This window comes from Littorina saxatilis, linkage group LG11 (genome assembly GCF_037325665.1).
Source record: "Littorina saxatilis isolate snail1 linkage group LG11, US_GU_Lsax_2.0, whole genome shotgun sequence".
In the NCBI taxonomy this organism is placed as follows: domain Eukaryota; kingdom Metazoa; phylum Mollusca; class Gastropoda; order Littorinimorpha; family Littorinidae; genus Littorina; species Littorina saxatilis.
This window is the reverse complement of record NC_090255.1, coordinates 26,870,480-26,942,568: the sequence shown is the minus strand read 5'-3', so window position 1 is coordinate 26,942,568 and position 72,089 is coordinate 26,870,480. Positions and strand designations below refer to the sequence as shown.

Here is a 72,089-nt window from a genome sequence, read left to right as displayed (position 1 = left end):
ACATGTCTGTCACCATATTTGAATACATTCAGTTCACTAATTCAGTCAAAATTTCACTGAATGTAAAACGACATATTATTCTAGAAAGATATCAATGCCACTGTCCTACATTATCATAGGAATCATGTGTGTCAAGTTCTATTATTATTTTCCTTTTAAAGTTTTACGTTCTCTGTGCTCTACACACATGCATAATATACATGTTATACATACTCAAAAAAGGAAAATAATAATAGAACTTGACACACAGTTTCATTGAGATAATTATATCCTGACAGTGACAGTGTTTACTGCAATGCATTTTTTTTTAATCAAACATACACACTGAAAGTCATGCGCTTCTAGTATATTAGTAATGGTTCCAATACGGGAGGAAGTGATCACCATACTGGTGAAATAAGGCTAAGCTCTTGCGGTTTGGAGTCTAAGTCAGTAGGTGTTCATTATTTTATTATTATCCCTGAACCTGAATTATAAAAAAAAACACCACTCTCTCACAGTCTTGCTCACAGTCACACCTCCACATGAGTTATTCTGACCAGAACTTGAGAATGAGAGAGAGGGGAAGAAAAAAAACCACTGTATGTCATAACACTGACACTGACAGTTGTACATAATAAAACCTTTTACCTGATTCGTCGCTGGCCATGCAGCAATCGGTTGGCTTTTTCAGCTGAGAGGAGACCTGCAATAAAATAATAGATGAAGTACCAATCATGGGAACATCATTTTCAAAATGGTGAGTACTAGCAGAGCAGTAGAACCATTGATTGCCTTTCAAAGAAACGCACTGTAACCAGCCAGCCTGGGTAAGTCAGCAATTTGATTCTTGAACTAGCCTCCAACCTGCTTGCAATTATATTCCGAGAAGGTTATCTATTTTTAATTCTAGCATTAAAACATTTGACCAGCACTAGCTTTGATTTTTTACAATTAGTCAAGTTATGACTAAATGTTTTAACATCGAGGGGGGAATCGAGACGAGGGTCGTGGTGTATGTGTGTGTGTGTGTGTGTGTGTGTGTGTGTGTGTGTGTGTGTGTGTGTGTGTGTGTGTGTGTGTGTGTGTGTGTGTGTGTGTGTGTGTGTGTGTGTAGAGCGATTCAGACCAAACTACTGGACCGAACTTTATGAAATTTGACATGAGAGTTCCTGGGTATGAAATCCCCGAACTTTTTTTCATTTTTTTGATAAATGTCTTTGATGACGTCATATCCGGCTTTTCGTGAAAGTTGAGGCGGCACTGTCACGCCCTCATTTTTTAACCAAACTGGTTGAAATTTTGGTCAAGTAATGTTCGACGAAGCCCGGACTTCGGTATTGCATTTCAGCGTGGTGGCTTAAAAATTAATTGATGACTTTGGTCATTAAAAATCTGAAAATTGTAAAAAAACAAATGTTTTTATAAAACGATCCAAATTTACGTTCATCTTATTCTCCATTATTTGCTAATTCCAATAACATATACATATGTTATATTTGGATTAATAACAAGCTCTGAAAATTAAATATATAAAAATTATTATCAAAATTAAATTTTCCAAATCAATTTAAAAACACTTTCATCTTATTCCTTGTCGGTTCCTGATTCCAAAACCATATAGATATGATATGTTTGGATTAAAAACCCGCTCAGAAAGTTAAAACGAAGAGAGGTACAGAAAAGCGTGCTATCCTTCCCAGCGCAACTACTACCCCGCTCTTCTTGTCAATTTCACTGCCTATGCCGTCCGCGGATATCATTCCCAGGAACTCTCATGTAAAATTTTATAAAGTTCGGTCCAGTAGTTTGGTCTGAATCGCTCTACACACACACACGCACGCACAGACAGACAGACAGACAGACAGACAGACAGACAGACAGACAGACACACACACACACACACACACACACACACACACACACACACACACACACACACATACATACATACATACACCACGACTCTCGTCTCGATTCCCCGTCTATGTTAAAACATTTAGTCAAAACTTGACTAAATGTAAAAAAAGTCGCGTAAGGCGAAAATACAATATTTAGTCAAGTAGCTGTCGAACTCACAGAATGAAACTGAACGCAATGCCATTTTACTCGTAGCATCGTCAGGCCACCGCTCATGGCAAAGGCAGTGAAATTGACAATTGACACATAATGATCCAGCTGGATCTCCAAACTAACTCCATGACTCTCTGTTACACGACACTTGAGATAGACGAAGTTCTCAAATGTCGTATAGATGTGTTCTTTTATTCTACGTGGCCCGTACTCACAGCAGCAGACAACAACTCGTCAAATTGAGTTCGAGGATTTATTTTGCATTCCATACATACAATGATACATCATAGCAGAACTCAAAGTAGAAGCATTAAACATACAAATCGCGCTGGCCTATATAGCAAATACTCAATCTCGAGAATAGTCCAGACCGAACATGATACAACTAAAATTAGATGAACTGTCCATGGACTAGAATAGTGACATTCTCTGTGACGTACATCAAAAGCGCCGACGCACTTAATCCGAGCGAACGCCACGAAACCACGACTCAAAACAACGTGGTAAACAAATTGTGTTGACAGGACTAGAAAGTTCACCTGCATTCTCGTCCAAACATGAATATTGTGTCTACAAAATATAATATCGGTACTTTCCCGCAAAGTACAAATAAGTCAACTATATGCAACACACAAAACTAAACCAAAGTTCAGCAACGGCAGCGTTTCCTAACACTCTCCTTGGAACCACCACCGGCTCGAGTGCCTCGTTGACCGGGAGTTAGAGCGCGACAACCATCCCTCCCTTGCGATGGCCCTTTTCATTTTTCTTTTTCTTTTTTTCTTTTTTTTCTCTTTTTTTTTCCCCATCTAAAGTCGGGGTCAAACCCGGGAACATGCCCCCAATGGTTTTACCGTGAGGGCGTTAAACATTACTGTTCATGTGCAGTAAAGGATAACTTCCTGGTTTGCCAGACAGGCGGTTCTTAATTCTATATATAAAAGGAGGTACACATTACCTTGACACCGCTTTGCTGAGTTGGTCAATGTAGGATGATCAAGCCAGGTCCCTTGTTATGAACGTGAACACCCGGTGTAACACGAAATTTTTACTCCACGAAAAATTTACTCCGGAGTAAATATTTCGTACGAAATTCTTACTCCGAGTACACTTTTCGTACGAGAAAAGAACTCCCCAAGGCACGAAAAAATTACTCCATCCACGAAATATTTACTCCCCATTTTTTTTACTTCCAGTAAAAATCTCGTACGCAAAAATGAGATGCAGGCGAAGGGATAATGCCAATAAGTGATCTCGCGCACACGAATGTCGCGCTACCCTCCTTCCACCCCTTCCACCACCAAGACTAACAGGGGACAAGGGAGTAAAAATTTCGTACACCTGGCATGGGAAGTTAAATTGCTCGTGTTGGGGTGAAGTAATTTATTCGTTATTTATTCGTCAGGGGAGTAACATTTGTGTACGAAATGTTTACTCGGAACTCACCTGTCTTGGGGAGTAATTTTCTCTTGCAATGGGGGAGTGCTTTTTTCGTAAAGGGAGTAACCTTTTCGTATGAAATGTTTACTCCGGAGTAACAATCTCGTGGGAGTAATTTTCACGTGTTACACCGGTACTGTGACAGACAGGCAGAGAGTGGTGGATTAAGAAAAGCAGCTTTTCTAAAGCTCAAACACGCCCAGATTATCGGAGATGGAAAGATACATTCGGCACAGGAACGTTACTTACGCGTGTTAGGATCTTCCCTTTTGTGTCACATCCATCCCACCTTTCCCTCCCTCATTCCCTCCGCCCTAAATCAATCCATCCTACCTCCATGCCCCATTCTCTTTTTACATTCAGTTAAGTTGTGCGTGTGTGTGTGTGTGTGTGTGTGTGTGTGTGTGTGTGTGTGTGTGTGTGTGTGTGTGTGTGTGTGTTCATCTCAGTCTCTCTCTCTCTCTCTCTCTCTCTCTCTCTCGCTCTCTCTCTCTCTCTCTCTCTAAAGTTCTAAAACTTTGGGGGGGGGGGGACCACTTTCAACGCGTGCCCATTAGGCGGATCTTGTTTCTTTTGCAAGAATATTTCAAACGCTTGTGAGGTTTAAATAACGTAGTTAAAGATGAAAGTTGTTATCAACGTTAAGCTCACAGAAGGTTAAAAGTACGTTTTTCCTTCGCTTCGGGCTTTCTTTTATTTTAGGAAACTTGTTTTTGTTGAATCCTCTCAAGGCGGAGATTGCGCGGAACACATGTGTGGATATTTGTCTTTGAATTTCCTGTGCCTTTTGCATTCGGTCAAGTTTGGATGCTGGAGAAGCAGCACAATCAAGGTTGATCTAAAGAAGATTACTTCGCCAGAGTCTTGCAAGCGAGTTTCTTGGATTTTTTTTAAGATAAGTTCATTATCTGTATCATTAGTGTTTGTCTGTCTGTTTTGCCATAAATCAAACGTTCCAATAACCCACTAGTCTTGTTTTTTGATTCCGACTTTCTGAACGTTAGCAGTCTCTTCTGTAAATGTAGCGTTTTGTTTTGTTAACAATACACGTTCCATTAAACTGCAACTATTGTTTTTTGATTCAGTTGCATCTGTGGTTTTTTTCTTTTCTGTGTAGGGGAAGGGCTCCTAATATGGACCGGCTCCTAATATGGACCACCTCCTGTTCTGACAAACTAACGGCGCTAGAGCGCTCAAAACATATTCGCTGTATTCACCCTCTCTGGTTAACTTGCACATGTCAAAACAGTTGCAGAAACACAAATCTCAAAACCGATTGGCTTTTTCTCTTTTTTTCACTTTTGCCAGCGTTCACTCTAAATTTGCCGCCTAAAACGGATTCGTTTCTGTCCACAGCCAAAGCTTTTATCACACAAAAATTGCTATATGTGACAGCTAACAGGGGCGGATCAGTTCATTTTATTGGGGGGGTTTCCAAAAGTATGTTGTGAAGATATGGGTGTGAAGGCGCGAAGCGCCGAGCCGACGGCGCGAAGCGCCTAGCTTGCTAGGAGGGTCCGGGGGCATGCCCCCCCGGAAATTTGTGAAAAAATGATGCAAAATGGTGCAATCTGGTGCATTCTGAGGATGATCATTACCAGTTTCAGGCAGCAGGACTACCAAACACAAAATGAAATATCTTCGCAAGAAAACAAGCTGGTTATCAGCATGAAACAAAAAGTGGTCCATATTAGGAGCCCTTCCCCTATTCACATCTTGGTTGGACATGTGTTCCTTTCTAAGGACAACGTGCCTAAATAATACCCGTGGCACAATTAAATAAAAAGAAAACACACCAGTAACCAGGTTAGGTACGTTTATATCTATAATCAATATTTCGGCACGTTACTGCCTTCTTTGGGATGGTAAGCTTATGGAAAGAATGGAACGACGGCACGTGACATACAGTGTAATGAATTGTTATGATGATTTATGACGTCATATTGTTTCTCGCGCGTTCTTTCTTTCTCTGGCGTATGTATAGAAAGTTGAAAGTGTAATTTCATCACTTCAATGTCCTCTGACTATTCTACGCTGGGTTACTCAAGTGTCAAGTAGCAGATCCATTTAACAGACGACCTAGCCAAACAATACCTGGAACACGATGTGAAGAAAAAATCGAGAAGCAAGTGATGTACTTTTTATTTGTATGTTTACAGCTGGGTTGCGTATGTGTTGATGACAGTTAATTCCCTCTAATGACGACAGAAAAAAGGCAGCGACAAACAAACAAACAAACAAACAACACAAATATCGTCAACAGTGGAGTGCACTGTCAATTACACTCTCTTTAATTCGCTATTCTCAGGTAGGTTAAACAAGTCTTATGAGTAAATTTACACGTAAACACAGTCACATTTTATCCAGTGCGGGTCCGTTAAGGCTGGAGCACACTTTGGAAAGTACGTTGGAGTAGCCTCCCTTCTACGTTGGAGTAGCCTCCCTTCCCGGATTTAGAACGCGTTTCGTGTCGTAACAGATTATCCACTTACTAGCCATATCCGTATGCAAAATAATGAAATAAACATTAGGAAATGGCAGACGTTTACAAATATCGACATTCTCTATCAGTGCAATAAAAAACAATCGTTAGAACTTGCATTTACGACATGTCGTGCGTGAGAACGTGTCAGTAAACAAGCACTTTTTGCCTTGCTGAAGGAGAACCCCACGAGTCAAGCTAAAACAGACGACAAGTAATGGAAAGCAGTCTGCGGATAAACATAACAAACTACTGATGAAAAAGTGTGTTCATCCCTGCTCTGGATAAAAGACATCGGACTGATGACAACGTGGCAGCGTTCACGCGAAAAGATTTTTTTTCAGATTATCGCTTCTACATTTTATTGCACGTACTTGGGGCAGATCTGAATTTCTGAAAGATGACAAATCGGTCTTGTGAGTTGAGAACCACATGTTCTTTGCCGACAGAAATCACGATGGGACAAGATGTAGATTGTGTTGAAGAGATGTTTGCAGATTATCGCATCTACATTTTATTGCTCAGATCAATGCACGTAGTTGGGGTAGATCTGAATTTCGCAATGGAAGACGACAAATCCGTCTTGTGAGTTAAGAACCACACGTTCTTTGGCGGCAGAAATCACTATGGGACAAGATGAGGATTGTGTTGAGGGGCTAATACTGACTGACTTTAGATGAAGAGTTCCTAGACTGCCTGGTTTTTGTAGAGAGGCATCATGATGATATCCTGGGTTTTTTTTACGTTCTTGGTGACAACGCGCCAGAATCGCACGAAGATCGAACTCTCGAAGAAAACAAGTTTATCGCTGAACATCGGAAATGTGAAATGCTCTTCCTGTCTGACCAGTCTCCCCGTTAAATCCACAGGCTACATTATTTATCAGGTAACTTACCAAACCGGAGTGTGTGTGTGTGTGTGTGTGTGTGTGTGTGTGTGTGTGTGTGTGTACACCGGATTACCACCATCAACGCACCCTTTTGGACTTTTCTACTATGCCTGCTGTGACATTCACGAGGATTAGTGTGATTCTTGGACAATCGTGTGCCTATGCTGGACTTGCAGGAAGACAAACGGTGCCGGAACGGTATACGTGCTGCCAAGTGTGCACGTCCAGAGCGCAGTGTGAACCGAGAGTGAGTGTGTCATTGTGTGGAAGTTTTGCTTGATTGATTTATTCATGATTTAATTTGCTTTTTGGTTCAATAGTAAAATCTGTGTACGTTATACTTTGTATTTTGTGGTGTGATTCGCCCAGTGCGAGACCCCCATCCCCGAACGCCTCTGTGGGTGGAATTGTATATATATACTTGTGTAACGTGAGTGTGTAGATGAGAATGTGAAAGTTGCTTTGGACCCAGATACACACAGCAGACACCAACGCAACAGCTAAGTTTCAGCCTGACAAAGAAATTCGAGTGACACAGCTAATGGCTGTACTTGTTATTTCTCTATTAAAACAAATGTTTCAAGATCTTTAGGCCAAAACAAATAAATTGTCTGTTTCTATTAACATGGCTAAAAAAATAGGGTAGGTAGGTAGGTGTTTTTGTTGTTGTTGTTGCCAGGATAGAATTCTTGAAAATAACTAAATGACACAAAGAGACAAGACTCGCTATAGATAGATTGATGAAAATAAAAAAAAATGTGACAAAGGATATAAAATGATTGTTTTACCTGGTCTGGAATCTTCAGTAGTAATTGCATAAAAAAAAGTCTGATAATTATATCAATTATCATTTTAACTTTTTCTTAAAATGGGTGCGTTAAATCCTAGTCTGTTTGTTTTTAATGGACTAAGCAATCCTTGGACTGACAGAAAAGATGTATTTTAAAAATGTCCAGTTGCTTTTACTTATTTTTCTAATTGGAAGAGAATACAAATTATGCACTCTTTTCTGTTCAAATGGGTAGAGGGCGGGGGTAGTAAAAGGATCACAGTTCAAGATTTTGCGCGACAAGAGGAGTGTTTCTTTTATAAAGAGCAAAAACTCAACTTGGTATCTAACACTATTTCTGAACACTGTAACCACTTTAGCACTTTTTTTTTCTTTTTTTTCTGTCTTCCAAACTTCTAATTCAGCTTCAAAAATGATTAAAAAAAAGGGTTTTTTTCTTCTGAAATCTACAGTTAAATCACTATTTTGGATATTCTATTTTGCTTCCCTATTTATCTTCTTAAGTTTTTGATCATCTGATTACCTTGCTTTTCTATTTTGAAGATAATATGCACTCTTTTCTGAAAAATGGGTAGGGGGTGGGGGTAGTAAAAGCATCACAGTATAAAATGTTGCGCGACAAGAGGTGTGTTTCTTTTAACTTTGATGAAGAGGGATAACTCAACTTGGTATCTAACACTAGTTCTGAACACTGTAACCACTTTAGCACTTTTAATTTATTTGTTCTGTCTTCCAAGCTTTAAATTCAGCTTATAAAATGAGTAAAACAGTGTGTGTTTTCTGAATTCACCAGTTAAATCACTCTGTTGGATGTTGTTTTTTGCTTCCCTCTTTCTGTTCTGAAGTTTTTGATCATCTGACTACCTTGCTTTTCTATTTGGAAGATAATATGCACTCTTTTCTGAAAAATGGGTAGGGGGTGGGGGTAGTAAAAGCATCACAGTTCAAGATTTTGCGCGACAAGAGGTGTGTTTCTTTCAAATGTGATGAAGAGGAATAACTCAACTTGGTATCTAACACTATTTCTGAACACTGTAACTACTGAAGCACTTTTAATTTTTTTTTCTGTCTTCCAAGCTTTAAATTCAGCATATAAAATGACTAAAAAATTGGTTTTTTTCTGAATTCACCAGTTAAATCACTCTGTTGGATGTTATTTTTTGCTTCCCTATTTCTGTTCTGAAGTTTTTGATCATCTGACTACCTTGCTTTTCTATTTGGAAGATAATATGCACTCTTTTCTGAAAAATGGTAAGGGGGTGGGGGTAGTAAAAGCAACACAGTTCAAAATTTTGCGCGTTAAGAGGTGGGTTTTTTTTTAAATTGGTAAAGAGGGATAACTCAACTTGGTATCTAACACTATTTCTGAACACTGTAATCACTTTAACACTTTTAATTTATGTTTGTCTGTGTTCCAAGTTTCAAATTAAGCTTCAAAATGGGTTAAAAAATGTTTTTTTAATAATTCACAAGTTAAATCATTATGTTGGATGTTCTATTTTGCTTCCCTCTTTCTCTTCTTTAAGTTTTTGATCATCTGACTACCCTGCTTTTCTATTTGAAAGATAATATGCACTCTTTTCTGAAAAATGGGTAGGGGGTGGGGGTAGTAAAAGCATCACAGTTCAAGATTTTGCGCGACAAGAGGTGTATTTCTTTTAACTGTGATGAAGAGGGATAACTCAACTTGGTACCAAACACTATTTCTGAACACTGTAACCACTTTAGCACTTTCATTTTTTTTCTCTCTGTCTTCCAAGCTTTAAAATTCAGCTAATAAAATGAGTAAAAAGGTGTTTTTTTTCAGAATTCACCAGTTAAATCACTATGTTGGATGTTCTATTTTGCTTCCCTGTTTCTGTTCTTCAGTTTTTGATCATCTGACTACCCTGCTTTTCTATTTGGTAGATAATATGCACTCTTTTCTGAAAAAATGGGTAGGGGGTGGGGGAAGTAAAAGTATCACAGTTCAAGATTTTGGCCGACAAGAGGTGTATTTCTTTTAACAGTGGTAAGAGGGATAACTCAACTTGGTATCTAACACTATTTCTGAACACTGTAATCACTTTAACACTTTTAATTTATGTTTGTTTGTGTTCCAAGTTTTAAATTAAGCTTCAAAAATGGGTAAAAAAAAAAAGTTTTCTCATAATTCACAAGTTAAATCATTATGTTGGATGTTCTATTTTGCTTCCCTCTTTCTCTTCTTAAGTTTTTGATCATCTGACTACCCTGCTTTTCTTTTTGGAAGATAATATGCACTCTTTTCTGACAAATGGGAAGGGGGTGGGGGTAGTAAAAGCATCACAGTTCAAAATTTTGCGCGTTAAGAGGTGTATTTTTTTTTAAATTGGTAAAGAGGGATAACTCAACTTGGTATCTAACACTATTTCTGAACACTGTAATCACTTTAACACTTTTAATCAATGTTTGTTGGTGTTCCATGCTTCAAATTGAGCTTCAAAATGGATACAAAAGGATTTTTTTCCGAATTCACAAGTAAAATCACTACGTTTAATGTTCTATTTTGCTTCCCTATTTCTCTTCTTCAGTTTGTGATCATCTGATTGTTATTTTGTTTACATTTTCACAATACAATATTGCAACTTATTCAGTAGTGTTTGCGTGAAAAAATCTGATACCTATGCTTAAACTTCAGTCGTTATCTTAAAATTTTGCGCGTTAAGCCCTTTATATTTTGTATTTTCCTGATAAAGCAAACATTGAACTAACAGAAAAAGTAACTTTTAAAACTACCTAATCACTTTGAAATTGGGCCTCCAAAGTGTTCTCCAGCCTTAACAGAGACAAGCTTTGGAAACAATAGATCTTTGTTCTCAAAAGTGTTACGCTCCGGGCTTAATCTATTTGTCTAAACGCATTGTCAGCTTATAAACAAAGTCCTACCTGTGCTATACTGCGTTAAAGAAACGAGTTTTGTTTCCACAGAGAAAAAGTGTTGTCAAGAAGTCGAGTTTGCTTTTACTTATTTGGCGATGTTCCCATCGGTTGATGTAATGCGTTCAGCTTTCTGGCGGCATTCAGCTTTCTGATTCGGCCTCGTTGATCTTGTATAAACTCCACACTTAGTAGCCCACCTCCTTTCCTTAGTGCTGATGATCGAGCTAAGGTACTTTACATTCATGGGGTCAAATTCGTTTTAACCATTTTACTAAGACATTTGCTTCATCCGAAAAGTCCTTCCCTTTTCATACAGGGACGTAACCACTCGGTGCACGTTTTCGTAGAAATCGAAATTTGGGGTGAAATCTATTAAATGTTACCACCAAATTTCTCCAGTTGCACGAAACTGACATGCTTTTCTTCCTTAAATAAATGTAGGTCTACTTCTTTAAGTTTACCAGGAAACAACATTTTAGTCTCGACTCTATATCGAATCAGAAAGCTGAATGCCGTCAGAAAGCTGAACGCATTACACCGATTCTGGTATTTGGTCACAGTCACAAAAGACCTCTCCTCTGTTCGACTAGTCGCTCATATGTGAACGCGAAAGGGTTTATTCTCATAGATTAAGGTTACTAGACACTAGTAGATTTCCGATGGAGTAGATTTGGGTACAAAGGCGCGGATGAAGTTATTTAACGGTGGATGTAGGTTAGAAGACACGATTACATTGTTTTTACCCTGGTACATTCAGGTTAGTAGGCACGAATGCGGTAACCACCTTTTGTCATTGGTAAGAGTGCGTTGCTTAAGTTTTTTTGGTACGCTAAGGTGGGTTTTCGTCAAGAGGAAAGGAAAAGCAAATGGGTTTATTAGCGCATCAGACTCAGACTCACCCAGTTTCCGTGAGGTGAATAATTACGTTGGATCACACAGACGGGTTTTTTCGAAGCCAGACACGCTGTTCTACAAAAAAACAAGTCGCGTAAGGCGAAAATACAACATTTAGTCAAGCTGTCGAACTCACAGAATGAAACTGAACGCACTGCAATTTTTTTTAGCAAGACCGTATACTCGTAGCATCGTCAGTCCACCGCTCGTGGCAAAGGCAGTGAAATTGACAAGAATAGCGGGGAGTAGTTCCGCTGAGAAGGATAGCACGCTTTTCTGTACCTCTCTTCGTTTTAACTTTCTGAGCGTGTTTTTAATCCAAACATATCATATCTATATGTTTTTGGTATCAGGAACCGACAAAGAATAAGATGAAAGTGTTTTTAAATTGATTTCGAAAATTTAATTTTGATCATAATTTTTATATTTTTCATTTTCAGAGCTTGTTTTTAATCCAAATATAACATATTTATATGTTTTTGGAATCAGAAAATGATGAAAAATAAAATGAACGTAAATTTGGATCGTTTTATAAAAAACATATTTTTTTTTCCAATTTTCAGATTTTTAATGACCAAAGAGTCATGAATTAATTTTTAAGCCACCAAGCTGAAATGCAATACCGAAGTCCGGCCTTCGTCGAAGATTGCTTGGCCAAAATTTCAATCAATTTGATTGAAAAATGAGGGTGTGACAGTGCCGCCTCAACTTTTACAAAAAGCCGGATATGACGTCATCAAATGTATTTATCGAAAAAAAGAAGAAAAAAACGTCCGGGGATATCATTCCCAGGAACTCTCATGTAAAATTTCATAAACATCGGTCCAGTAGTTTGGTCTGAATCGCTCTACACACACACACACGCACAGACAGACAGACACACACACACACACACATACACCACGACCCTCGTCTCGATTCCCCCTCTATGTTAAAAAATTTAGTCAAAACTTGACTAAATGTAAAAAGGGTGTTGGGTTTGGGCTACAATTCTAGAGACCTTTTTTGATAAAAGGTCTTTATTTCTGTTTTAATGACATCTCCCTGTCATTGTCTGTCTGTTCTCTTTGTCTCTCTGTCACTCTCTCTCTCTCTGCCTCTGTCTCTGACTTCTAAATACACACACACACATACACACAAACACACACGCACACGCACATCAGCTATTCAACATCTCTCTTTGTCTCCGTCTGTCTGTCAATTTATCTCTGTATGTCTCTTTGAACCTATCTAGATCTATGTCTCTGTGTCTGTCTGTCTCATACTCTGTCTCTGTCTCCCTCTCTGTTTCTGTGTGTGTGAGGGTGTGTGTGTGTGTGCGTGTGTGTGTGTGTGTGTGTGTGTGTGTGTGTGTGTCTCTCTCTCTCGCTCACTCTCTCTCTCTCTCTGTCTCCCTGTCTCTGTCTCTGTCTCTCTCTCACTCTCTATCTCACTCTCTCTCTCTCTCTCTCTCTGTCTGTGTCTGTCTGTCTGTCTGTCTGTATCTCTCTCTCTCTCTCTCTCTCTCTCTCTCTCTCTCTCTCTCTCTCTCTCTCTCTCTCTCTCTCTCTCTCTCCCTGTCATCTAATGCGTCTCTTTTCCTTCCGTCCTGAAAATGAGTTGCTACTGGAGCCCTTAATTAACATTACAGCCTTAAGCAAAAGTTAGTGTTGCAGTACAATTTAACACACGCGTGGAAACGGGGAGAAGGAGGGGGGGGGGGGGGGAGGGGAGGGGGGAGGGGGCGGAGGGAAGTCCCTAAATGGGTATGGGTGGAGAGGAGATGGTTGAATATGTGTTCGCTTTTGGGCACGATAAAAACGCAATTTTAAACAAATAAAACAAGGAAAATAACAATCAAGCAAATAGAAGACGAAGTGAGTAGATAGCTTGTGTGTGTGTGTGTGTGTGTGTGTGTGTGTGTGTGTGTGTGTGTGTGTGTGTGTGTGTGTGTGTGTGTGTGTGCGTGCACATGTGTGTTTGTGTGTATGTGTGTGTGTGTGTGTGTGTGTGTGTGTCTGTCTGTGTGTCTATCCGTCTGTCTGTCTGTCTGTTTGTCTGAATAACTCTGTTTCTGTCGCTGTGTTTGTATCTTTGTGAAGCTGTAGGAAAACATAAGTTAATAGGCAGAAGGAAATGGTTTTCACACACAAAAATGTCAGCAAGGTCTGCATTGCCATTTTTCATCAGGAGCCGCACTTATTAGTGACATCATAGCAGGTGAAGGTTCGCCTTGAGGGAACTGTTGGAGTTCGAAAAGGTCTCATTTTGTTGCACATCTTGAGATTGCTATTGGCTTTTTGTAGCGTAACATGCTTTTGGCCTTTTGCGAAAGGGCACACATTTAATCATACTTGACTTTGCTTCTGCATGTTTTTTGTGTTTTTTTCTGAATTCAAGAGGCATGGACTTCCTTTCGTGCAGCATCACACCGAGTTTAGAGAATATATCTGAAATAATCTTAAAGAATTACAAAAAAATGGGTCATTTATACAAATCCAAATGTTCAGATTCTGCGTCAACAAGATTAAACATTAATTTTGTGTGGTAATTTACTTTTAGACACGGTTTCGCGTGATAAAACTGCACTGATTCTAAATCCCTACTTTTCAGACATCGCTAGGTCACAGAACCAGTTTCTGGACGACTGTGATATAGTGTTCTGACCCCTAAAAAAGTTGAAATTACTTCTGACAACTAATTTATTTTCCAAATGGTATCCTTTTCTTACCAGGGTAGTTCCACGTCAATACACTAACATGCTGAAACTGTGTGTAGTATCTGTTTCCTTAACGCTACAGAAATGGGAGTTGTTTCATTTCCTGTAAGCATGCTTTGCAATTCTTATTTAATGGAGGTGTACTGACTGGAATCTGTAAGAGACAAACAGAGAGGGAACTGCACTGAATTGAACTAAACTGAACTTTATTTAACAATGATACAGATTAAAGGCTAGGCCTGTTCTTACAATCTGTCATTAAAGAGAGAGTGAGAGATAGAGAGAGAGAGAGAGAGAGAGAGAGAGAGAGAGAGAGACAGAGACAGACAGACAGACAGACAGACAGACAGACAGACAGACAGACGTACAGAAAGACGGACAAACAAACAGACAGAAAGACGGACAAACAAACAGACAGAAAGACAGGTACAGAGACAGAAACAGAGGGAGAGAGAGACCATGCGTGAGAGACAAAGAGGGAGGCAGACAGAGAGAGACAGAGACAAAGAGCCAGAGAGGTTCAGAGAGAAATAAATAGAGAAAGAGAGAAGAGAGAGAGAGAGACACAGAGAGACACAGAGAGAGAAGAAAAAGAGAGAGAGAAGAAAAAGAGAGAGAGAGAGAGAGAGAGAGAGAGAGAGAGAGAGAGAGAGAGAGAGAGAGAGAGAGAGAGAGAGAGAGAGGGGTACTTTTGCTCAGTTACTTCCCTCGTTCGTGTACGTGATGCTTGTTACTAGGCGGCCGCGTCATAAAAGGCGGCGCTTCTCACCTACTTTTTGATTCCAAGCCTTGAAGAAGACTTTGGCATGCATACGCGCAAAAAGGAAGCATACGAGGAAAATAAAGAAGTACTTACATCGAAAGTTCTTTGTCTGATATCGATCTCCGTCCTTTCCCCCTCCCACTCATTACGCCAGAAGACGGTTTCTTAAGTAACCAAAGGTAGGACATACTTTTCGTTAGGATGATGGAGAGAAGAATCGCTGATCTCATCAATAGCTCGATCTTTAACAGGTTTTGTATGTGTGAGAGGCAGACCGCCCACCCCCCCCCCCCCCCCCCCCCCTCCTCGCCCCTGTCTCTGTCTGTCTTTCTCCATTTTTTCTCGCACTCTATGTTTCTCTCTCCCTCTCTGTGTCTTTCTCTGTGTCTGTCATTCTGTATGTCTGTCTGTCTGTTTGTCTGTCTGTACGTCTTTCTGTCTGTCTTTTTGTGTCTGTCTGTCTGTCTGTGTGTCTGTGTGTCTGTCTGTATGTCTCTCTCTCTCTCTCTCTCTCTCTCTATCTCTCTCTCTCTTTCTCTAACCCCCCCCTTGCATCTTCCCCTCGCCCCCCCCCCCCCCCCCACCCCTTTCCGGTTGGGAGACAATGATATTGAAGTACCAAGTCTACTGCAGCACACTCCTAATGCTAGAAATCCTCCCCTCGACACCCTCTTCTTTCCTTCACTTACTATTCCTTTTTACGTCTCTGTACAGCTCCTTTGCTAGGCGTTGGCACACGTTACGCGTTCATTCCATTACTGAGCGAGTTTTCGCGAGGAACAGGGTTGAGCTACGGTAGGGTCACTGCGCATGTCTGGTTTTTTTCTTCGCGGAAACGCTGTTGGGTTGTGTCCAGTCGCGTCCCTTGCAACAAGATGGCGACAAGCGCGTTACGGATTTACTGTTGTGGAGAGTTGATGGACGACGATGATGAACAAGCTGTACTGTTTTATTGTTGATGTGAATGTAATGCCAAAACATCGAACTATCGATTCGAACGTCAATGAAGAAGTGAGCGTGAAAATCGAGCGCAAAACAGCCGGGTAAAAGTTCAGGGCGCTAAAGTACATTTGAGCCGAAATCGCACCCAAACTCCTGTTGACCTCATTTCTTCCCAAAATAAACATCACTGCTAAAATAAAATGCATTAAAACCAAGACAGTATCCAACCCAGTATCCTTAATTTTTGAAAGGCTAAGTGATTTACAACAAATGTCTTCTCACAATCCGTAACTTTGTCAAAAAATATTTGCAGAAGTTTCTTACCTCGGCTTGGCAGCCATCTTGGAACTGGAGAGACCCTACGCAGGAAGCAAGGTTGAAAGTTGGTTAACCGGTGACGTCACTCCAGTCGTACCGGACCGAGTTTTTGCGACCTCCGGTTCGACTCGAGTCACCTTAGTTGACGCTAAAACTCGCTCACTGTGACACTTTCAGGAGAAAAGGTCATCGTCTCCTCCTACTTCTCCGCTCCCCCTCACAATAGACGAACTCTGAAAATAACTGTTCTGTTTGCGTATTGAAAGAGTGAATACTCTTGCTTTTAGTGAGGCAAGCTTTCTACACGGGCTCCTTGTTGTTCCTGTTGCACGCGATCTGCTCAATTGTTTTTGTAGTGAATATACTGACTACAGTGGTTTGGGCTAGATCCGCCAAACAGTCTCCGTGAAAATCACATTTTTCATCATTTTGTTTGGATTATACTTCGTATTAACGTTCTCTAGCACAACAATCGATCAGAACTTAATGAAATGCGACACCGATACAGGCACAGCCTGGCGGTGACCTTCATTTTCCTTTGCTAATACGACTAAGTCACCGAAACAAACACCGGCACGGTTGGCCTAGTGGTAAGGCGTCCGCCCCGTGATCGGGAGGTCGTGGGTTCGAACCCCGGCCGGGTCATACCTAAGACTTTAAAATTGGCAATCTAGTGGCTGCTCCGCCTGGCGTCTGGCATTATGGGGTTAGTGCTAGGACTGGTTGGTCCGGTGTCAGAATAATGTGACTGGGTGAGACATGAAGCCTGTGTTGCGACTTCTGTCTTGTGTGTGGCGCACGTTATATGTCAAAGCAGCACCGCCCTGATATGGCCCTTTGTGGTCGGCTGGGCGTTAAGCAAACAAACAAACAAACCGAAACAAACTTTATTCTCGACACTTTTTGCCAATTACTTGGGAGAGTAACATAAGGAATGACAGAAATATTCTCAGATGCCATAGTTTGAATTTATCACGGACGTCTTCTCGAATTCTGCTTCGCTTTTGACGACAATTGCATATTACATTTCAAGTTCAAGAAGAGATGTTTTGTTTCGTTCCATCGGTATCGTATCTAATTAATGGTCTCAGAAACACGTCTCATTGCTATTTTACTCCACATTAAAATATGATTATCTCGTTAGTGTATTTTTCTGTATTCATGACACGAAAAGATAAAATGCATTAGCAGTGACAGGGGAAAAAATATTCTCCAGAAAAAGTACATTTTATAAGAAAGCAGCTACGTCCTTCGTGACTTTTTTTCTTTTTTCTCTTTTCTTCTCCTTGTACATTTCCTTTCTTCCTTTCTTTCTTTTTTTGGTCATACATTTTTTCTTTTTACATTTAGTCAAGTTGTACTTAATGTTTTAAATTAACATAGACGGGGAATCGAGATGAGGGTTGTGGTATGTGTGTGTGTGTGTGTGTGTGTGTGTGTGTGTGTGTGTGTGTGTGTGTGTCAGTGTGTGTGTGTGTGCGTGCGTGCGTGCGTGTGTGTGTGTGTGTGTGTCACTGTGTGTGTGTGTGTGTGTGTGTGTGTGTGTGTGTCACTGTGTGTGTGTGTGTGTGTGTGTGTGTGTGTGTGTGTGTGTGTGTGTGTGTGTGTGTAGAACGATTCCAAGACAACTACTGAACCGATCTTAATAAAACCTCACATGAGAGTTCCTGGGTATGATATCTCCAGGCACATTTTTCCTCTTTCTTTAGAAATATAAATATCATTGATGACGTCATATCCGAGTTTTCGTGAAAGTTGAGGAGGCACTCTCATTTGTCGATAAAATTGATTGAAATTTAATGAGTTCGGTCATTGCAAATCTCAAAATTGTAATTAAAATATATAGTTTAGTATTCGACCCAAAATTGATTTCATTTTATTCTTTATATCTGCTGAATCCAAAAATATGTAGATATGCCATGTTTACTCTGAAAATGTACTTAAAATTAATGAAAACAAGTAAATTAGGCAAAGTTATGATTACAATTACAATTTGAGTAATCGATCCCAAACAAATGTCATCTTACTCTGTATCATACCGCAACACGGTGGTCTAGTGGTAAGGCGTCCGCCCAGTGAGCGGGAGGTCGTGGGTTCGAACCCCGGCCGGGTCATACCTAAGACTTTAAAATTGGCAATCTAGTGGCTGTTCCGCCTGGCGTCTGGCATTATGGGGTTAGTGCTAGGACTGGTTGGTCCGGTGTCTGTCTTGTGTGTGGCGCACGTTAAATGTCAAAGCAGCACCGCCCTCATATCACCCTTCGTGGTGGACTGTGCGTTAAGCAAATAAACAAACAAACAAACAAACTCTGTATCATTTCCTGGATCCAACAATATAATAGGTATGCCATGTTGATTCTAAAAATGTGCTCCCAATAAAGTAAATAGGTACTACGTTGCCATTGCTTCGCGGAGCCAAGCGTAACCCGTCTCGGTCTTCTGCTAGCGACTATTTACTACATATAGTCTCGGTGACGGCATGTTTTTAATGTTGATCTTTTAGTTTCAAACTGACCTATTAACTAAATGTTTTTATATCGCTTCATGCGACTTGTTCTTTCTTTGTCTTCGCGGTCGCTAAGAACATCATCAATTGTGTAGATAGCAAGTTGCGAAATCAAAAGAAAACGCACTTGGCAGATGTTAGATAGAAAGCCCACCAATACATGACCATGGTAATAAAACGCACGTTTTAAAGAAAACAAGTCAAGCTAAACAATATAGGGATTGTAGACCTAGCACGAATTATATCTGTATAATCTGTACAACCAGAGGATTGGTTGTGAATATATGCCTAACTCAAAATGAGAAAAGTTCATGTATATAAGCAGGAATCGTATTGGCTGTATGTGAATTAGATTAAAGTTCGCCAGCACAAACATCTATCGGAACTTAAGAAATACGTCTCTTTGCCATTTTACTTCGCATTATAACATGTTTCGTAAGAGTAAGAGCTATGTCCTTTTTCTCTGTAAACTAAATGGTAAAAGACATCAATAGTGAAAGGATTAGTTTTTCTCTGGGAATGTAGATTTACAATAAATGTCGACATCAATCTCTTTTTCGTTCTTTTTCTTTTCTCTCTTTCTTTCTTTCTTTGCTTCTTTCTGTCATACTCCCTTTTGTCTTCGTTTTTTTCTCTCGTTTAATTTAGGATTTTAAGAACACAATCATTTTTTCGTAAAATAATGACAAAAAAGTTGTTTTACTTCGAGATCCAAGGAAGATGCATCCGGTAGATGTTCACTGTAAAACCCACTCATCAAAGACCAAGGTAATATGAGAAAGAGAAGTCGTGCGAAACAACATTTATTTTGTAATCAGGACAATAATTAAAACTTCATCTCATCTCAAAAGTAGAGCTGATGATGGATTAAAATGTCAGAGCTGGATGTAATTCCCTTGTGCGCACACGTCCATGTGATCTTTGAAATGGATGAAATGTATACATAATTATACCATCAGCTGCAGACCGTCATATATCTCCTTTATACAGCATCAGATGATTTATTAATACTTTGTTTGCAATGTAAATTGTTAGGACATAGAGATGAACTAATGTAGTCAGATATCATGTGTCATAGGTTTCAGCTTGACTTATACGTGATTTATGAGTTGATCACATAAGTTCCCGATAACTCAAAGATTTAGTAGTGACGAATTCATTGTGGAGACGTTTTCTGACGCGTTTGACATTAAGAAATTAAAGGGACATTCGTTGTGCTGTGATCTTGACATACCTGAAATGATCAACCCCAAAACGCTTCGCTACTATGCTAATTACTTAAATCAATGTAAATAGCTGTGCACGCTCTGCTGCGTTTGCGTCCCTATTCTGTTCATCGACGTAATTTTTCAATGCTGGCCTGGCAATCACCCGTACATCAGTCAGGCAGACCAAACCTGTACTAGTTTAGGTTCTCAAAATTGTGCACATGCGTGCAAGGTTCACCGCCCGCAGGGACACAGCAGTAGCTTGATAACGAAAGGAAAGACTGAACATGCAAGAACTACAGTCTGGAAAGATTATCCAAACAGAGCGTATACAATGTGACTAATTGAACGTTTGAATACTGATTTTAAGGTATTGTGGATAGCGGCATTATTTTTTGTTAAACTTAGAACGGTGTAGCTAGCTCATTGGACGATTTGATTTCCCTTTAATTCCTTGTAATTTTTTTTTTTTATAAAGGTAACTGTGAACTTTAAAGTAATATCTGTGCCATACGTGTTACAAAAAGCGCCACATATATATCAACTCTTTGTCTTGTTCTTCTTTGTTCAAATATCTTCTTTTGTTCAATGTTTCCATTGTTGTATCTGTGTCTGTGATCTGGTGATAATGAACGCCAGTTGCACATCTTGCTCGTAAATATAGATTTATTCCCCAGCGTAATCTCACTTGCACATTTCAAAAGTCAAACTTTTTTCGGAGATCGTATACATAAAAAAAAAGTTAAACAATTAGGAGATCCATACTTTTTCCACCGATGAAGGGGGGAAAGGAAAGTGTGCGTCTTTTCATTTCAAATGTCAGATTGACTTTTGTCCGTAAATAACATAAATTTAGCTCGAGTCTCCTGCATAAGAACATTAAGTTCTGAGTGAAGGTGCCTTTTAGTGTTTTTTCTTCTTCTTGGCTTTACACACAAGCTGCCGATTTCTTACGTGATAGAGTCAAGTATTGAATGCTTCTAGTGAATGAATAAAATCGTTGTGTGTGCGTGCGTGCGTTCCGCACATGCTAATCATCAAACATTCGAATCCAAACAAAGCATTTGTTAAACCCAAAACTGTGCCCCATGGGTGCATTCTATGCTGTAGCATTGACGGGTTTTTTTTACGGAGAAATATATGCATGAAAATGATGTCATTGAGGTTCATTAGGAAAGACAAAAATACAAGTTTTAGCGCTGAAAATGTCAGGTTTGCCAACTATACGCATCAAGCAATGACAAACACAACCAATCCAAGTCACAAAGAGATACTTTGCACCATCATATTTTTAGTCATCTCACGGTAGTAGTGCAAACAATGTCAAAGTCAAATTCAAATGTCAAAATATGTTCACTGGGCATTTTCGTAGCGAACAATTTCCAATGTAACATGAAGAATACATTGAAGGGAGTATGTTACGGAGTGTTTTGTTGAGTTGGTCTTTTTTCGACGAATTGGCGAGTAAAGTCATACTGTTAACAAACAAACAAACACAGAATCAAACAAACAGCCATACGCCTTATGTGTTTGACACTTTCACATTATTAAAAAGATGAAAGGTTTAGAATACTAAAATATGATTTCTTCTTTCTGTTGTGTCGTCTGTATTCTTCTATTTCTGATTGTTGTGCCTGATGAAGGCCCCAGTGGTCGAAACGTTGCTTGTATTTGTTCTGTCAATAATGTGACTGGGTGAGACATGAAGCCTGTGCTGCGACTTCTGTCTTGTGTGTGACGCACGTTATATGTCAAAGCAGCACCGCCCTGATATGGCCCTTCGTGGTCGGCTGGGCGTTAAGCAAACAAACAAACAAACAAACAAACAAAACTTGTTCTGTCTTCTTCTATAATTTCTGATTGTTGTGCCTGATGAAGACCCCAGTGGTCGAAACGTTGCTCGTATTTGTTCTGTATTCTACGTTCAAGCGTGAGTACAGTTGGTCTTTTTACATTTAGTCAAGTTTTGACTAAATGTTTTAACATAGACGGGGAGAATCGAGACGAGGTTAGTGGTGTGTGAGTGTGTGTGTGTGTGTGTGTGTGTGTGTGTGTGTGTGTGTGTGTGTGTGTGTGTGTGTGTGTGTGTGTGTGTGTGTGTGTGTGTGTGTGTGTAGAACGATTAAGAGTCAACAACTTGACCGATTTTCATGACATTTCACATGAGAGTTCCTAGCTATGATATCCCCGCACGTTTTTTTTCTTCGTTTTTTCGATAAATGTCTGATGACGTCATATCCGGCTTTTTATGAAAGTTGAGACAGCACTGTCACGCCCTCATTTGTCAATCAAATTGATTGAAAGTTTGGTCAAGCAACCTCCGACGAAGTCCGGACTATGGGATTGCATTTCTGCTCGGCAGCGTAAAAATCAGTTAACTAGTTTGCTCATTAAAGTTGTCATTAAAATCGAATTTTCACTAACAGATTTAAAAATGATTGAATCGTATTCCTCAATTTTCTCATGAATTCAAAAATATATACATCTGTTATGTTTACTCTAAACATGAGTAAATACTGCGTTCGCACGCTACGCGGAGACGAGCGTGACCCGTCTTGGTCTTTGTGTGTGGTTACAGGTTAGTCGAGACTATCTTAATATAGTCTCGGCGATGACTGTTTTGTGGTTGTTAATCTATTAACTTTAATGCCGACAGCTTGACTAAATGTTTTTTTATATGGCTTTACGCGACTTGTTATTTATCGCTTTCATGCGCAGTTGCCATGGTTCTTCTAGATCTGCTAGTATAAACAGTCTAAAATCAAAACATGGTTATTTTTTGGATGGCAACGACTAAAAGGGATACGATTAATTGTGACAGTTTGGGTGAGTTTCTGGCAAATTTGACGAATTTGAAGAATCTGGGGAATCCACTGTACCTTAATCTAGACGCACGCCGTGTGTGTGTAATAAGTTAAATAGGTAAGAGAGAGAGCGAGACAAAACATCGAAGCCAACCGTACGAGAGAGGAGAGAGAGAGAGAGAGAGAGAGAGAGAGAGAGAGAGAGAGAGAGAGAGAGAGAGAGAGAGAGAGAGAGACAGACAGAGAGACAGAGAAAATGTATTAGGCCAACTGACCCGTAACAACAGGTACATATTTAACATGACAAAACACTCTCACTCTCTCTCTCTCACTCTCTCTCTCTCTTTCATTCTCTCTCACACACACACACACACACACACACACACACACACACACACACACACACACACACACACACACTCATATCTGTCGCTACATCAAATAAATCCTTAACCAACAACGTACAACCAACACCAGCTTGAACATAAGTGGAAATATTGCAGCTTCGAGATGTACAAAAACAGAGAGAAAACATCGAAGCCAACAGTACGAGAGAGAGAGAGAGAGAGAGAGAGAGAGAGAGAGAGAGAGAGAGAGAGAGAGAGAGAGAGAGAGAGAGAGAGAGAGAGAGAGAGAGAGAGAGAGAGAGAGAGAGAACGAACGAACGAACGAACGAACGAACTTTATTACTCAAGGATGGAGATTTTAGGCTGTCGCCTAGTCTTACAATCTGTCCCTGCTAAACTAAGACATACAAATAGAGACAATAAAAGGACAAGAGAGAGAGAGAGAGAGAGAGAGAGAGAGAGAGAGAGAGAGAGAGAGAGAGAGACAGAGACAGAGACACAGACAGACAGACAGACAGACGGACAGACGGACAGAAAAACGGACAGACGGACATGCAGAGGGAGACACAGTCAGACACACAGCTAGAGGGAGACCGAGAGAGCAGGATTAACAGACACAAAGACAGACACAGACAGACCGAGAGCCAGACACACACACAGACACACGCAGAGACCCACGCATTCAACTAGGAAACCTCGCCGAATAAGTAATCCGAAAACGTAAGTGGTTTATTTTTCTTCGACTAAACTTTGCGTGGCTGGATTCCATAGATTTCTCCAGAAAGACGCGTAATTTCTGCACACGGATTTCACCTCAAGCTGCTAGGTAGGCTAAGTTGTACGCCCGCTCTTTCATCGCCAATTCCAGCTGTTCTACTTTTTCTTTGGCTCATGGAGATGGCTTGCGAAGCTCACACAAGACAACACGCACTTCACTTTGTGTATATATATATAGAGAGAGCAAATCTACCCACTTGGATCGTGCCTGCAAAGCGCAGTTTTCATTTTGTTTATAAAAGCACAAAACTACCCACTTCGCTCGTGTCTGCAAAGCCAACTCCACCCAAATGACATTCCGCTTTTGAAGCTGCACTGTTGAAAGCCTGGTTTTACTGACTTGCAGCAATTTACATCCGTGACTTACTACCAGATCGGCTCGCAAGAAATGATGCCAAATAAAACAAAGTGTTCGGCATTGGTTTAAACAAAATTTTATTCCGAATTTCTTCGCATGAACAGTTCAAAACACACAGCTAGGACACGCACTCAAGCAAATGCTTATATCACGTGACCAGAACAATACTAAATTACACACATGTTCGTAATCAGGGGCGGACGAGGGGGGGGGGGGGTGCACAGGGTGCACGTGCACCCCCCCTCCAGCAATAAAAAAAATAAAAATTGGAAAGCTGATTCTATGACCATTTATAAGTTCAAATTGCACCAGATGGCACCATTTTGCTTCTTTGAGCCAAACAAATTTCCGGGGGGGGGGCATGCCCCCGGACCCCCCTAGCAAATTCGGGCGCTTTGCGCCCATCACATTCACTTTCGATTCAAAGTGCACCCCCCCTTACAAAGCAACTGATCCGCCCCTGGTAATGATGGACTCATAACAACAATAAACCAGAATAACAAATTGAAAGAATGGGGATGGGAAACTAAATAAGAACAGAAGAATCAACAGAAGAGAAAAAGAAAAGGGAGGGGGAGGGGGGGGGAAGTACAAACAACCACAAGGAGAGACTAGGACAAAAGCGCATAGGAAGAGAGTGTTCGGCATTCACTCTGTACAGAAATAAATACGTTTCAGCAGTGCGCCTTGTGCAAACAGCTCTGGTTACTTGGCATTGCTGAGGTTGGATAAACTTATTTTAATTATTCACATGGAGACTATAATTGCCTTGAAATGTATGTTTAAATCAAGCGACTGGCCACTTCATTTTTGTTGTATTTACGTAAAACTGCCGGAGACATGGGTTCGTGAATGTTGCAGACAGCAATTTCTTGACTACAAAACCCAAAACAAAAACAAAGGAAGTACAATTAATTGAGGAACTTTAGACATCCCAGTCTGATCAATGTTACATGATGTCTTCCACGGGATTATTTGTAATCAAGCAAAGTTGCAGAAGCGCACACTGTGTAAACAGTTCTAGTGTCATGACATTACTTGGGATTGGAATCTATTTTACATTTTGTATTATCCCTTGAGAGAATTACGAACTTAAAAGCTATTTTGTTGGCTTGAATTTCGTATTGATTTATTTTGTAAGTTGCTTGTGGAACAGGAGTGTGTGTGTGTGTGTGTTTGTGTGTGTGTGTGTGTGTGTGTGTGTGTGAGTGTGTGTTTGTATGTGTGTTTGTGTATGTGTGTGAGTGTGTTTGTGTGTGTGTGTGTGTGTTTGTTTGTGTGTGTGTGTGCGTGCGTGTGTGCGTGCGTGCGTGCGTCCGTGCATGCGAGTGTGTGTGACTGTGTGTGCGTGCGTGCGTGCGTGCGTGACTCTGTGTGTGTGTGTGTGTGTGTGGGTTTGTGTGTGTGTGTGTGTGTGTGTTCGTGCGTGCGTACATGCGTGTGTGTGTCTGCGTGTGTGTGTGTGTTCATGCGTGCGTACATGCGTGTGTGTGTGTGTTTTTGTGTGTGTGTGTGTGTGTTTGTGTGTGTGTGTGTGTTTGTGTGTGTGTGTGTGTTTGAGTGTTTGTGTGTCAATTTATCAGCTACTTTGCGAACTGTAACAGATTCTAACAAGAGTAGTTAATTGAGGAATTCCAGGTATTTTATGACCGATTAAATTTTCATTGAGGTTCACAGTCGGTCGTTTGTAATCAAGGGAGGGCGGACACTTGAACCGCAAATTGCACGTACGACTGTGTATTTGTTCGTAGCTAAACACGGACCGTCTGCTAAAAGTTTTAGTATTTTCTTGCTCGAGATTGGTTGGCATTGCTACAGAAAAATTTAGAAGGCAGAAGAATCTATTTCAGAAATTTAAAACAGATCGGAGTCCATGGTATGGGTACATGGGGGTGTCACACATCTCTGCCTGAAGCTTCATAGACTCTTCCTTCAGACCTGTAGTATCTCATTGCACACTGCTGCTCGAACATATTGAACTCGAGATCCATCCTGAACTCAAAATGAGTTCGGCTCATTCTCTCCCTGACAGGATGCCTTGAGTTTCCTTGTCTGGCAAGGAAACCTTTTTTTTTTAAATTTTTTTTTTTACATATTTAGAGCTTTTTGTAATGTATTATTAATGTAAGCAGATTCGCGATCGTCGATAATGATTTTTCATGGTGTTGTGTAATTTTCAAATTACAAAGGAATTGATTTGTAAGACAGTTTCAAGGGAGCTATTTTTTCGCGGCTGTATTTACTGTGCAAACAACTCTAAATATGGCAAAAGTGTCACGTGATAATCAACCGTTTGGTTTCGGCGTTCGCTGAAGCAGACGATTTTTTCTGTAGTGATGCAATAATATATTACGGTCTCTTTCCGGCAGCAGTCCCAAAATGTCGACTTGTTTTGACCTTAGAACGATGTCTTTATCATAACTGTGAAGAACAGAACGGAGATCACTGTCGAAGTCGGCCAATCTGCAATCATTTTCGTCTCGCGAACACTGATCTCAAATTTAGATCAATGCTCGCGAAAAGCATATGGGAGATAACTCTGTATTCCTAGTTTTGATAGATTCGCGTAGGACTGTCGCGTCCGGTCAGGGAGAGAATGAGCCGAACTCATTTTGACCTGAGTTCAGGATGCTCGAAACCAGAAAACTAGCCTTGACCCTGAAGGAATAAGGGACGCAACCGAATAGACTTTACAGACTGTAATTTGAAGCGGGCAAGCTTGAAACTTTTTGGCTCAACTTTATGGATCGAGATGCTTAAAAATAATTCGAAAAAGAAAGTTTGGAGTTTTACTATGACGGAACTGGTTGCAATAACACATATTTAATGAGTTTTCTCTCTCTGTATGTCCAAGCCATGGAACAAAATGCAACGGGAGGGGCCTAGCTCACTTTAGCTATGGCGTTTAGGAGTGGCTTGAATTCCGGTGACTTTCGCTTCAGAATCGTCGGGAAAAACAATAAATGTGCGTTATTGTGACTAGTTCGGGCGTGTAATATGACTGTTCGGTTACGTCCTAAAAAAGTGTTAAACTTGATTTTATCCTACATACGTGAGATAATAATCGTTCAAATCACACGTGTGTATATCATGTAAATGAGGTCATGTCAAGCAAGTCTGGCAGGGACCTGTTTTTCCACTGCTTATGATGCCAAAGTCACCGAGACAAACGTCATTATAGAAACAAAAATTGCGCTCGCTAATTACCCTCGATGAATCTTTAGAACTAACACGTCACGCCACACTTTCAGAGTGACGTTTCTTTGCTTTGACGTAATAGATTGCAGGAGGCTTTAGAAAAGATCGAGGTTCCAAAACAAGCGTCTTCAATTTAGCTGCCTCGACTGCAAGACATTTTCAGTAAAATACACGTAAGTACAGTATGTAGGATAAACAGAATACTACATGGCTTGCTGTGTCGTACCAGATTTACACTCGTTGCTTTTTCAAATAGTGAACAGCTCGCTTTCGCTCGCAGTTCAATATTTTAAAAAACAACTCGTGTAAATCTGGTACGACACAGCAAGCATGTAGTATTCTCTATTTATTCATACCTACTATCGATCCGAAGCATCCCGTTCTTGTAAACAAAGGCCACACAAGGCCACATTCTTAAACTGATTATTTGCAGAATCCCCGCTTATTATACATTGTTGGAAAGGTCAAGGACTACATTTTGATCTGGTGCACCAAGACTTTCATAGAAACCCATCATAACGGTTGTAACGGCCCAAAACAAAATTCTTGCTGGTCTCATTTCTATGCTTTTTTTTTTATACTATTTCTCACCATGTCATAAGCTATGAAGCATGTATTACTTACGTTGCAAGGGAATATACCTGTTTTCATTGTAACAACTTCAACAGTGATTTTCTCAAAATGGCCGACATGCTGCTTATAGTAGCTTTAAACTAATGTTACAAAGTCATTTTAATTTACCACTCACTTGCAACTTACATCATCTTAAAGAGAGATGCCTGTACTTTCTTAGCATATATGTATACATACCACTGAATGTTAAAAATCAACTTATCGATCGTTTTGGGAGAACGGGTGACATATGGTGACGAAAGGAACTCGGTAATCCTGATACAGGAGAGTGGACAATGGAAACCGCTCGCTGATTCAAATGTATTTATTAACTTTTTAAGGACCAATTCCGTCAGAAAACTTTCCAAGAATGGCGCCTTAGGTGTACTAACGTTAATGTCCATGCAGTGCAATGTTTCTCATGGTTAAACGTGAACGCGTGCAGGTCCACCTGAGTAATTTATGCCCGAAGGAAATACTCCCGATCGAAACAAAATTGGCAGGCGCGTATTATGCCAGTTCGGGCTCCCAGGGGTAAATTAACACGGATGTCCAATTTGCCCGAATTTCCACTAGTGAGACATCGAGAACTGTGTGAATAATCCTGTCTTACAACATCAATGGCACAGCAGATATCCTTTTGCGTGCTCATTACGATGCAGGGACAAGTCTTGGCCAGAAACCCTTTGGGACAAGCAGACATTCCAGCACAATTACTTTCAGTGCCAAATAGCCTCTGGCGATGTGAGTGTAACCGTCCGCGTAAAGTAGAGCAGGCAATCTTTCAACGTTACAAAAAGGAGAAGCTGTGCTTTGCCCAAAAGCATATTTATATATATAGTTTTTTAAAGAGTCCCTCCTCTTTATTTTCTTCTTGTTTGCCTACTACTTTCAAAATACCATATTTAAGCAGCAAAGACACATAGAGTAAAGGAAGACCTCCCTTGCTCCCCGCATTCTCGCGTTTGATCTCTCTCTCTCTCTCTCTCTCTCTCTCTCTCTCTCTCTCTCTCTCTCTCTTTCTCTCTCTCTCTCTCTCTCTCTCTCTCTCTCTCTCTCTCTCTCTTTTAATACAATATAATATAGATTCCAACTCAGATGCGATTGCTTGCACCTAATCGCAAGACAGCAGGCCACGACATTAACCTGCCTCTCTAGGACTGAATGTTTTTTTTCTTGCCAAACAGATTAATTGCGCGATCATCTTTGACTTCTATTTTAGGTGTGTATGTGGGCGGGTGTGTGTGTGGGGAGCTGGGGGGCTGGGAATAAGAGAGAGAGATAGGGGGGGGGGAGGAGGAGTTGCAGCACGAAAAAGTGGTGTGAGCCTGCACGGATGTATCTGTTATCGACTCGTGTATTCTGGTGGAGGATTTGTGCAAACCGTCTGTGTCCATCAGGTAAGTTGGCAATGTAAGCAAGACAGTCTCCAAACAGATGAGAAAAATGGAATGGTATTTACATGATTGAGGAGGCTGCAGGAGTAGGAACAAGTCGCGTGAAGCGATATAAAAACATTTAGTCAAGATCAAGACCACAAACCAATCATCGCCGAGACTACAATCAGATAGTCTCGGCTAACCATACCGATGACCGAGACGGGTCACGCTCGCCACCGCGGAGCACGCGTCCGTAGTACTTACTGAACCTATTTTCTTTAATTCTGAGCAAATTTTTAAAAGTAAACATGACATATCTATAAATTCTTGAATTCAGGAGAAGATGAGGAATACAATGCAATCAATGTTAAATCTGTTTGCGAAAAATCGATTTTAATGACAACTTTAATTAGCAAACTCATTAATTAATTTGTAAGCTTCCAAGCTGAAATGCAATACCAAAGTCCGCGCTTCGTTCAAGATTACTTGACTAAAATTTCAATCAATTTGGTTGGAAAATGAGAGCGTGACAGCGCTGCCTCAACGTTTACAAAAAGCCGGATATGACGTCATTAAAGACATTGATCAACAACATGAAAAATATATCTGGGGATATTATACCCAGGAACTTTCATGTAAAGTGTCATGAAGATCGGTCCGGTAGTTTCTCTGAATCACTCTATACAGACACACACACACACACACACACACACATACACACACCCAGACACACACACATACACAAACACACACACACACAACCACTGATACACACACACATACACACACATACACACACACAGACACACACACACACACACACACACACACACACACACACACACCACACCCTCGTCTCGATTCCCCCTCTACGTTAAACATTTAGTCAAAACTTGACTTTATGTTTATGAAAGGATCAGTGAGGAAACTGTTGCCTCCCGCGTACATGATCGGGTAAACCGGCACACAGATCTGTCATGAATTTTACATTTGAGAATCCTTCCACAAACTACATGTGCGTACATTCCCTACACAGGTTCACACCGATCACAGTTTCTGAACCTCACTCACTTCGGTCGCTTTCGTCAATGTAATCTTAAGCTACTCTTACACTGTGCCGAATTGCTCTTGCGAATAACATTTTCCAATAATTCACAATGATCGTGACATGGTCGCAAGACTTTCGTAAATGTTCTTAACTATTCCTTACAATTCGTCTCTTGTTTTGAACATAGCAACTTGCTCCTAATATTCGCAAGGAAGTCATATTGCTATTTTTTTCGCAACGTACTCGTTAGTACTCGCAAGACATTTGTAATCATCGCAATGTATTCGTGGCGCTAGCAAGCCACTCGCAACCATTCGTTATGCCTGTCTTTACATTGTGCCGAAAATCCTTGCGAATATGAACATGTTGTATTCGGCAAAAAAATAGACACATGGACATGAATAATATAGAAAATTGGAAGCCTTACCAATCCTTGCGAATGTCTTACAAATGGTTGCGAGTGCTTGCGAATGTGTTCCGATCATTGAGAATACATACGCATCAAAATCGCCGTTTAGTTGAAAGACGTTTGCAAGATATTCTTACTGTTTTTAAAACATTCGCAAGCAATTGCAGTCACTCGCAAGCATTCGTAAGGCTTTCGCAACATTCTTATGAATTGGGAAGAAATGGTCAAAACATTCCTGAGAATTTCGTAATGAATTCGCAACCATTCGCAAGATGTTGGAAAAATGTGCACGAATAAAATCCTTACGAATGCTTGCGAGCGCTACGCATACCTTTACGATGATTACGAATGGTTTGCGAATACTTACGAGTACGTTGCGAAACATTCAGAATATGACTTCCTTCCTCGCCGCCTGACCCCCACAATATAGGGGCTCTGCCCCTTGACCCCGCCAAGGGGAACATCCCCCTGGACCACCACTGGCAACCCCACCCCCCCACCCCTCCTCTTAGCCTAGTCCGGCCCTGTGAGGCGTAGCGGGCCTTTAAAACATTGACAAAAATGTACAATAGCAACAAGTTGTAATGCTCAATACAACCAATCCTGAGTGGACATTTACAATACTGGGAAACAGTTCTTTTTGTCCGGTGATCCTCTGCGGCTGTTGCTGTAGTTTCCCCATCGATCATAGCTGGACTTGGATAGCACTGCTTTTCATCCACATTCACTGGCCAGGTCTTCGTCATCTTCAGTCACTACTGACAAATGAATGAGAAAGGAGCGGATCTTAAACACAACCACAAGAACAAGTCTAAGTATGAGTATAAAGGAATAAGTTGTGTACTGTTTGTAACTGACACACATACACACACTAAACCCACATAAATGCCAAGAGCTTAAACATTCTTTTTCCCTGGTAGACAAGTTCTGATTTTTGTTGGAACCCCAAAGACAGTGATTAAGTGGATTTCCATTATAGTCAAGGCTGTTTTCAATGTAACTTGTAAGCTACAGAACATATAGTGGTGTACACACATACAACTTTAACTTGTCTACATTGTATACATGTCTGTCACCATATTTGAATACATTCAGTTCACTAATTCAGTCAAAATTTCACTGAATGTAAAACGACATATTATTCTAGAAAGATATCAATGCCACTGTCCTACATTATCATAGGAATCATGTGTGTCAAGTTCTATTATTATTTTCCTTTTAAAGTTTTACGTTCTCTGTGCTCTACACACATGCATAATATACATGTTATACATACTCAAAAAAGGAAAATAATAATAGAACTTGACACACAGTTTCATTGAGATAATTATATCCTGACAGTGACAGTGTTTACTGCAATGCATTTTTTTTTAATCAAACATACACACTGAAAGTCATGCGCTTATAGTATATTAGTAATGGTTCCAATACGGGAGGAAGTGATCACCATACTGGTGAAATAAGGCTAAGCTCTTGCGGTTTGGAGTCTAAGTCAGTAGGTGTTCATTATTTTATTATTATCCCTGAACCTGAATTATAAAAAAAAAACACCACTCTCTCACAGTCTTGCTCACAGTCACACACGCACACCTCCACATGAGTTATTCTGACCAGAACTTGAGAATGAGAGAGAGGGGAAGGAAAAAAAACACTGTATGTCATAACACTGACACTGACAGTTGTACATGATAAAACCTTTTACCTGATTCGTCGCTGGCCATGCAGCAATCGGTTGGCTTTTTCAGCTGAGAGGAGACCTGCAATAAAATAATAGATGAAGTACCAATCATGGGAACATCATTTTCAAAATGGTGAGTACTAGCAGAGCAGTAGAACCATTGATTGCCTTTCAAAGAAACGCACTGTAACCAGCCAGCCTGGGTAAGTCAGCAATTTGATTCTTGAACTAGCCTCCAACCTGCTTGCAATTATATTCCGAGAAGGTTATCTATTTTTAATTCTAGCATTAAAACATTTGACCAGCACTAGCTTTGATTTTTTACATTTAGTCAAGTTATGACTAAATTTTTTAACATCGAGGGGGGAATCGAGACGAGGGTCGTGGTGTATGTGTGTGTGTGTGTGTGTGTGTGTGTGTGTGTGTGTGTGTGTGTGTGTGTGTGTGTGTGTGTGTGTGTGTGTGTGTGTGTGTGCGTGCGTGTAGAGCGATTCAGACCAAACTACTGGACCGATCTTTATGAAATTTGACATGAGAGTTCCTGGGTATGAAATCCCCGAACTTTTTTTCATTTTTTTGATAAATGTCTTTGATGACGTCATATCCGGCTTTTCGTGAAAGTTGAGGCGGCACTGTCACGCCCTCATTTTTCAACCAAATTGGTTGAAATTTTGGTCAAGTAATGTTCGACGAAGCCCGGACTTCGTTATTGCATTTCAGCGTGGTGGCTTAAAAATTAATTGATGACTTTGGTCATTAAAAATCTGAAAATTGTAAAAAAACAAATGTTTTTATAAAACGATCCAAATTTACGTTCATCTTATTCTCCATTATTTGCTAATTCCAATAACATATACATATGTTATATTTGGATTAATAACAAGCTCTGAAAATTAAATATATAAAAATTATTATCAAAATTAAATTTTCCAAATCAATTTAAAAACACTTTCATCTTATTCCTTGTCGGTTCCTGATTCCAAAACCATATAGATATGATATGTTTGGATTAAAAACCCGCTCAGAAAGTTAAAACGAAGAGAGGTACAGAAAAGCGTGCTATCCTTCCCAGCGCAACTACTACCCCGCTCTTCTTGTCAATTTCACTGCCTATGCCGTGAGCGGTGGACTGACGATGCTGCGAGTATACGGTCTTGCTGCGTTGCACTGCGTTCAGTTTCATTCTGTGAGTTCGACAGCTACTTGACTAAATGTTGTATTTTCGCCTTACGCGACTTGTTATTAACTGTCTTGGAAGTTGGATTCAATCTTAAAACAAGTCGCGTAAGGCGAAATTACTACATTTAGTCAAGCTGTGGAACTCACAGAATGAATCTGAACGCATTGCAATTTTTCAGCAAGACCGTATACTCGTAGCATCGTCAGTCCACCGCTCGTGGCAAAGGCAGTGAAATTGACAAGAAGAGCGGGGTAGTAGTTGCGCTGAGAAGGATAGCACGCTTTTCTGTACCTCTCTTCGTTTTAACTTTCTGAGCGTGTTTTTAATCCAAACATATCATATCTATATGTTTTTGGAATCAGGAACCGACAAGGAATAAGATGAAAGTGTTTTTAAATTGATTTCTAAAATTTAATTTTGATCATAATTTTAAATATTTTTAATTTTCAGAGCTTGTTTTTAATCCAAATATAACATATTTATATGTTTTTGGGATCAGAAAATGATGAAGAATAAGATGAACGTAAATTTGGATCGTTTTATAATTTATTTATTTTTTTACAATTTTCAGATTTTTTATGACCAAAGTCATTACTTAATTTTTAAGCCACCAAACTGAAATGCAATACCAAAGTCCGGCCTTCGTCGAAGATTGCTTGGCCAAAATTTCAATCAATTTGATTGAAAAATGAGGGTGTGACAGTGCCGCCTCAACTTTTACAAAAAGCCGGATATGACGTCATCAAAGGTATTTATCGAAAAAAAAAGTCCGGGGATATCATTCCCAGGAACTCTCATGTAAAATTTTATAAAGATCGGTCCAGTAGTTTGGTCTGAATCGCTCTACACACACACACGCACGCACGCACAGACAGACAGACAGACAGACAGACAGACAGACAGACAGACAGACAGACAGACAGACAAACAGACACACACACACACACACACACACACACACACACACATACATACATACACCACGATCCTCGTCTCGATTCCCCCTCTACGTTAAAACATTTAGTCAAAACTTGACTAAATGTAAAAAAAGTCGCGTAAGGCGAAAATACAATATTTAGTCAAGTAGCTGTCGAACTCACAGAATGAAACTGAACGCAATGCCATTTTACTCGTAGCATCGTCAGGCCACCGCTCATGGCAAAGGCAGTGAAATTGACAAGAAGAGCGGGGTAGTAGTTGCGCTAAGAAGGATAGCACGCTTTTCTGTACCTCTCTTTGTTTTAACTTTCTGAGCGTGTTTTTAATCCAAACATATCATATCTATATGTTTTTGGAATCAGGAACCGACAAGGAATAAGATGAAAGTGTTTTTAAATTGATTTGGACAATTTAATTTTGATAATAATTTTTATATATTTAATTTTCAGAGCTTGTTTTTAATCCGAATATAACATATTTATATGTTTTTGGAATCAGCAAATGATGGAGAATAAGATAAACGTAAATTTGGATCGTTTTATAAATTTTTATTTTTTTTTACAATTTTCAGATTTTTAATGACCAAAGTCATTAATTAATTTTTAAGCCACCAAGCTGAAATGCAATACCGAACCCCGGGCTTTGTCGAAGATTACTTGACCAAAATTTGAACCAATTTGGTTGAAAAATGAGGGCGTGACAGTGCCGCCTCAACTTTCACGAAAAGCCGGATATGACGTCATCAAAGACATTTATCACATCTTGCCAAATTTGGTACTGATAGACTGAATAGTGTCCAAGAAATATCCAACGTTAAAGTTTTCCGGACGGACGGACGGACGGACGGACAGACGGACGGACGGACGGACGACTCGGGTGAGTACATACTCACTTTTGCTTCGCATGTGAGTCAAAAAGGATTTTTAAAATATTATGACTCATGCATCTCGAATTGGGTCAAAAAGAGGTTGCAAAAACATGGCAGTGGTACTCTTCTTCTTCTGCACATTAATGAGGAAATCCCTGTACAGGGCAACTATCTTCGTACCTGACGTAAGGCAAGGATACATACATACACGTACAGGTACATGCATCCAATGTTGTTGTCAGAGACTGACACTCAGTGACTGTCAGTGACAGTGAGCGGAGTGACACATGTTGCAACACATACTCGCAAAGGCTACCAGTAAGTTCGTCACACGGTAGATTCGTCACCGGTCCCGGTAACTTCGCCACAGGTAACTTCGCCACAGGTAACTTCGCCACAGTAGTCCGAGCGCGGCTGTTATGTAATGGTAATACAACCTTGCACCTCCCCCCCTCCCCCCCTCTCTCTCTCTCTCTCTTTCTCTCTCTCTCCCTCTCTCTCTCTCTATTGTTTATTCTCAGTCTCTCTCTCTCTCTCGCTTTCTCTCTCTCTCTCTCTTTTTTTCTCTCTCGCTCCCTCTCTCAGACTACAGGCTGTTGAGAACTGCTCAATGAGTAGATCTCGGGTTTTAAAATAACAACGCTCGGACTGTGCCGTGTCAGTGAAAACTGCTCAGTTGAGAACTCTCTCTCCCTCTCTCTCTGTCAGTCTCTCTCCCTCTCTCTGTGTCTCTCTCCCTCTCTCTCTCAGTCTCTCTCTCTCTCTAAAAATTGTGAATCTTGAATCTCTCCCACAAATCAAACATCTGAAAGCATAAGCTCTAAGCATAAACAGCCGCCCACCCTGCCGGTAACTTCGTCACCCGTGACGAATCTACCGTGTGACGAACTTACTGGTAGCCACTCGCAAAGACCCACTCTAAGTATAAAACGAAACATGGAAACTTACCTCTGGTTAATATGCAATGGTTCGCCCGTCCCAATTCTCTCGCATTAGCAAACATCATTGGAGATTCTTTCCGAATTGATCACCTTCGCTCCTTGCCTTGGACTGCCATTTTGTAACTTGACTAAAAACCGAAACGCTATAGGTCTGACAAACCACGCTCAACGTCCAAAATAACTTGAGGAGGAAAAAAAAAGAGCCCACAATCTTTTGGGGGGCAAAAACGTTGTTTTGAAATCTCCGAAGCTGCTTGCAAAGTCAAAGATGACGCAGAGATCTGTACAGTATCTCCCTGGATGACGCAAGGATAGTGTTCGACTCCGAGTCGGCTCTTTGACTTAGTAAACATCGGAACTTCCGATTACGTTTGTAGTTACTCGGAACCAGCCTTCGGGATTGAAAGCCCGGCAACTGACGTGTGAAAAAAAATTTCGCTGCCCGGTCTCCCCTTAATAAGCAGCACTTTCCGAGCTGGGCTTGGGTGCTGCCTTTTACCACGTGTGTTTTCATGTACGTCGGAGCGATAGAATGCATGCGTGAAATGTCTCGTCTTGTTATATGTTTACAGCTCGGCTTTCACTACAGTATGGTTGCAAGTTTGTGCTGTCCACAGTGTAAAAACAAGTGCTTGTCTCTTTGCACAGACTCCAGACCAACACGTGGCTTGGCAGTATTTGCCCAGGTGAACTGTTCTTCGTGCGAAGAGCCTGTGTATGAACAGTATATGGCGACAAAATTTAAATCCAAGACAAAAGTGTTCGACATGAACAGACAGGCAGTGTATTCCTCACTTGCTTGTGGACTGGGAGCCACCACATTCAGACATTTCTGTGAAAACATGGATTTAGCTGGACTTCACCACAAGACCTTTCATACTCATGCCAGCCAACTATTCACACAACTGGAGAAATTCCGGAAGCATGTGTTCAGTGAGACTGTTGCATATATGTTCGAGAAGTTCATGCAAGATACTGTGGCACTACTCTTGGTGTTGATGACACCCTGAACATTATTGTGAGCTATGATGGCACCTGGCTTACTCGTGGACACTCTTCGCACATTGGAGTTGGGTGTGCTGTGGACTTACTCACTGGACTCTGTGTTGATGCCCATGTCATGTGTACCTACTGCCAGGTGTGCGAGTCTACGGGGCAGAAGCTGTTTCAGGAAAAGCCAGAGGAGTATGCTGCCTGGCTCGTGGACCACTTGGACAAGTGTGAGGTGAACTATAAAGGTAAATTATATCTGTTTGCACAGAAATATTTGAATAGAGTTTATTTCAAATTTAAGCAACTTACTCAAATATAGCAAATTACAAGTAAATGTAATAGTGATGAGTGGATATTATTTTCCATGCATTCCAGTGAAACTGAAAACCAAAACTAAAGGCATGGATGATGGATTAAAAAAAAAAGCGTCATAAAGACAGATCATCAATTTATGATAATAATAATGAAAGTTGTAACACATGCGTATAAATCCAATTTGTAAAAATAGTTCAGGACATGGGGGAGTGCATGTGTGTGATGAAAATAATAAGAAAACACACACAGATAGATAGACAGAGAGAGAGAGAGAGAGAGCTGTATCTACAGCATGAAGAGAGATTCACAAGTCTTCAGAATCAACGGGCTTAGAACAGAGGGAGCTAGAGTAGTGGTCAGGGGATGGCAAATAGTTTACACATACATGTATGTATGTATGTGTGGCCCAATACAAGTGTATTTAAAAACGTTGAAATATAGTATCAATTAATGAATTATGCTTAACGTTTACAATCTAACATGTTCAATGCAACCATACCTGCTGCTAGAAATTTAATATTCAGTAATTTGGTAATTCCATGTTTATTTCAATTCTTTTTCTGCATTCATTATAGTTGAAGTATTAGCTGGACAATGACTGTGAATAACACATGCGCGCACACACACAAACTTAAAAAATACTCTGTTTGCAAATTACATTTTTTAATCTTATTTTGTTCTTGTTTGCAGGCTCATCAGGGATGATGGAGGTGGAAGCAGCCCGTGTCATATGGCGTCGATCGGTCAACACCAACAAGCTTCGCCACACAACACTTCTGTCGGACGGTGACTCCAAGACTTTTACAGAGCTCAACGACATCAAGCCCTATGGTGAGGATATTCACATTGACAAGGAAGAGTGTGTGAACCATGTGAGTAAACGACTTGGTACAGCTCTTCGCAACATGGTGACAGACTGCCGAAAGCGAGGGGTGACTCTTGGTGGACGTGGAAGGGGTCAGCTGACAGGCAATGCCATACGCAAGCTACAGATATACTACAACCGGGCAATTCGTAGCAACAAGGATGTGTGTAGCATGAAAAAAGCAATCATGGCATCACTGTACCATTGTTTTTCCACTGACGAAAATCGACAACATGAACTTTGTCCTGCTGGAGAGAGCTCGTGGTGTTTCTTTCAGGAAGCGCTGGCGAAGCACCAAGTTCCAGGTCCACACAAACACCTCATCCACACACCCCTCAATGAGGAGAAGTTAGCTGCACACGCCCATTTATGAGAGACTTTCTGAAGAACACCTACTCAGCAGATGTGTTTCTGGTAAGACACAAAATGCCAATGAGTGTCTCCACAGCCTCATTTGGTCAAGATGCGCTAAGGACCACTTTGCTTCCCGCAGTCGTGTTGAGTTTGCAGTCTTGACTGCTATTAGAGAGTTCAACTTTGGACCTGCTGCTGCCGACTCTGCCCAGTTCTTCGGATTCCAGACTGGAAGAACTTGTTCAGCTGGAAGGTGGCCCTGCATATGCTGCAGGCATGTTCTAAGTTTTGACTAAATGTTATAACATAGACGGGGAATCGAGACGAGGGTCATGGTGTATGTGTGTGTGTGTGTATAAAGTGATTCCGAGGAAACTACTGGACCAATCTTGATAAAACTTAACATGAGAGTTCCTGAGTGTGATATCCCCAGATTTTTTTTCTCCATTTTTTTGAAAGATGTCTTTGATGACGTCATATCCGGATTTTTTTAGGCAGTTGAGGCAGCGCTGTAACACCCTAATTTTTCAACAAAATTGATTGTAATTTTGGTAAAGCAATCTTCGACGAAGTCCGGACTATGGTATTGCATTTCAGCTCAAAATATTAAAAATAAATTAATGAGTTTGCTTGTTAAAGTTGTCATTAAAATCTAATTTTTAGTAACAAATTAAACCTTGACTGCATTGCATTCCTCATTTTTTCCTGAATTCAAAAATAATTATATAGATAAGTTATGTTCACTCTAACAATGTGCTCAGAATTACAGAAAATAGGTTTAGTAAGTACTTTGCGGAGACGAGCGTGATCCGTCTCGGTATTGTTAGCCGAGACTATCTAAATGTATCTCGTTGTCTTGGCAATGACTGGTTTGTGGTGTTGATCTTTAAGTTTCATACTGATTGACTAAATGTTTTTATATCGCTTCACGCGACTTGTCATTGTTATTGTGGCTAACAACATTATTCTCATATATATTGTGGTTATTGTACGCATATGTGCAATTGATGACTTGGGTACGTTTCGTAATTTGGAGCTAGCTTGTGTGTGTGTGTGTGAATGTGTGTGAATGTGAGCGAGTGAGCAAGCTTTTTTTGGTGTGCATGCTGTAATTGGGAGTGTGTGTATGCATTGTTTGTAACTCGGGACAAACAATTTTCCTAGTGTACTGCACATGTTTAAAATAACTTATGTTTTATGTCTTCCCTAACTTTTAAACTGTGTCTCTAAGGTGTGAAAAACATTCCTCAGTGTGGAATTTGGAGATACATGTATGTATTTTGAGTTTAATTACAACTACCAATGGTTTCAAAACAAATTCTGTGCGTTTTTGCCTTTTCCTCAGTTTGCATGTTTTGACATTTGGGAACAAAATGATTTCAAATCTACTGGTTAGATTTCTGTGAAATTCTGCATACTTGTACTTTTACATACTATCTACAGAGTTACTATTTGAATAATGAATCGGAAAAGAAATGTTGGCTTTACGAATTTTTTAATATTAAATTTTACGCAAAATTTCAACATTATGATAAAACACATTTTTTTAAATAACTGTAATACTCACAGAAAAAAGCAATAGTAAATCTGTAGATATGATCTAAATCTATATTTATGCAAAATATTGGACAGAAATCGAGCATTTGGATATGGAAAAAACGGTTCCTAAAATCCAATATGGCTGCTGTTTACTTTCCTGTTTCTATAGCAACGGCATACACAATTAACAAACACGTTAACGTTTTTTAATTCAGAGACCATCAGTATTATAACAAAAGCGACACAAACAGTGCTGATCATCATATATGGAAAATAGCGATTTGGCCCTCACATGGCCTTAACGTAAAGGTTTTACAAACATGACCCCAATGTGACCCCAACATGTTACGGGGGTCAATCAAACGTGGGTCAAGTTGGGAGATTTTGAAACACTAGACGTGTGCAAACTTGTAAAGCTCTAGCTTCAAAAACATCCGAGGTAACCTCAACGTTAATTCGTTACCAAACGAACATGACCCCGCTGTGACCCCAACATTTGACGATATTCAACCAAACTTGGCTCACTTCGTGAGATCATCAAACCCTGAAAGTGTGCAAAGTTTCAGAGGTGCAGCTCGAAACACGTCTGAGATAACCTCAACGTTCATTTTTTTGGCCAAGGCCGGACACTGCATGATGAATACTAACACTATTAGGCAATTACTCAGGTGACACTTTAATGGGCGCTTTTGCTGCTAGCCCTGCTTACCTCCCCTGGCGCGAGCGCGACAGGACACGGGTGAACAATCGCTTCTTTGCGATGTGTAAATTGGTACTTTTCTATTTTATTCTGCAGCTTAAATAACTGCGCATATATTTCATTGTTTTTTAAATTTGTGGTGTCGAGGTATGTCCGAATCATATGCTACCCATCTGTTACACATGGCGCAGTTACCTAAGCTGCAGAAATTAAATAGAAAAGTACCAATTTACACATCGCAAAGAAGCGAGTTTTCACCCGTGTCCTGTCGCGCTCGCGCCAGGGAGGTAAGACGCTTAGACTCCCTTGGGCCAAGGGAGGTGACCAATGCTAGCAGCAAAACCGCTCATTGTCTCGGCACTTAAATTTATTAGTCTAATCGTGCTAAGCAAAACTAAAATCTATTGCAAAATACTAACGTTTTGTTGGTCGGGCCCTGTCCATGTTTTCAATACCACACTATTCAAGTATAGCCTAACCTCCTCCCCCTCTCCCCCCCCCCCTATGCACGCACAAACATTTTAGTTTTGGGTATGTGTTCGCTTTTTTTCAATACCATCGGTTGCATAAGGTTTGCAATTTATGTTGCTGCATAGTGTCAATAATACAAAAGTCCAAGGAAACCTTCGTTGACATTTACATATTTTTGCCGCGAAATAGATTGTGAAATTCATAGCGAAATCTGCCCGAACAGAAACCAAACACAAGAGGGCTGACAGCGCTGCTGACGTAAACTGAATACAGACTAATCATGCGCCCGTTCGAGTTTACATGGCGCGTATCGTACGAGATTGCCTTGTCGTAAATTATTTTTATGTAGAGGTGAGGCATGAAATTGAGAGCGAACACCACAGTAAGAACGACCAGCATGAAAGTTGTGCGAGAGGGAATACTCCTGACTTGTCCTCTGACCTCTGTGCTTTGAATTGTCACCTGCTGGTTTAAACGTTGTTCAGGTATGGTATTGTCTGATACGGTTGCTTGTGCTTCGTTCACCGCTTGATGAACCGTGAAACCTATTTCTTCAACATTGCATACAATTGGCTCAGGTTGGGAGAGCATTGTACACATTTCTGTTGGGGAGCTATGCATTTCTTGTTCTTCGTTCACTGCTTCATTATTGGGGTTTGCCTGCTTTAAAAACAGGGTCGAGCTAGATTCTTCAACATGGCATAATGTTGGCTCAAGTTGGGAGAGAGATGTGCAAATGTTTGTTGCGGAGCTAGGTATTTCTTGTCCTTCGTTCACTGCTTCATTATTGGGGTTTGCCTGCTTTAAAAACAGGGTCGAGCTAGATTCTTCAACATGGCATAATGTTGGCTCAAGTTGGGAGAGAGATGTGCAAATGTTTGTTGCGGAGCTAGGTATTTCTTGTCCTTCGTTCACTGCTTCATTATTGGGGTTTGCCTGCTTTAAAAACAAGGTCGAGCTAGATTCTTCAACATGGCATAATGTTGGCTCAAGTTGGGAGAGAGATGTGCAAATGTCTGTTGCGGAGTTAGGTATTTCTTGTCCTTCGTTCACCGCTTCATTATTGGGTTTTGTCGAGCTAGGTTCTTTAACATGGCATACAGTTTTCTCAGCTTGGGAGATAGGTGTGGTAATGTCTGTTTCGGAGATGGGTATTGCTTGTTTTTTGTCCACCGATGTACTACTGTGGATTGCCTTCTCTGACAGCGGACGATCCGAGCAAACTTCTTCAGCATAGCGTGACGAAATGTTGTCCCCAGTGACTGATTTTATATAATCCCTCTTGATCCCTGTGATTCCTCTTGCCGTAATGGTTTTCTTGTGACGCCACAGATGAAGCACTATTCTCCCGTACGACACGCTCACGATGACGACACACAGCACATACGCAATAGAGAGCGTGACATAATAAACACTGACGACAGTAGAACCCTTGTATTCGTCACTGAGATAACACCTAACTCCAGTAATGTTGGAGTCTGCAAAAATTGCCTTGCTATTACCACGAAGCACACCAAGGGGCACTGACAAAATGAACGAACCAATGGCGCAGAGAAGGATGGAGACGTAGGCACGTTCCAGAGAATACTGCAAGCTGTGACGAACGTTACATATCACGTTCTGTCTGTAAACGGACACAGCAACCAATATAAAAGCAGAGCATATGGTTAGGATACTATAGATACTGTCAGTTGTCTTGCAACCCCACTCAGAGTGAAATGTGTTATTGATACATATTCTCAATATTTGCAAAGGTATGCACACGACACTGATAAGAAAAGCACAGACATTTATGGCCAGAATGTAGATTCTCGTAACGCTGGGTTTGAATCCCTTGTAGTACACAGTGAAGACAACAGTGTTTCCCACCATGCCCACTATCATCATCACGACCAGGAAAACTATGGTGGGTACTAATTTAGACACATACTCCGCGTTTTTCTGATTCAGGAATTCATTGACATTGTATGAGTCTAATTCCTGTGTCGTGGACTCTGTTGTGACGTCATCATTACTTGAGCGACTCGTCCCTGGTGAACTCTCCAGCATGTTTGTTAGAATGTCAAATGACAATGACGCTGTTGTTGTTGTTGTTGTTGTTGTTGTTGTTGTTGTTGTTGTTGTTGTTGGTGGTGTTGTTGTTGTTGGTTTTTACAGCTGCATTTGCATATCTAGAACAAACGAAAAATAACGAAACGAAAAATAAAAACAATAATGTGTGTATGTTCAAACAAGTTTCCACACATATAAACACATTGATGTATGGGGGTCCAAATAGGGGGGTTCTACTGGAATGGGACATGCCGAAGGCGAGTCGTGTAAGCATTTGCTTTTCTTATTTTTTTCGGATGTAGGTAATAGTGTTTACTAGACCTACCTTCTTACCCTCCCACCACATAACCACTGTTCTATGCTCATAGCTACCCGTATTGATCTACCATGTACCACTGTTCTGTGCTCAAAGGTATACCCGTCTTGTTCTACCATGTTCCACTGTTCTGTGTTCACAGCTACCCGTATTGATCTACCATGTACCACTGTTCTGTGCTCAAAGGTATACCCGTCTTGATCTACCATGTTCCACTGTTCTGTGTTCACAGCTACCCGTATTGATCTACCATGTACCATTGTTCTGTGCTCATAGGTATACCCGTCTTGATCTACCATGTTACACTGTTCTGTGTTCACAGCTACCCGTCTTGATGTACCATGTTCCACTGTTCTGTGCTCACATGTACCCGTCTGGATCAACCAGCTACCGCTGTTCTGTGTTCACAGCTACCCGTCTTGATGTACCATGTTCCACTGTTCTGTGTTCACAGCTACCCGTCTTGATGTACCATGTACCACTGTTCTGTGTTCACAGCTACCCGTCTTGATGTACCATGTTCCACTGTTCTGTGTTCACAGGTATATCCGTCTTGATCTACCATACACCACTGTTCTGTGTTCACAGCTACCCGTCTTGATCTACCATGTACCACTGTTCTGTGTTCACAGCTACCCGTCTTGATGTACCATGTTCCACTGTTCTGTGTTCACAGGTATATCCGTCTTGATCTACCATGTACCACTGTTCTGTGTTCACAGCTACCCGTCTTGATCTACCATGTACCACTGTTCTGTGCTCATAGGTATACCCGTCTTGATCTACCATGTACCACTGTTCTGTGTTCATAGGTATACCTGTCTTGATCTACCATGTACCACTGTTCTGTGTTCATAGGTATACCCGTCTTGATCTACCATGTACCACTGTTCTGTGTTCATAGGTATACCCGTCTTGATCTACCATGTACCATTGTTCTGTGCTCATAGGTGTACCCGTCTTTATCTACCATGTGCCACTGTTCTGTGTTCACAGCTACCCGTCTTGATGTACCAGGTACCACTGTTCTGTGCTCACATGTACCCGTCTGGATCAACCAGCTACCGCTGTTCTGTGCTCACAGGTACCCGTCTTGATGTACCAGGTACCACTGTTCTGTGCTCACATGTACCCGTCTTAATCAACCAGCTACCACTGTTCTGTGCTCACATGTACCCGTCTGGATCTACCAGCTTCCACAGTTCTGTGAACATAGGCACCCATCTGGATCAACCAGCCACCGCTGTTCTGTGCTTACAGGTACTCGTCTTGATGTACCATGTACCAATGTTCTGTGGTCACATGTACCCCTCTTGATCAACCAGCTACCACTGTTTTGTGCTCACAGGTACCCGTCTGGATCTACCAGCTTCCACTGTTCTGCGATCATAGGCACCCGTCTGGATCAACCAGCTACCGCTGTTCTGTGCTCACAGATACCCGTCTTGATGTACCAGGTACGACTGTTCTGTGCTCACATGTACCCGTCTTAATCAACCTGCTACCACTGTTCTGTGCTCACATGTACCCGTCTTGATGTACCATGTACCAATGTTCTGTGGTCACATGTACCCCTCTTAATCAACCAATGTTCTGTGGTCACATGTACCCCTCTTGATCAACCAGCTACCACTGTTCTGTGCTCACATGTACCCGTCTGGATCTACCAGCTTCCACTGTTCTGTGAACATAGGCACCCATCTGGATCAACCAGCTACCGCTGTTCTGTGCTCACAGGTACTCGTCTTGATGTACCATGTACCAATGTTCTGTGGTCACATGTACCCCTCTTGATCAACCAGCTACCACTGTTTTGTGCTCACAGGTACCCGTCTGGATCTACCAGCTTCCACTGTTCTGCAATCATAGGCACCCATCTGGATCAACCAGCTACCGCTGTTCTGTGCTCACAGGTAGGCCTACTCGTCTTGATATAGGCCTACCATGTACCAATGTTATGTGGTCACATGTACCCCTCTTGATCAACCAGCTACCACTGTTTTGTGCTCACAGGTACCCGTCTTGATCAGCCAGCTACCCTTGTTCTGTGCTCACATGTACCCGTCTCGATTCACTAGCTACCCTTGTTCTGTGCTCACATGTACCCGTCTTGATATTTCAGCTACCACTGTTCTGTGTTCACATGTACCCGTCTTGATTAGCCAGCTACCCACGTTCTGTGCTCACAGGTACCCGTCTTGATCAACCAGGTACCACTGTTCTTACAGGATGCACTCAGGAACGCTCTTGTGTCTGTAGGCCTGCATCACCAGTTACACAGTCATTGACCTGGCCTGGTTTTACGACAGGGTCTACTCGCGCACTCGACGTGCCGGTGTAACACGACATTTTTACTCCACGAAAAATTTACTCCGGAGTAAATATTTTGTACGAAATTCTTACTCCGACTAGTCCGAGAACACTTTTCGTACGAGAAAAGAACTCCCCAAGGCACGAACAAATTACTCCCTCCACGAAATGTTTACTCCCCATTTTTTTTGGCTCACGTAAGTGTAGCCTATGCGATCGTAACTTTGTCTGTCTGTGCGTGCGTGTGTGTGTGCGTGCGTGTGTGTGTGTGTGTGTTTGTGCGTGTGTATGTCTGTGGTAGAAACTCTAACATTTGAAGACGTCACATTACATTGACGTCACATTATGACGTAAGAGGGTTAGACGTCACGCGAAGGAAGTACTGAAAGTCTCGGTCATTATTATTTTGAGCGGGCCGAGACTCTGTTGGCAGTCGTGTCCCTGTAAGTAGGCTACATGCAGACAGACAGATCTAGATCTAGTGTCTCGCTTTCTTGCACAGTTTCACCTATGCTCTTTCTGTGTGTGTGTGTGTGTGTGTGTGTGTGTGTGTGTGTGTGTGTGTGTGTGTACGTACGTGTGTATGTGTGACGGAGTGATTGAGTTTGTGTTACTGTTTGTCGATTTCTTACGTGAGCCTTGAAGGCTTCGCCTCTTGTTTTCAGATTCATACCTTCCAGGAACAGGTTAGGGTTATTCACAAAAGCAAACGGTTGTAACACGTATTCTACAATACTCTATGAGTAAAAATCAAAATCTGGCAATTTCATTGGTTTAGAAACATGAGAAAATGATGATTGCCCATGTTTTGTGAAGCATGGTGATTTTCACATGTTTTGTGGAGTGTATGAATATCATTTTCGTGTATGAACACAATGGTATCAATAATGGCTGTCTACCCTCGAACTTTATCATATTCATTATGCTGGTGACCCAAGGAGGTTTCGTCACTCCATAATCACAAGAGTTAGCAACTGTCAAAATGGAATCTGAAGGCAACTTCGAGTTGAGTCTCTCATCACTGAGTGACTCAGAATGGGAGAATGATGAAGACATCAAGCAATTTATAGCAGAAGAAGGAAGAAAACAAAACGAACATGCCACACTCCATGAAGCTGACAAAGGAGCCAGCGCACAAGTGCCAGTGGGCCACGCAGAGACAGAACACCAGAATGAGAATGAAGACTACGAGGGCAGCATTGCCGTTGACGCGGGGTTTGATGAGCCTCCCCAAAACTCCACCAAGAAACGAAAACGACAATTTCTGCCAACAACGGAACAGGAACGAAAGGAGATTGCCGACAACGTCGACTCAAAGGGAACGAAAAGTTTATGGAGTGTTTCGTCACTCCATAAATGACGACAAATAGATACGTCATAATGGTCTCGATAAACAAACAGACATACGCAAACACTTTTTTATTTTTTACTTGCTTCACTGAAACAGAAACAAAACAAATACCTGTAGCCGAGACCGGAAGAGTATTGTAGTGAATGAAAAGGCAAATCGACGTCACGTCCTGTTCGTTTGGCGACATGAATATTTTTGGAACGTGATCATGACCAACAAAGTTTAGAAATGAAAAACAAATACTTCAGTTCCTATTCTTAACAATAGTGTCAGTTCTCGCTGTGTAACATATTCAGGATAGCCTCAATGTCAATGAATCAGCTGCACAGTGTGGAAAAAAGGTACGTGAGGTAAATAGTAGGTATGTTACAAAAAAATTCAAAATTTTCATTTAACATTTTGATCTATATCACTTGAAAGAGCAGAAAATCAGCATTCCAATGGTATATATAACTTTGAGATTGGATAAGTGTAACCCGAGTTATGAATTTTTAAAGTAATAAAATTCGTAATAGAGGCAAAGAGGATAAATTGAAACCATTTTTGACATTTTTCAGCTAAAATTAACTGTAACTCACACATTTGTTTATCAATATTGTTCAATTTGGTATCAAAAGAAAGGTTCAGAGCTCTATCTAAACAACTATAAAAGATAAAAATAAATTTTGTTTTTTTGTTTTTTTAGTAAGTTAGTATGAAACTGAGAGCAGACGAACTTCCGACCGCCATGTTGGATGTGAATACAACATGGGTGACAATCCGGGCGCAAAGCGGCGCATCCGTTAAAAGGTACTTCGCATCGCTTTATCGACTTGAAACTTTGGGAAACAGCAGGAAAATGGTCAAACTAACTGTTCAGAGGGGTCTCATAAGAGTTCAAAGGCTATAAATTGGTTTATAAAAGTACCTCTTGTGTGTCTTCTTCGCCCGATATTCTGGCCGGCGAGCTCGACAGTGTTGGACTCGCCATCTTTCTCAATCTTAAAGTCAAGAATGTGCTCTACGTCTTCGACAGGGTGCCTATGTGATGTAAATTTGGACAAGAATAGAAAAGAGGACCCCAAAACTGAGACAGTGTGAGTGATCAGAAAATGGGGGGCCATTTTCAATGACGTCAAAAATTGAGCTGCGCACGCATTTTGTAACATACCTATAAATAGTCGACGAAAGCAATGACATTTTTATGGAAAGGAACGTTTTTCCCAGTGTGTCATTCAGCAAGATCGAGTTCCACTCTTGGTGAGTAAAGTAGAATGGAAATAGCCACCGCCATTTGACATGTTGAGGTTGTAAGTAAACATTTTTCTCATGTTTTGTGATTGGAATGAAAACCTCATCGCTTCGCGATTCGGTTTCCATTCAATCACAAAACATGAGAAAAATATTTACTTACAACCTCAACATGTCAAATGGCGGTGGCTATTGCCTAATTCACATTCACATTCACACACAGACAATGGTATTATACACAAGAAGATGATAACAGTAACATCCAATCAACCGAGCATTCAGTAACTACACTTACCCCTCTCAAGGGCGTGTTAGCACTCGAAATAACCACAGTAGGGCTTAGTCAGCTACTGGCCCAGGGAACATGCTCACCATGAAACACAATACCATGACGCGTTCAAAATCTTCTGACGTCATCTGCATGTCCTGACGTAAAGTAACTAAAATAGACGGAGCTCTCGTGCTGGTCGAGACTACTCACGAAACAAGACAAGAAAGAGCGTTCAAAACACAACATCTGAAAAACTTGCGCGAAACTTCAAAATCAACAAAACATTTGTTCTGGACATAAAGGCTGTTCTTAACCAGACGAACCATTGGTTCGCCGAACTAAGGTTCGCGAACCATGGTTTGTGTCTTAACTGGGTGAACTTGTTCGGCAAACTCAAGGACTAGTTCGTCCAGTTAAGACACGAAACCTGGATCGCCGACAAACGAGGGGAGCTCACTCCGAGTCGACAATAAAAGCAAGTAAGTTATTCCCCTTCCAAAAATGGCTGCCTCCAAGACGAAATCACCGATTGAGTGGTAACTCCGTGCTGGTTGTCGATTTGGGTCTCTCCTTCCCACTTGATCATGGTGCACGAAGCCTGGTAATCTTGAACTTTAGTGTGTTAAATTCATAGCTCAGAATCGAGTGGCATACTTTACTTATTTTAGATCCAAGTACAGGGTGACACAAAAAAAACAGATCCCACCAAAAGTTTAATATTTTCTGAAATAATCAGCCGATTCTTTTATTTTTTCAGGTGAGCCAAGCTGAAATGATGTTCTAACAGCCCACCAAGTTTGAGCTTCAAGATGTCATGGACAACGGAGCATAAGACATTTATAGTCGAGGCCTATTTTCGGTCGAATTCTATCCACGCTGCTCAACTGGAATTCAAAAGACAGTTTGGACGTAGAGACTTTCCTGTTAAATCAGTTATCTATGGATGGAGGGATAAGTTCAGAGACCATGGGACTGTCAATAACCTCAATAGTAAAAACCCTAACAGGGGATCCCACTCTGGTCGACCTAAATCAGCAAGGACACCGAGGAATATTGATTCAGTCAGAGAGTCTGTTGTGCGCAGCCCGAGCAAATCTGTTCGCCGGCGAAAATAGGCCTCGACTATAAATGTCTTATGCTCCGTTGTCCATGACATCTTGAAGCTCAAACTTGGTGGGCTGTTAGAACATCATTTCAGCTTGGCTCACCTGAAAAAATAAAAGAATCGGCTGATTATTTCAGAAAATATTAAACTTTTGGTGGGATCTGTTTTTTTTGTGTCACCCTGTACCTGTAATCAAGCCCAAGAACATTTATCATGAAATTAATTGACGGATTAAGCTCCAAACCTAAGCATAATTAATTAATTTGGTTGTTTGATCGGCGAAAATGGCGTAGGTTGTCAACCAAGGGACTTCAATTACACGACAAAGTTGCCTCCCCTGTCCGCTGACACGGATAATTCCTTCTTTGACGCATGTAATTTGTAAACAAAATGCATTCGTACCAGAGTACGCTATGATTCGTACAGTTCATCGGAGTTCATTCCGTGACTTTAAAGGGATCTAAAAGACTTGTTATGATTACAAGTGCAGGTTCTCCAAATTTGGAGGCTTGAATGCCTCTGAATTATGAGCTATGAATTTAACACATTAAAGTTCAAGATTACCCGAAGCCTTCTATGTCATTTACCCTCCTGGGTTAAAGGTTATAAATTGATTCGAGAAAAAACATGACTGGTATGGACTGATCATTGTGTCTACCGTGGAGCCATCGGGGTTCTATGGGAAAAAAAACTTGCCTGTGAAAAGGGAAAGACGGTGACCAAAAATAAATGATGATAGCGATATTTCTAATTGTGGATCAGCAGAGTCGAGAAGCATACATGATGTTTACCAAAGTGTGTGTGCGTGTCTGTCTGTCCACGTGTGTGTTTGAGCTCTTTTCGGTACAGAATATGAGTTTGGGGATTGAGTGAAGAGGGAGACCTAAAAAAAAAAAACTACTCTTTTTATCACAATTCAGTCTGTTTTAATTTTCAAGTTATATCAGAAATTTTCTATTTGCACTGATACACTGGAATCCCTTGTGGATGTATTGCTTTAAGGGTCTACAAATAGTACTACTGAACCAAAATCATCCTGTTTCTTTACGTTTTGAGCAATTCAATTGGTCTTGGTTTTTGTTTTTTTAAAAATTTGATTCCTCTTCATTCTTCTCAAAAAAAAAGCTTTCATTGCGATAAACAAAACATTACTGGATAGACGTTTTCTTGGAGAACGTCTGTATTAGCAAGCATTTAAAGTAGGAGGACGATATGGAACGTACGATAAAAGGATGTGCTTTAGCTTTCTGTCTCATCATTTATAAATGTTGCCCTTCAATCACACACACACACACACACACTTTTGATCCAGCTCCAACCATATTTCATAAGGCTTTATTCAGGGTTGTCTCTTGTTCTTAAACGTCCGATTTCTAAGCACACGTCTGTGCTGAGAATATGAACATGAACCGATATGAACATCAATGTCGGCCGCCTTTTTATTATGAAATAATGTTCATTTGTGTTCCAAACACTTCCGAAGAATACTTGTTGGTGTGTCTTCAGTCGCCCTGACATCATCACAACTCGACCCTGTCCTGCAAAAATACAAATATATACAGGGTGACATCCAAACATTCAACCCAAACAAATGCTTATTTCTTTTACATCTGTTGACCGAATTAGTTATCTTTCTTTTTTTCTTTCTTTTTTTTTTTGGTCCCTGTCCTGTCCTGTCTTGTCTTGTCATGCCTTGTCTTGTCATCCCTCTATTGGCCTACTGGCAACCTTTTCCTAACTTGTCTTGTCTTGCCATGTCTTGTCTTGTCTTGTATTGTATATACATTTAGCATACATTTGGGTAAAGGTTTGCGAACAGGTAAGGGGTGTAAGAGAGAGAGAGAGAGAGAGAGAGAGAGAGAGAGAGAGAGAGAGAGAGAGAGAGAGAGAGACAGAGACAGAGAGAGACAGAGACAGAGACAGAGACAGAGATGGTGGTGGTCTATGTTACATTACACAGGTCAACACAGTTGCAAGTTCATAGGTTAAAGGCTGCCCTTTTCGTAGCGTTCATTAATTAATTCCTATTGTTTACATGTGCCAATAATGTTATAAAACTGTACCTAAGGGGTTATAATAACGATTGGCTGTAGCTTTCGAAAACAGAAAAAAAATTATTTCAGTATTGCAAAGTGGTGTTGATAGTGTCGAATGTAAACAGAACAGTCTCAAAGTGAAAGTGGATGTTTTCCGGAAATTGCGAAGTTAACAAGAATACAGAAAAGCGCGCTTTCCTGCTTAGCACAATCCGCTACCGCGCTAATCTGGCGTGTCAATATCACTACGTTTTGCACGTGGAAGGTGAGCGATTTCCTTCACGCGGGGATTGACGAAGCGGTACTGTCTGTGTTGACGGTCTAAAAATAGCCCAAGCCCTGGAGAACTGTTTCTAAAGATAGCAATAAACTTTATTAAGATCGGTCCAGTAGTTTAGTCTGAATCGCTCTACACACACACACACACACGCACACGCACACACGCACATACACCACGACCCTCGTTTCGATTCCCCCTCGATGTTAAAATATTTAGTCAAAACTTGACTAAATATAAAAAGGAGGAAGTCTGAAATGAATGGGTCTGAAAGGGGGGTTCCACTGTGGAAAAGTACCTGTCAGTTTACATGTATGTATTAGGACTGGGTGGCCGAGTGGTAACGTACTTGCGCTCGGAAGCGAGAGGTTGCGAGTTCGACCCTGGGTCAGGGCGTTAGCAATTTTCTCCCCCCTTTCCTAACCTAGGTGGTGGGTTCAAGTGCTAGTCTTTCGGATGAGACGAAAAACCGAGGTCCCTTCCGTGTACACTACATTGGGGTGTGCACGTTAAAGATCCCACGATTGACAAAAGGGTCTTTCCTGGCAAAATTGTATAGGCATAGATAAAAATGTCCACCAAAATACCCGTGTGACTTGGAATAATAGGCCGTGAAAAGTAGGATATGCGCCGAAATGGCTGCGATCTGCTGGCCGATGTGAATGCGTGATGTATTGTGTAAAAAAAATTCCATCTCACACGGCATAAATAAATCCCTGCGCCTTGAATATGTGCGCGATATAAATTGCATAAAAATAAAAAAAAATAAAAATCCCTGCGCTTAGAACTGTACCCACGGAATACGCGCGATATAAGCCTCATATTGATTGATTGAATAAGGCCACCCCTGACATGCGGCACATACCAAATATCTACAAGTGCTTTGTGTGAACAGTAAAAAAAAATTGTTTTCCTTTTTGCGAATTCATTTCATTAAACACAACAACAACAAAATTCATCAAATTCCAGGTGAGCAGAACGGCTTTCACAATTATGACTGGGCCTTTAAAGGCATGTTCCTCACCATATTACCCAGCATATCAGACACCACATGTATGACTAGGTTTTTACATGGGAACAACAAGACTATACAGGATGGTAAAAAAACCTCCCTATTTTCTTTTTAATCACATTTTTGACTGCGAAAAAAAAAGAGATCAAAAACTAAAGGAAATAGGGCGCTTTTTTTTAGACACCCCTTTTTACGTCCAGCTTCTTTTGGTGGAGATTCAAGATACAGACACATGTGAAATTCATTAAGCAAAAAGGTTCCCACTATGCACTGCCACAGAACACTTATGTTTAAGTAAAAGGATGCCCTTCTTTTGTTTAATTGGAGCATCTATGATGTCTGACATTTTGGTTCTAACGGTAAGGAACGTATGTTTAGGCTCTAATAAGGACAGTTTGGCTTGTCAAAAGCCTCATGCATATTCCTCCCTCCCCATGCAAGACTTTCTTTTATTTGAATATCTGCCTTTATAGTACAAAAATCAAATAAAAAGGTCGCACTCTGTGCATAGCGACAACAATCGCAATTTTACCAAGAAAACCTCACACTCCTTATGTGGAGAAAGACCCTGACTGTTGCAGTATGTTATGCATTTGAAAACATCTGAAATTGTGTACTTGAATTCTACAGTTTGATCAGTTCTGTGTGTTTAAAAAGTTACCTTGATCATTCTGACATGCTCTTGCTCAAATCACATCCCAGACAATATTGTAGACTCCATTGATAGACACTGTGGTGCATGGGAGAACTGCATTCTGAGGAAACGAAAAAAATATACACTGAGGAAGAACAGTCACAACAACATTTGCAGCAGCAACAGGCTATATAATTTTATTCAAAGAACACTTAAATAAGGTAAAATGAAAATCAGTGTTGTGTCAGTAAATTTGATTTGGGGGAGATGGAAGGATTGGGGTGGGGGTTTAGAGGCGGGGATAGAAGGATAGCTGGGAACCGGGGAAGGTGGGGTGGCTAACACAGTTTGATCATGTAATGACTGGTACAATGTTTAATATATATCTAAAAAGGCAGCAACTCTGTAATGCATTATGTGAACCAACTTCTCCATAAACTAAATAAAGATCAGTAAAAGTTACCTCTTTCATCCTGGAATCGTTTTGGTCCCATCACAGCTCAGACGCAGACTCAATGGACAGATACTGTAATGATGAAAAAAACACCAGCATTTTAAGGGAGAACAAGAATTATGCAGAGAGGAGAAACAGTAATGAGTAAGAACAACAGCAGCAGCAGCAGCAGACTCAATACTCCTACTCTACATAACACTCTCACTGAATGACTGATTCAGTAACTAAATCCCAGTGAAGTGCAAGTGATCAAAATTACTGATGTAAAAACAGAGAGAGAGAGAGAGAGAGAGAGAGAGAGAGAGAGAGAGAGAGAGAGAGAGAGAGAGAGAGAGAGAGACAGAGAGAGACAGAGAGAGACAGAGAGACAGACAGAGAGAGACAGAGACAGAGAGAGAGACATACAGACACAGACAGACAGACAGGCAGAGACAATGCGAATGTGTGTGTGTGTGTGTGTGTGTGTGTGTGTGTGTGTGTGTGTGTGTGTGTGTGTGTGTGTGTGTGTGTGTGTGTGTGTGTGTACATGGGAAATGCAGTGCCATTGAAAACAAACACTTGCTTCATTTAAATATCAACAGTTATACAACATAAGAGGCACTAGAAAAGTTGTACATGAAAATAAATGTTGCTCTTGCTGATGGAAAAAGAGCAGGGGGAGAGGGTCGATGTTGCTTGCACTTGCAGATAATTATGCACTAACATCCAGCTGTTTTTCTGGGTGTACTGTAACCCTGTAATGTTTAAGCAGAAATGTTTGTGGATCACGTTATGCTTCTGCTTTTAGATCAGTTTGAGTATTTGCAATATTACCTGGATCATTGCGGCATCCTCTTGATCACATCACATTAAATTTGAGACTTTGACCTATATAGACTCCATGGGCAGACGCTGAAGTTATTACAAGGGCATTCTGAAAAATGACAATACAAATGCAGAGATGTAGAACTTTACATTACACTTACAGAAGCAACAACCAGAGAGCTGATTTATACAGGTAGAGAGAGAGAGAGAGAAAGAGAAGAAGAAGTAAAAGAAAAAAAGAGAGCATAGAAAGAGAGAGGGGGTGGGGGATGGGGCAAAGGGAGTGTGTAATGTGACGTGAGGAAGGGGAAGAGCAATGGAAAATGAAACTCTCAGTACTTTTAATTTATATTAACAGTTATGGAACTATTTGAGCACTCCCCATAACCACAAACAAGGTACAGACGGCAACATATGTTGCACGGAAGGGTGGGGGTAGTTGGACTGGAGAGTGTTGTTATGGGTTTAGGGTGGTGCTGGGGCGGAGTGTGTATGTAACTTGATAATAATAAACACTGTACATTAGTAAGACGTGGAACTTGCGAAGAAAATGCGAAAAAGTGTTTGTGGGTTATCGTCCCTAGTCACATGCTGGCGGCGAAAACAAAATGGCGGATCGCGTAGGTACCGATCGTGTGCGAGGTGGTGGTAAATTGTGCTCGGCTTTTTGTTGCAAGAACGCCCGTTACAAACAGAGCTGCTTCGGGAAAACTTTCCACAAGTTCCCTACAGAAGAAAAAAGGTGGGTTGTGCAGTGATTATTTCATCAGGTTTACCTTCTTCAGAATGAGAATGCAATGGCTCGAGTCAACTCACTCAGTTGACTACAGCGTCAGCGAGTACTTACGAATGTGAGTGTGAGTCAGCAGTCAGTACAAAACAACAGTTTACACTTGATGACAAACCCGTGGGCATTATTTGTCGAATCCTTTATCAAACCTTGCTTACGGGAAAACTACAGTACAAAGGTACATCACTCATCCGTTTTGCGTTCAGGCAGAGCGTTAGATTTAGACTGAAGATCTGATTTAGCTTTTTTTGTCTTTCCTTTTTGCTTAGTTTAACAATAACATTGTTGTTTTTATTGTCAAACTAGGTGCAGAATATGGATGCAATTCACAAGGCGAGAGGACTTTGAAAAGCTGCAGCCAGCTGATGTTCAGTCTCAAGCTTTGTACTGATCACTTTGAGGCCAACCAGTAAAACAATCCTGCAGAGAGGATCACTTGTGTGGAATGCTGTCCCGACATTGTTTGCAGTGCCCAATCCACCACCGAAGGTTATTTATTTATTGGTTTTAGGTTTTTGCAAACCAAAGAAGCACACTATTAAATGCAGGTTGAGTAATGACAAGTTTGAGGCTGATGTAAGAATTGAAAACAACAGCATTGTTCCCATCAAATAATGCCTGTTTGCATTTAGCGCAAAAAAATGATAAGGCCAACAAAAAAAAGTTACTTATTTTGGATCGACGTCTTGATTATGATGATATGATGAACTTATTTTGCAAAAAAACAGCCCCAAATGGCAAAAAAGGTATAGGGTCGGCGTCAACAACAAAAAAGTTGTATGTTTCTGGTCACCTGACCCTACCTATGTTTTCCCGACGACCCTAGACTTTTTTTTTTTGCATTTTCAAAAATAAAAGGGGTATTCGAAAATTGTTTTCCTGTTTTTCAACAAAATAGTTAAAAAGATGGTTTAAAAAAAAAGTTTAGAAAAAAAATCTCCACCTTTAGTCATGTTAGGTCACAAAAAAGTCTGTTTAAGGTAACATAGGCCCCCCAAAAATAGCGTCGGTAGGTCGGCTTTTTAGTTTTGTATTTTAGCCATCTGAATATTTTAATTTTATTTTTTAATGCCCCCAAAAAGTCTAGGGCCGGTGGGAAAAAAATAGGGTCGGTCCGGATACCGTAAACAGATTATTTTTTGTTTTGCCTTACCAGAAACATACACTTTTTTGTGTGGCCTAAGACCAATGCCATAAAATTGGGAGAATTGTTTCATTGTGACTGGGTGTTGGTTGTGAGTTTGTCAGTGAAAGAGCTGTGCAATTTGCAGGTTGCTAGTGGGAGGAAGCCACCATCGCAAAGGGTAGCTACAAATGAAGCCAGCACCGACCTGTCGCCTGATGCACAAATTGTTCAACCAGGTAAGAGATTTTTAACCATGAAGAACACCCTGACATCAAAAAAAGTTTAAACCCATCCATTACATAGTTGATAATTGCTGTATAGGGTGACGGGCGCTGTGGCGGGGTGGTAAGACGTCGGTCTATTAACTCGGAAGGTCGAGGGTTCGAATCCCGGTCGCGGCCGCCTGGTGGGTTAAGTGTGGAGATGTTTCCGATCTCCCAGGTCAACTTATGTGCAGACCTGCTAGTGACTTATCCCCCTTCATGTGTACACGCAAGCACAAGACCAAGTACGCACGAAAAAGATCCTGATCCTGTAATCCATGTCAGAGTTCGGTGGGTTTTAGAAACACAAAAATACCCCGCATGCTTCCCCCGAAAGCGGCGTATGGCTGCCTAAATGGCGGGGTAAAAACGGTCATACACATAAAATTCCACTTGTGCAAATAAATGAGTGCACGTGGGAGTTTCAGCCCACGAACGCAGAAGAAGAAGCTGTATAGGGCGGATGCATGGATGGATGAAATTGTACCTGTAGTTCCCACACGTAAAGATGGGAAACATATCCTGTTAGAGGCATGGTGTAACAAGAAACAATTAAGTGGCTCTATTCCCATCTCCCTCCCCCCCCCCCTTTCCCCGTCGCGATATAAGCTTCGTGGTTGAAAACGACGTTAAACACCAAATAAAGAAAGAAAGAAAGAGGCATGGTGTGTGAGGAGTTTTACCTGGTACTGTTGTCCTAATCAATCAATCAATCAATCAATATAAAGCTTAGTATTCCGTGGGTACAGTTCTAATGGCCTCACCCATTCAGTACCAAACAAGGTCAATTCCATCATTGTTCCACATCGTATCCATAATTGCTAATACACTTCATTTCTGGCCTGCCTTCCTACGCTATTGTTTATTTTCATTTTGTGATTGAATTACACGTGTTTTAATTTCTTCCAGGTTGTAACTTGTTATGGTTATGTTATTTTATGTGTGTTTTGTGTGTGTGTTTTTTTTTAAGATGACATTCAGGCGATCCTGGAGGACATAGGATGTAAAGCATCAAAGTCGTCATCCTCCCCATCCCCTCGTGAAGCGGAACTTCGGCAGAAGGTCAACAAACTGAGGAGCAAGGTTTTCCGATTAGAAAAGAAAACGATGGAACCCCGTGTAAAACGAGCGAGTAAATTAGCCAAGCCTCCCAAGAAAGACTTTGTAATAGAACAGTTGTCTCATATATTATCAGGCGAGGCGAGCTATTTTGCCATTTATGCCTGTTACATATTTCCCGGTTATCTGCTGCTGTGTCCAATCCTGGCAGAGACGGGAACGCATGTTACCAAGGAGCCGAAGGAGAGTCGATGAGATGAGAGAATGTGATTAACAATTGCCAACTCTCTCCGTACAAAGAGGGTCCAAAATTGTATCAAAATATAGATCGTAGGGAATTCAAAATAAAAAAAGACAATAGACAAAACATGTACTTCGGCTCATAGAGCCTTCTTTAATTTTTAACTCAAAAGTCCATGCTCCGAGAGTCCTTTTTTTAATTTTGAATTGCCTACCATCTATATTTTTATACATTTTCAAAAAGATTCAACAGTCACCTTCCGTTATTCTTGAACTTGGCTATCCCAGCCTTACCTCAACATTCAATATTTCTGTGATATTTTTGACGTAAAATCAATTTTTACTGTAAAACTCTTCGGCAAGAGGATTGGTCCAAGCAAACAAATAATAAACTTGTAAGATTTTTCCTGATATTTCCGATCAATTGCCTATGGTTTTATTTAGCTAAAAGATTCAAACGTCACACCTATGACTCATGGCTATTTTTAAGGGGAGAGTAGCATCCCTGGTGTGTTGTTTTTGATGTACCTTTTAGTCTGTTTACCGTAACATAGGCACACAAAAAGAGGGTCGGTAGGTCGGCTTTTCTTAAAAAAAATTTTATAACCATCTTTTTAAATTATTTTGCAAAAAAAACAGGAACAAAATTGATTTTTTTTTCTTTTTCTTTTTCTCCAAATGCCAAAAAAAAGGTCTAGGGTTGGCGGGGAAAAATAGGGTTGGTCGGGATACCGTAAACAGACTATTTTGCTTTGTTTTGCCTAAGCAATGACTAACAAACTTTCTTTAGGGTCTGACATTGTATATACTATACAATTTTTGGGGTATTAACTAAATACATGTATACAGTTTTTGATTCCTTTTATACTTTTTCACAAATTAGCCCCTCCCCCCCCCCCCCTTTTTTTTTTTTAGTCTGCCCTGGGGGCGGGAGGTCTCCTAATTTCGGTTTCTAGGGTCATCTTATGCTTCCCCATGAGCTGAGAACTTAATTTAAAATGGGCCACGATTTTTTTATTTGTATTTTGTAATTGTGCCTTTGTCCAGTCACATGATTTCACTTTGTACTTAAAAACTTGGCACTGTCATCATTTATTGCTATTTATTGTTCAGTTGTTCAGTATTTATTGCTATTGGGCATCAGTTGTTCAGTTGCCCTCTTTCGAATGAGCCATGCATGCATTATGGATGTGTTTAGCGAATTGGGATACCTCAAGCAATGTAAAAGAAGAAACAATGTGAAGCAAACATATAGCACCAAATAAAATAACCGAATCAGAATGGCAACTTCTTCAGTGTATGTGTGTGTGTGTGTGTGTGTTTGCTGTTTTAAATACCGAAAATGTGAAAATAAAGCAAGTCACAACATGAGAAAGATCGACTGTACTAGTCATAACAAAGCAGGAGACAGCCTGGCCAGCATGCAGCAAAGGGGAATAACTCGTATTTAGCCATTCTCATTTCTAAGCATGCCCAATGAGGAAGTTATCCTTCTTCCCATTGTAGTTTCTTTGATAATAATAAGCATGATGAGTTAGAGCTAACAACTATCTTGATCTTCACAGACATAAATTGCACAATGATTTCACCAGCATGTACCTTCATTTTTGCCCTTGAGTTAGGTGGAAGACAATGTTGAGTGGTGAACGCAAGTTGTATTGATCACTGGGTCATCCTGCGGTCCGGGCCATTGATCTGCACATTGCACCAGCACAAACAAACACAATGTTATGATCTCAATCAGCCTGCATGGTCAATCATGAATCTAAGAACACAAACACTGTCCAGATCTAATTGAAAACGAGATCATCATTACTTGGGAAATTCAATGAAAATCTAGCAGTCAACGAAGCAGATAGATCTGTCCTTGCGATTGTTGTTGCAAGCAGATAAATGTGTGAACTTCCTTATCTCAACGTTATCATTCAACATATTGATATTTTGCCTGATGGATGTTGTGCCGATGAGATAAACAAACAATCAAAAATCAAAGTCATAAACTTTTGAAGAAAAAAATTAAACAAATTGAGCAGAAAGAATCTAGCTTACTGCTGTGCTGATTTCGACAAAATCAATGCGTTTACATGCCGAAGTCATTCCTGCTTTTATTCATATCATACTAGATGATCCTAATGCACAACAATACGAAAACGAGCTCAGCGAAATGAGTAACACTGCCTCACCTGCACTAACACAATGCTGCAGGAGCGAAGGTCGTCTACGACTGGAAATTTCGAAGTCGAACAGCGGCGTTTTTTCACTCTCAGCGGTTGTCTTGCTCGGAAAAGTGAAAAGCTTAACTTGAAATCGAACGGAAGTCACCATTCTACCTTTTCGTTCAAGCGTTGTTTTTATAAAATCTCAGAAAATGTAATTTTGACTTGGGTGATTTCGTCCGCCATTGAGATTCAGTTTTTCAATAATTTGTCTTCCTCCTTGGCAGAAGAGTCAAAGGTTCGGCCCGATCTTCAAGGTTTCCAAGACATGACTTGCAAACCCCGAACCTAGTTCGCCGAATCCCCCAAACCTAGTTCGAAAACTCAGGTTCGTCTGGTTAAGAACCAAGACAAGTTCGCCGAACCAGTCTTGAGGTTCGCCGAACCCCACGAACCTAGTTCGCGAACCAAAGGTTCGTCTGGTTAAGAACAGCCTTAAGGGATCTTTGACACACACACACACGCGCGCGTGCGCGCACACACACACACACACACACACACTCACTACACACACAAACACACGCGCACACACACGCACATGTATACATACCTAAGCACACACACGAAATCACGGGTTTTTATCAGTTTCCTAAGCCGAATCTGATCGATGTGACACTAAATTTCGCACACATGTTGCACACCGTATACCGTGGTTGCACTAGGCAAATCTGTCCGAAGCGGTTGCACCCTGATTTTTCTGTCCGAAGGGAGACACGCGACGTAAGTTTCTGCACAAAATCACCTGTAATTCCTCACAAATGACATATCATCACAAAACTACCGTTTGTGCTTAGGCCTAAGGTGTCATAGCATCATATCATCGATGTGTTTCATTGCTTCAATGTGTGTGTGAACGTTGGCCTTCAAGTATTTACACATTTCAAGCGCATTATGTGCAAATTTTGACTTTCCGCAGTTACTAGGGAAATTAAAGCACATGAGACAGGCTACACGCGATTGTTAATGTGATCTATGGTCATTTCTTGACATCTGGGTCAGATGTTATGATTTAAAGTGGTGCAGGAGCGTCATATTTCATTCATGAATCTGTGAAGACATTCAAAGATTTGTCGGTTGCGCATCTCCGAAGTCTCTGTTTTTTCCTGGTTGCACACCCCCGAAGCAATCGGTTACACACCGCCGAAGATATTTCAAATAAATAAACAGGAATCTATTTGTGTCCGCCTCTGGGTATGTTCCAAATTGGTATGGAAAATCATATATATCTGCTTGTCTGTGCCGATTTGGTGTACACAATATATAATATACTAGAATGAATACCCGCTTCGCCGGGTAGCCGGCTTCGCCGGGAAGAAGTACTTAGAGCCGTACGCCGGCTTCGCCGGGTCCGAACAATGGACCCGCCAAGCTTAGGTCCCTCCCAGATTCGTGGAATGGGAACAGCACGAAAATGATTCAGTGGACATAATGCCATTCCTGACCATATCGAGTCCCATCCTTGTCGACGAATGTAACCGTGTTAATCACCTTTGGAGGCGAACTCCACTCAAACAGGACTGAGCAAGTTATGGCTTCTCAAAGGAAGGCCAGTACATAAATTTACACAAAAGCCGCCAGACCACATCACAAACAGAACTGAACAATGCACAGGTGTTGCTCACATAGAGACACACACACACACACACACACACAAAAACACAGAGAAGCCGTATCTATAGAGAGATAGATGACAGTGTATTTTTCGCGTGGCTATAAATTGATTCGACCTTTGCACTTTTACAGTGAGGATAATTTACGGGTCCAATTTACGTTCTGGACACTGCGTTGACCTTCTAAAAATAGTAACAGTAACAGAACGCCGGGAATATCCGAAGACGCTCCACTCACACTATAGTGCACCATGCGAAGGAAGGGAGGTAAACGCTGAAAACCTGGAGAATATGAGAAGATAAGGAAGAGCTACTTATAATGGTGAAATGAACACAAAAACCAAAATCGATTCAGCGCTGCGCGCTGAGAGCACGTGTTGAAATATTTCATCGATGATATTGTGTCCGGGGTGTAGCTGAATACGGTGTCCAAATTTGAAAAAGATCCACCAAGAACTTTGGCTTTGGTGTGTCGGTATGGGGGCCCGGGTAGCTGAGGTGGAACCAACATAGCTGAGGTGGAACCAAAATCGGTTCAGCGCTGCGCGCTGAGAGCACGTGTTGAAATATCTCATCGATGAGGTTGTGTCTGGGGTCTCTCTGAATAAGCCCACCAAATTTGAAGCAGATCCATCGAGAACTTTGGCCGTGCATGGCGAATACACAAATACACAGATACACAGACACACACAAGTCGTATATATATATAGATTTATGACTTGTCATTAAGTCATTTACGTTTCAAAGTTTAGGTTGGCAATGCTGATACCTGTACATGATGTTTTAACACACGTCAACATATTGTTCACACTCCTCACGCTGTCACACACATCATGTAGCCACACGTCAACATATTGTTCACACTCCTCACGCTGTCACACACATCATGTAGCCACACGTCAACCTATTGTTCACACTCCTCACGCTGTCACACACATCATGTAGCCACACGTCAACCTATTGTTCACACTCCTCACGCTGTCACACACATCATGTAGCCACACGTCAACCTATTGTTCACACTCCTCACGCTGTCACACACACCATGTAGCCACACGTCAACATATTGTTCACACTCCTCACGCTGTCACACACACCATGTAGCCACACGTCAACATATTGTTCACACTCCTCACGCTGTCACACACATCATGTAGCCACACGTCAACATATTGTTCACACTCCTCACGCTGTCACACACATCATGTAGCCCACACCTGGAGTTGTTGTTCGTGCCGCAGAATTTTATTTCAGCGACTTTTGCATACCATATATTTGTATGCATCCACGTTATATGTTCTTTTTTTCCAAATTTGTTTCAACATTTTTCCGCAACTTGCAGAAAGAAACAGCCAGAAAGACAGGCTGATGCATGCCCGCATGCACAGACGGACAAACGCATGCACAAGCACGCACGCACGCACGTACACGCGCACACAGGCTCTATGTCTCTCTCTCTCTCTCTCTCTCTCTCTCTCTCTCTCTCTCTCTCTCTCTCTCTCTCTCTCTCTCTCTCTCTCTCTCTCTCTCTCTCTCTCTCTCTCTCTCTCTCTCTCTCTCTCTCTCTCTCTCTCTCTCTCTCTCTCTCTCTCTCTCTCTCTCTCTCTCTCTCTCTCTCTCTCTTGATCTCTCTCTTGATCTCTCTCTTGATCTCTCTCTTGATCTCTCTCTTGATCTCTCTTGATCTCTGTGTCTCTGTCTGTATATGACTGTCTCTTTCTCTTTGTCTTGTCTATCTTTGTATCTGCACCCACCTCCTCTCTCTCTCTCTCTCTCTCTCTCTCTCTCTCTCTCTCTCTCCCTCCCTCCCTCCCTCCCTCCCTCCCTCCACCCATTGCACACTGGTTGGACCGTACATAAGGTAACGTTTAATTATGCTTGTGCAACGTATGTGGGAGTATCACTTATACCCTCAGGATATCTCTTATCCTGTTGCGTAACGTTACAAGCAGAGAACAGTATACCGAAATGGGAAGGGGAAAAAATGGATCGGAAATTTACAGGACGTCCGCTGTGCTCTCAATCTTCAGTAGTTATTCAGTCCCTCTTAGTTTATCCGAGTTGAGTCTGTCTAGATAATGCCATTTTCTCCACCCCTTCTTTTGTACTTTTTAAAAACAAATTTATTTGACTGTGCTTGAAATGCAATTTAATCGTTAGATCGTTTCTACTTTTTTGTCACTTGAAACATGGCGGACATGCGGATGGAGTCACGAGGGGGGCGGTTTCGCCCTGCGAAAAGAAGCTACGTGCCGGTTGTGGATCGGACTACAAGTAGGGTCGGCAGGCCCAAAACACGCAAAATAAACCTAGATTCCTCTCCTGGTTCCTCGCGTTGCGAGTCGTCATGGGTTCGCTCCTCAGCCGATTCAACCCAGCAAGGACTCCAAGCCAAGGTCAAGGAGACGGTGACTGGGCGACTGAGCAAAATCCGAAGGTAACACTAACACTCCTTTTAAGACAGTAGATCATTAGATGAAAGGACGTCATACCCATTCCGTAAAACTCCGAAGGTATGTAAATGACTTAGGACCGTAATCGGAGGGTTAGATTGCAGTTGATTCGGAGCAATGAATTTACAACGCTAAAGTTCAAAACTTTAACACCATGACCATACAAATTACAATTTTTTTTCATTCAAAGATTCCATTTTGTTCTGTCTGTGTTTGAACTGCATTTCGACTCGCAGCATCATGATATTGATAATGACGCAGAGCAATCAACACCTACTGAGCTAAGTTCCTTTTTATATTTAGTCAAGTAAAGTTTTGACTAAATATTTTAACATCGAGGGGGAATCGAAACGAGGGTCGTGGTGTATGTGCGTGTGTCTGTGTGTCTGTGTGTCTGTGTGTGTGTGTGTGTGTGTAGAGCGATTCAGACTAAACTACTGGACCGATCTTTATGAAATTTGACATGAGAGTTCCTGGGTATGAAATCCCCGAACGTTTTTTTCATTTTTTTGATAAATGTCTTTGATGACGTCATATCCGGCTTTTCGTGAAAGTTGAGGCGGCACTGTCACGCCCTCATTTTTCAACCAAATTGGTTGAAATTTTGGTCAAGTAATCTTCGACAAAGCCCGGACTTCGGTATTGCATTTCAGCTTGGTGGCTTAAAAATTAATTAATGACTTTGGTCATTAAAAATCTGAAAATTGTAAAAAAAAATAAAAATTTATAAAACGATCCAAATTTACGTTTATCTTATTCTCCATCATTTGCTGATTCCAAAAACATATAAATATGTTATATTCGGATTAAAAACAAGCTCTGAAAATTAAATATATAAAAATTATTATCAAAATAAAATTTTCCAAATCAATTTAAAAACACTTTCATCTTATTCCTTGTCGGTTCCTGATTCCAAAAACATATAGATATGATATGTTTGGATTAAAAACACGCTCAGAAAGCTAAAACGAAGAGAGGTACAGAAAAGCGTGCTATGCAGCATAGCGTAACCACTACCGCGCTAAATTGCATTGCGTTCAGTTTCATTCTGTGAGTTCGACAGCTACTTGACTAAGTATTGTATTTTCGCCTTTCGCGACTTGTTATGTTTGTTGGCTAGTACAACTTGAACTACAAGTACAAGGGCCATGAGGTTGACATACTTTGGGGTTGGTTAATTTTGTTTGTTTGCGATGTTGCCACATAAGGCTTTAGCAGTTTTTAGTCCCATGACTCATTGAATGTTTTAAAGATCTACATATTTATGTATTATATGTCTACACACCAATGTCTCATGCACTGAGGAATTCCTGTTATGATGATGTATTGGTAACAATTCTGCAGATTGCTCCAATTGTAATACTCACTAATACTGGTATGATCATAATGACATGTAGTACTCACTACTGCTGACTCAATCAGTCAATGAAATTAAGCCATGAAACTACAGTGTTGCAACTGGATTTGTTACACACATATTTGTTATGCGGTGTCTGCATGAGGAGAGGTACAACCTCTGTCCCCTCTGTTAAAATAGCAAAATCTAGATCGGCACTTTTCAGGGTGAGTACGGGTAAGGTCATGAAATCTAGTTTTTAGGCCACATGTTTGCCAAGATCTGCAGTCTTGGTTGGAGCAAAACAACGTTTGATTTGGAACAAAAAGGACTGGGTGGTCGGGTGGTAACGCACTTGCGCTCGGAAGCGAGAGGTTGCGATTTCGACCCTGGGTCAGGGCGTTAGCAATTTTCTCCCCCCTTTCCTAACCTAGGTGGTGGGTTCAAGTGCTAGTCTTTCGGATGAGAAGAAAAACCGAGGTCCCTTCGTGTACACTACATTGGGGTGTGCACGTTAAAGATCCCACGATTGACAAAAGGGTCTTTCCTGGCAAAATTGTATAGGCATAGATAAAAATGTCCACCCAAAATACCCGTGTGACTTGGAATAATAGGCCGTGAAAAGTAGGATATGCGCCGAAATGGCTGCGATCTTCTGGTCAATGTGAATGCGTGATGTATTGTGTAAAAAAATGCCATCTCACACTGCATAAATAAATCCCTGCGTCTTGAGTCCGAGTCTGGAGATACGCGCGCGATATAAGACTTCATATAACATCCTGACTGCTTGCTGTGCAGAGGAAATGTTCTTTTTAAGAAATGCATTCAAATAAAACAAATGGAGAAATGCCCACTGAACAGAAACAGCCAGGCTCCTAATTTGTGGTATGAATCCAAGTTGAGAGAGATCAGCTGAGCTAGGATTTTACATGGAACAAGATCATCCCTCCACTTGCATACATACCAGAAATGAACATGCAGTGTGCTTGATGTGGTGATCAAGTGACATTTTGCTATGAATTTGTTTAAGCAACTAGTAGCTTTTTCAGCGTTAATTCATTACTCTTATTCTTAGCACAAAGAACACCTTGCTAAGTTAAGTTATGTGTGTGTTTGTTATTGCAATGTAAGACCTTATGACATAAATATAACAAAATAACACATGATGAGATTCTAAATATGTTTTGTTTACTTGCAGGTCTCAGTTATTACCAATCCCTGCCTCTTTCTTCCCGCAACAGTGACATGGTGCTGTTATAGAACACAAGTAAGGCTTTTGATCATTTCCAAAATACACTAGCAATAGATTGTGAGTGCAACTGGTAATGAGAATATTTTACCACAAAAGTACAAATAACAGATTTATGATGTTGGAAAAAGAAGTCCGCCAGAGCAAGTGATTAGTGTACCAGTTAGCTAGGGTGGATAATAAGGACTGGGTGGCCGAGAGGTAACGCACTTGCCGAGTGGTAACGCACTTGCGCTCGGAAGCGAGAGGTTGCGAGTTCGACCCTGTGTCAGGGCGTTAGCAATTTTCTCCCCCCTTTCCTGACCTAGGTGGTGGGTTCAAATGCTAGTCTTTCGGATGAGACGAAAAACCGAGGTCCTTTCGTGTACACTACATTGGGGTGTGCACGTTAAAGATCCCACGATTGACAAAAGGGTCTTTCCTGGCAAAATTGTATAGGCATAGATAAAAATGTCCACCAAAATACCCGTTTGACTTGGAATAATAGGCCGTGAAAAGTAGGATATGCGCCGAAATGGCTGCGATCTGCTGGCCGATGTGAATGCGTGATGTATTGTGTAAAAAAATTCCATCTCACACGGCATAAATAAATCCCTGCGCCTTGAATATGTGCGCGATATAAATTGCATAAAATTAAAAAATTAAAAAATCCCTGCGCTTAGAACTGAACCCACGGAATACGCGCGATATAAGCCTCATATTGATTGATTGATATATTATATAATTACAATTTACAGTCAGCATAAAATGTTGAGGCCAGTCTTGAATTGTTCTCGCCCTGTGAATTCACCGGCAAATCAGATGGCATGAAGAAATCAATGGTATATTATGCTCTGCATTGAGTGAACCATCTCCAGTCATTCTGAGTGACACATCTCTTTAAAAAAAAATGCCAGTAATTAAATCCAGGCTACATGGGGATGGAAAATGACCCTGGCAATTTCAACCTCTGCTCGTGCCTTTGTGTAGCAGGATTGGATATGGATCTTCAAAAGCCGTAGTTCATTTGTTTGTCTCATGTATGACGTTATAAGTTAATACTATTAGTCAATTTCAAATAGCAGAGTTATTTTCAGAGCTTTCTAACTTCAAACCCTGTCTGCCCCGTGGAATCTAGTTTGTAATTTAAAGGGTATTTTGATTTTGACTCAGTTTGTTTCTTGCAAGTTCATTCTTTTCTCATTCTAGGTACTAAACCACTACTGATGACTGCCTGCATCAGGGTTATAATTTATGAAGAAGTCAAAATGCACATAATTTTTATATAACAGTTTACAATTTAAAGGCACACTTGCCTTGTCACTATAGTGTGGGTCACTGTCTCAGATATTATATGGCTATGCTTTAACATGGAATCCCTCATCTTGGCCACATACCAAAAAATAAAATATATATTATGTGTTTTAATTTTAAATGTGTCAAGCGCAAAGAGCATAATTGTAAAGTTATGATGTTGCGCTATATAAATGCTCATTTATTATCATTATTATTTAAGTTATTGAGACATCCCAGTGCACTAAGGGATTTATAGACCAAATCGAGAAAATTCATTATTGAACGAAGCGCATAGCGCTGAGTTTGCTCTATAAATCCCTTAGTGCACTGGGATTGTTTCAATAACGATATTGTCAGTACCGCCAGAGAAAAAAGAAGATTCAAAACGCACATTTTGCAACGCGCATTTGGATAGGCGTAACTGTGTGGTCAGGTTTGTGTCACTGGATCTACTTTTGTGTGGGCTGTCTCAAGTGTGTCGTGCTTTCGTCATACGCAAACTCGTGTTTTAATTTCTGTTGGTAAATTCCAGTGTAGCGTTAAGCTAAAAAGTGATGATCTTTCATAGAGACCTCATTTAAACTCGGAGAAAGGACTGTGCTCATAGTTATTTGCGATTCGAAACCGTTCATCGAGCTTCGACAGATTGACTGTGCAGAGTTTTGCCCCTTGCCACGGTCGACGGAAAGTACATTTTCAAAATAAATGTGGCATGTTTCTCGTGTGGTATCTTCACTCATCGGGGAGTCTGGTACTAAGGCCAAAAAAAAAAAAATTGTCTGTTTCTGGTAACATGGCTAAAAAAAATAGGGTCGGTAGGTCGGGATTTTTTTTTATTTTTTTTTATTTTTTTACCCCAAATGTAGACCAATAAAACTAACTTTAAAAATCGCGCAAAGAGACTGGATTCACTATACATAGAGACAAGACACTCAACACATTTACAAATCGTCAGCGGACTTTCGTTTTCACACGTTTTTGTTGTTCATTTTCTCACCCTGTCCTTTACCACCAAAAAAAAACAAAAACATTTTTGAGTTTGGAAAAAAAAAGTTTAGGGTCGGCGCCGAAATTTAGGGTCGGTCGGGTGACCAGAAACAGACAATTTTTTTGGGGGGCCTAATATAAATATGAACGGTAAGAATGCTCTGAACCCTACACGTATTATATCCCCATCATTTTTTCGTTCACATTTGCCCAACAAGTTAATTTGCTGAGCGGGGTTGATGTCGTCTGCTACTGCTACAGAGTCGATCGAGTCAGTCTTCCAAACTGGTCTAGCTGGTACGTTATCGGAATAACACTTGTGTTTTCTGTTAGCCGCTGGGAATTGTATACTAACTCATCATTTGGTAATGTGGATGATAAGCTACATGCCACGAACACGGCATATGAGAAGAATCTATGCAAGTCGGCGAAAATTAGATGAAACACAGCGGCTTCTATTTTTAGATCACTGGCACTGGCACAGGCACATGCAATCTGTCAGAAAAAAACCCACTTCTGCTTTAATTGAGAAGCAGGGAATTTATGGTCATTTGGTATTGTGGAGAATATAAGCTACATGTCATTAATTAATTCTGAGGATGAGAGCACAGTCTCGCTTAGGCAAAGGGCGGAAGAATACGCTCTGTGGAAAAGTTAGCGCACTCCAAGAGTGCGCTAACAGTTTTAGCGCATCGCCATTAGCCAATCAACTGGTTCACATCAGTCATGTGACACCAGTACTTACTGACAATTATTATTATTCAGTGACTGCTTGCTGTGGTGAGTTAACTCAAAATGTGGGATGAAATATTTTCACGAACATTCAAGCTGATCTATGTTGGTATTTGTCCAAGTAGAGGGATGATCTTATCCCAAGTAAAAGCCTGACAAGATCTGAGACGGTGAAGCAAAATGTTTTTACATAGTAAAGTAAGCCTTTAAAGCTGTGGTCTATTTATGACTTTCCGGGGCTACGAGGTTGAAAAACAGGGATACAATCATGTACACAATTCTGTACAGCAAACGCTACCCGAAACCCCACCTATACGGCGTGTATGACCTTGAGAGCTTCAGTTAACGCTTGAATTTTGCAGGGATAACATCCGGTTTGCTCTCTCAAAACTGATCATATTTTATCTTCAAGAGAGATCAAGGGAAAAAAAATAAACGCCCCGGCGCAGATTCGAACTCTCGACCTCGAGACTTCGTGTCTGATGACCTAACCACTAGGCTACTGCGCCAATTGAGAAAAAGAAGGAAAAACATTGATATGAATTCATGTTATGTTATTCTTGAAGCAGCATGATTTATACCTCTATCCGCCCATTGTTCAGAAGTGAATATATGTATAACTATTTCTTAGATGTCTGTTTTCAACTGCACAGACCTTTGGAGAGATTCAATTACTGTTCTTGTCATTTTTCTTGCATGTTGTAAATAGAGATATCGCAGCTATTTGCATGGCGCGAATGTCGTGTAGCATGACGGTGTAAACATGTACTGCGATTCCGTGAAACATGTTTGCAAATAAAGGCAAATTTTTATGGCAATTTTTACGTTTTTGCAACGCATGAATGGTAATTCAAGCGTAGAATGATATAAAATTATCTCTTTTTTTTTTAAATCTTTGACAACACTGGTGAAGTGGCCTAGCGGTCAAGACATCTGCCCCGACATTTCGAGGCCCCGAGGCCTTGAGTTCGAATCCCTGCCAAGTCGTTTATTTTTTCTGCTCGATCCTTCTTGACAAATATGCTTAGCTCTGAGAGAGCAAACCGGATGTTACCACTGCAAAATCCAAGCGTTGACTGAAGCTCTCAAGGTCATACACGCCGTATAGGTGGGGTTTCGGGTAGTGTTTGCTGTACAGAATTCTGTACATGATTTTATCCGTATTTTTCAACCTCGTAGCCCCGGAAAGTCATAAATAGACCACAGCTTTAACGAGCAAGTATGTCTATTGCACTGGGTGTTT

General features: G+C 40.9%; 1 protein-coding gene and 4 long non-coding RNA genes across 6 annotated transcripts in view; 2 read left to right on the top strand and 3 right to left on the bottom strand.

The window, feature by feature from the left end:
- Positions 1–31,332: 31,332 nt before the first annotated feature.
- Positions 31,333–36,738, bottom strand: LOC138980862 (uncharacterized). Its single transcript, XR_011460464.1, has 3 exons — positions 36,429–36,738; positions 32,518–32,572; positions 31,333–31,573 (listed from the first exon to the last, which is right to left on the bottom strand). It is a non-coding gene; the product is annotated as an uncharacterized lncRNA (long non-coding RNA).
- A 4,961-nt stretch (positions 36,739–41,699) lies between these two features.
- On the bottom strand, positions 41,700–49,293 carry LOC138980861 (uncharacterized). The gene is made up of 2 exons (XM_070353737.1): positions 49,213–49,293; positions 41,700–43,829 (listed from the first exon to the last, which is right to left on the bottom strand). The coding sequence occupies exon 2, from the start codon at positions 43,705–43,707 to the stop codon at positions 41,824–41,826; it is 1,884 nt and encodes a 627-aa protein (XP_070209838.1). The 5' UTR covers positions 43,708–43,829; positions 49,213–49,293; the 3' UTR covers positions 41,700–41,823.
- Positions 49,294–51,406: 2,113 nt separating this feature from the next.
- Positions 51,407–61,642, bottom strand: LOC138980147 (uncharacterized). Of its 2 annotated transcripts, XR_011460251.1 has the most exons (6): positions 61,172–61,642; positions 60,588–60,683; positions 55,520–55,619; positions 54,716–54,778; positions 54,280–54,373; positions 51,407–51,831 (listed from the first exon to the last, which is right to left on the bottom strand). It is a non-coding gene; the product is annotated as an uncharacterized lncRNA (long non-coding RNA). The 2 variants fall into 2 exon arrangements; XR_011460250.1 differs by lacking the exon at positions 61,172–61,642 and having other exon boundaries at positions 60,588–61,152.
- Positions 56,031–59,280, top strand: LOC138980148 (uncharacterized). The gene is made up of 3 exons (XR_011460252.1): positions 56,031–56,789; positions 57,572–57,662; positions 58,660–59,280. It is a non-coding gene; the product is annotated as an uncharacterized lncRNA (long non-coding RNA).
- A 6,156-nt stretch (positions 61,643–67,798) lies between the features above and the next one.
- The window catches only part of LOC138980860 (uncharacterized), a 6,332-nt gene continuing 2,041 nt past the window's right edge, over positions 67,799–72,089 (top strand). Inside the window, exon 1 of the long non-coding RNA XR_011460463.1 lies at positions 67,799–67,870. This is a non-coding gene — a long non-coding RNA (uncharacterized lncRNA). The remainder of the gene's footprint in view (positions 67,871–72,089) is intronic.

Coding starts and splice junctions, on each gene's coding strand:
- LOC138980861 (XM_070353737.1), bottom strand. CDS start 43,707: ATGCTGGAGAGTTCACCAGGGACGAGTCGCTCAAGTAATGATGACGTC.